Here is a 72,089-nt window from a genome sequence, read left to right on the forward strand (position 1 = left end):
ACTCTGGTGCGGACCGTACTCTGGTTGACCTACGAGGTTCCATAGTAACTTAATCTGAAGTTTCATGATCATCATCATTAGCTTCCTCACTAATTGGTGTAGGAATCACTGGAACAGATTTCTGTGATGAACTACTTTCCAATTTGGGAGAAGGTACAATTACCTCATCAAGTTCTACTTTCCTCCCATTCACTTCTTTCGAGAGAAACTCCTTCTCTAGAAAGGATCCATTCTTAGCAACAAAATATCTTGCCTTCGGATCTGTGATAGAAGGTGTACCCAACTGTTTCTTTTTGGGTATCTATGAAGACGCACTACTCCGATTTGGGTTCGAGCTTACTAGTTTGAAACTTTTTCACATAAGCATCGCAATCCCAAACTTTAAGAAAAGACAACTTTGGTTTAATGCCAAACCATAGTTCATACGGTGTCATCTCAACAGATTTAGATGGTGCCCTATTTAACGTGAATGCAACTGTCTCTAATGCATAACCCCAAAACGATAGTGGTAAATCGGTAAGAGACATCGTAGATCGCACCATATCCAATAAAGTATGATTACAATGTTCGGACACACCATTATGATGTGGTGTTCTAGGTGGCATGAGTTGCGAAACTATTCCACATTGTTTCAAATGAAGACCAAACTCATAACTCAAATATTCGCCTCCATGATCAGATCGTAAAAACTTTATTTTCTTGTTACGATGATTTTCCACTTCACTCTGAAATTCTTTGAACTTTTCAAATGTTTCAGACTTATGTTTCATTAAGTAGATATACCCATATCTTCTCAAATCATCTGTGAAGGTCGGAAAATAGCGATACCCACCGCAAGCCTCAACACTCATTGGACCGCACACATCAGTATGTATTATTTCCAACAAGTCTGTTGCTCGCTCCATTGTTCCGAAGAACGGAGTCTTAGTCATCTTGCCCATGAGGCATGGTTCGCAAGCATCAAGTGATTCATAATCAAGTGATTCCAAAAGTCCATCAGCATGGAGTTTCTTCATGCGCTTTACACCAATATGACCTAAACGGCAGTGCCACATATAAGTTGCACTATCATTATTAACTTTGCATCTTTTGGCTTCAATATTATGAATATGTGTATCACTACGATCGAGATTCAATAAACCATTTATATTGAGTGTATGACCATAGAAGGTTTTATTCATGTAAATAGAACAACAATGATTCTTTCATCTTAAATGAATAACCGTATTGCAATATAGATGACCCAACCATATTTATGCTCAACGCAAACACCAAATAACATTTATTTTAGGTTCAACACTAATCCTGAAGGTAAAGGGAGTGTGCGATGGTGAGCTTATCAACCTTGGAATCTCTTCCAACACACATCATCACTTTTCCCTCAACTAGTCTCTGTTCATTTTGTAATTCATGTTTCGAGTTACTGATCATAGCAACTGAATCGGTATCAAATACCTAGGAGTTACTATGAACACTAGTAAAGTACACATCAATAACATGTATATCATATATACTTTTGTTCACTTTGCCATCCTTCTTATCCGCCAAGTATTTAGGACAGTTCCACTTCCAGCGACTATTTCCTTTGCACTAGAAGCACTCAGTTTCAGGCTTGGGTCTAGCTTTGGGCTTCTTCATGGGAGTGGCAACTTGCTTGCCATTATTCTTGAAGTTCCCTTTCTTTCCCTTGCCCTTTACTTGAAACTAGTGGTCTTGTCAACCATCAACACTTGATGATTTTCTTGATTTCTACCTTCGCTGATTTCAGCATTGCGAGGAGCTCAGGAATCATTTTCGTCATCCCTTACATATTATAGTTCATCACGAAGTTCTAGTAACTTGGCGATCGTGACTAGATAACTCTATCAATAAGTATCTTATCTGGAAGATTAACTCCCACTTGATTCAAGCGGTTGTAGTACTCAGACATTCTGAGCACATGCTCACTGGTTGAGCTATTCTCCTCCATCTTGTAGGCAAAACACTTGTCAGAGGTCTCATACCTCTCGACTCGGGCATGAGTCTGAAATACAAATTTCAGCTCTTGGAACATCTTATATGCTCTGTGGTGTTCAAAACGTTTTTGAAGTCCCGGTTCTAAGCCGTAAAGCATGGTGCACTAAACTATCAAGTAGTCATCATACCGAGCTTTGCCAAATGTTCATAATGTCTGCATCTGCTCCGGCAATAGGTCTGTCACCTAGTGGTGCATCAGGATAATCCTCAGATCACGGACCCAGTCTGCATAGTTGCTACTATCATCTTTCAACATAGTCTTCTCTAGGAACATATCATAAATAAAACAGGGAAGCTATACGCGAGCAGTTGATCTACAACATAGATATGCAAATACTATCAGGACTAAGTTCATGATAAATTTAAAGTTCAATTAATCATATTACTTAAGAACTCCCACTTAGATAGACATCTCTCTAATCATCTAAGTGATCACGTGATCCATATCAACTAAACCATGTCCGATCATCACGTGAGATGGAGTAGTTTTCAATGGTGAACATCACTATGGTGATCATATCTACTATATGATTCACGCTCGATCTTTAGGTCTCCAGTGTTCCGAGGCCATATCTGCATATGCTAGGCTCGTCAAGTTTAACCCGAGTATTCCGAGTGTGCAAAACTGGCTTGCACCTGTTGTATGTGAACGTAGAGCTTATCACACCCAATCATCACGTGGTGTCTCTGCACGACGAACTGTCGCAACGGTGCATACTCAGGGAGAACACTTATACCTTGAAATTTAGTGAGAGATCATCTTATAATGCTACCGCCGAACTAAGCAAAATAAGATGCATAAAGGATAAACATCACATGCAATCAAAAATATGTGATATGATATGGCCATCATCATCTTGTGCCTTTGATCTCCATCTCCAATGTACCATCATGATCTCTATTGTTACCGGCATGACACCATGATCTCCATCATCTTGATCTCTATCAACGTGTCTTCACATGGTCGTCTCGCCAACTATTGCTCTTGCAACTATTGCTATCGCATAGCGATAAAGTAAAGCAATTATTTGGCACTTGCATCTTATGCAATAAAGAGACAACCATAAGGCTTCTGCCAGTTGCCAATAACTTCAACAAAACATGATCATCTTATACAACAACTTATATCTCATCACGTCTTGACCATATCACATCATAACATGCCCTGCAAAAACAAGTTAGACGTCCTCTACTTTGTTGTTGCAAGTTTTACGTGGCTGCTACGGGCTGAGCAAGAGCCGTTCTTACCTACGCATCAAAAACCACAACGTAGTATAGTGATTGCTTTTTGATCTTCAGAAAGAACCCTGTTCATTGAAACCGATTCAACTAAAGCTGGAGAAATAGACACCCACTAGCCATCTATGTGCGAAGCACGTCGATAGAACCAGTCTCGCGTAAGCGTACGCGTAATGTCGGTTTGGGCCGCTTCATCCACCAATGCCACTGAATCAAGAATCAACTAGTGACGACAAGCAATATGTATATACCCACGCCCACAACTCCTTTGTGTTCTACTCGTGCATATAACATCTACGCATGAAGCTGGCTTAGATGCCACTGTTGGGGAACACAGTAATTTCAAAAAAATTCCTACGCACACACAAGATCATGGTGATGCATAGCAACGAGAGGGGAGAGTATCGTCTACGTACCCTCGTAGACCATAAGCGGAAGCGTTATGACAACGCGGTTGATGTAGTCGTACGTCTTCACGATCGACCGATCTCGTACCGAAGATACGACACCTCCGCGATCTGCACACGTTCAGCTCGGTGACGTCTCGCGAACTCATGGTCCAGTAGAGCTTCGAGGGAGAGTTTTGTTAGCACGACGACGTGATGACGGTGATGATGTTGCTACTCGAACAGGGCTTCGCCTAAGCACCGCTACGATATTACCGAGGTGGATTATGGTGGAGGGGGGCACCGCACATGGCTAAAAGATCAATGATCAACTTGTGTGTCTATGGGGTGCCCCCTCCCCCGTATATAAAGTAGTGGAGGAGGGGAGGGGCCGACCCTATCTATGGCGCACCCTAGGGGAGTCCTACTCCCACCGGCACTAGGATTCCCCCCTTCCATGTAGTAGGAGTAGGAGAGAAGGAAGGGGAGGAGAGGAGAAAGGAAAGGGGGGACCGCCCCCTCCCAATTCGGATTGGGCTAGGGGGGGTGCGCCTCCCACCTTTTCCTTCCCTCTCCTATTTTCCACTAAGGCCCAATAAGGCCCATATACTCCCGGGGGGGTTCCGGTAACCTCCCGGTACTCCGAAAAATGCCCGAACTCATCCGGAACCATTCCGATGTCCAAACATAGGCTTCCAATATATTGATCTTTATGTCTCGACCATTTCGAGACTCCTCGTGATGTCCGTGATCAAATCCGGGACTCCGAACTACCTTCGGTACATCAAAACACATAAACTCGTAATACCGATCGTCACCGAACGTTAAGCGTGCAGACCCTACGGGTTTGAGAACTATGTAGACATGACCGAGACATGTCTCCGGTCAATAACCAATAGAGGAACCTAGATGCTCATATTGGTTCCTACATATTCTACGAAGATCTTTATCGGCCAAACCGCATAACAATATACGTTGTTCCCTTTGTCATCGGTATGTTACTTGCCCGAGATTCGATCATCGGTATCTCAATACCTAGTTCAATCTCATTACCGGCAAGTCTCTTTACTCGTTCCGTAATGCCACATCCCGTAACTAACTCATTAGCTACATTGCTTGCAAGGCTTATAGTGATGTACATTACCGAGAGGGCCCAGAGATACCTCCCCGACAATCGGAGTGACAAATCTCAATCTTGATCCATGCCAACTCAACAAACACCATTGGAGACACCTGTAGAGCACCTTTATAATCACCCAGTTACGTTGTGACGTTTGGTAGCACACAAAGTGTTCCTCCGGTATTCGGGAGTTGCATGATCTTATAGTCATAGGAACACGTATAGTTATGGAGAAAGCAATAGCAACAAACTAAACGATCATCGTGCTAAGCTAACGGATGGGTCTTTTCCATCACATCATTCTCTAATGATGTGATCCCGTTCATCAAATGACAACACATGTCCATGGCTAGGAAACTTAACCATCTTTGATTAACGAGCTAGTCAAGTAGAGGCATACTAGGGACACTCTGTTTGTCTATATTCACACATGTACTAAGTTTTCGGTTAATACAATTCTAGCATGAATAATAAACATTTATCATGATATAAGTAAATATAAATAACAACTTTATTATTGCCTCTCGGGAATATTTCCTTCAGAAACATGGTTTATCTCCAGCATATCTTACTTGAAGACGAGGGTCCTCGACCATCTCAAGTTCTTCATCTCGCTTGGGCCCGACCACCCATCATATAAGTGCGAGGCAGAACTTAGCCAAGAAATCGCCAAAAATTCTTGCCCTCAATTCTACCAGGATTTTTTTCATCATAGAAGGATTTTCTGTCATATTTTTCTGCATAGAAATAGGTGCCCACCACATCCACAATAATACATGTTTTCATCACTATTATTGTCATGGGAGTGTCACTTCTATGACATAATTTTTTTCTCGAGGCCAAAATGTCAAGGATGTGTCTTTTTCTTGTAGTGTGTGAAACAACGAATGTCACGCCCCGAGACTGGGCCCAAGCGAGACAGCCGTCGCTCACCTATAGACCAGAGGCATGTAGTCACGCAAGGCGTGATTAAGCAGGCATAAACCAACAGTGGATCGTAAAATCTCATATATATTCATTTTAAGAATTTCCTTGCATTTACAGTTGCTGAAAAAATATATTATATTCTCTAGTTGCTTCCCACCCACTTTTCAAGTCTATTATGTATGAGTCCGTCTTCCGAACATGCTTATGTTAATCGACAACTACATCTAAAAATAAAGAAAGCATGGATAAGTACGACAAGTCATACTCAGTAAGCAAATACTACACTATTCAACAAAAGTAGAGTTTAAGGATATTGATATAGTAACGACGGGTTAACTGTATTTAAAGGATGATAAATAATGTGACAATTGTTGGAGCCAATTTCATCGGAATAGATAACGGAACAACATAACTGGATGTACCGAAAATGGCCCATGAAATTATTGGTATCACACATGACCGCAAGCTTCCCAACCCAGGAGTCATATGGGTGAAATTTCACATTGTTACACTCTTAAGACGGGTACTCCAACGTCGACAATCTTGACTAGAACCACACATGCACTAGTAGAGCAGAGCTCTTTAATCCCCAAAGAAACAACCACTCGACTTACTAGTGTCGAACGCTCCTACGGATCCATCATCGACAAGCTTCCGAACAAGTGTCATTCTTTGCGGAGAGCCTAGACAGCCCCATACCAGAACTATGACCGGTACAATATGTTTGTCTTCATGACACTAATATATATGAACAGAATATGATGTGACTAGACCAACAATAGGATCACTGGAATATCATACAATACAATACCCTCATGTCTTTACATGAGTTCCTCTCAAAATAGACCGATTCCATCAATAAATGGATTTCCAAGGCAACATGTCTCCTTCAAATGGCATAGAAGCCAATGAAGCAAATAACAAGACTATGATGCAACAACATAGTCGGATAATCAAAGGAGAAAACAATAACGTAAGATTCGGGAGTTAGGAGAGTAGATACTTGCCTCAATAGCAAAGTTTCTCCTTTTAAATAATTCTCCCAAAAGGTAAACCCATCACCATCGTATAAAAATCCAATAGTCGTACATATACTCATATTCTCTGAATGGCTTTGCTCTTCACTCTAGCAGTCATGCATGCTCTGTAAATATATTACAAACATGGAAATTGGAATGAATTATTCATCTCTCTCTCCCTCCCTCTCTCTCTCACACACACACACTCGCATCTTCTCACTTCTTGCTTTCTCTTGGAGCTGTGGTTTGGAGCTGCACCAGCCAACAACAGGGGTGTCCTATTTATAGGAGCCGATCTTCAGTTGAACTGTAGAAATATCTTAGCTAAAATGACCCATGGGCCAACGCTTGGCCATTATCCCTATGGTGAGGTAAAAGGGCACTTGGCCTTCTAACCAGATCAAGAGCATGTGTCCTTAAGCACTAAGAAATTGTCAGCTACGTGTACTACTACTGTAATATTTTCTTCTCCCTGGTGCATGACATGTACAAGCAACTTTCTCTAGCATGAAGCCCATGTTATCCTTCTCATTATTACATTTATGCACACATACTACTTCTACAGCCTATTTCGTAACCACTCGGACATGGGAATGGGAGTTTTCACAAGGGTGTTTGTGGAGGGATTAGGCATGGAAGGTAGAGTTTTACTACCATTCCATTGTTTGGTATATAATGAGAATTAGCATGGGATAAAACTCATCTCACAAATTAACAGGGTACCCGCTAGGAAGAAATAAGTGGGAATTGGCTTCCTCAACTCCCATTCTTCTTCCCATTTAAACTCCTATTTCCCTTCCCACTTAAACTCCCATTTCCCTTCCCACTTACACTCCCATTCTCTCTAATCAAACAATGAACTTTTAATCTCCTCACCCCTCAACTCTCATTCCCCATCTCTAATTCCCCCAAACAAAACACGCTCTAGTAAATTCGTTGTTGGCCTGGACAAGAGTCAAAGCAAATTTCTATTCATCTATTTCTGTCACACAGTTACTTCTCCACCATATCATTCAAAGATGAATGCATGCACTTATTCTCATCTGAATAAATTACTATTAAACCAAAATTATTAGCTTAATAAAATCATTATAAAATAATTATCTATTTCCATAAATTAAATAATAACCCCAAAATCTTGGTTATTACATCATTCCCGCCTTACAAGAATTTCACCCTCGAAATTCAAAAGTAAATGTTACTATGAACTTTTTTTGGTACACCTATTTTAGCTATACATGTGAAAGTCGTTCTAAAGTATGTCTAAGAATTAATTAGGATGAAAACAAAAATATTTAAATTTTCTGACTAGCTGGTGAAAGAAAATTACTATCCCAACAACCAAAGCAAATAGAGAGTTTTACTTTTAACATCTGTTTTACTACAGTGTTCAGCAAAAGAAATATTTGGTCATCAAGATCTAGAAACTGTATAAATATATTTTTTAATGGCCGGATATCCTATGACAAAACACACTAGAGTTTAATTAGAAGTAACCATTGTAAGATTTGCTAAATTTTCTATTGGCAACGCAAAACAACTACACTTTGTGTGAATCAATTTATACAATCCCTAATAAAAGATCTGATTATAGTCTAGGAGCCTAAAATATATATAAACATTTCTAGTTAGTGGAAATACGAAAAAAATGTAGATAAATAGTTATAAATTTATTCGCGATCTACCCATTTATCTCAGCACAACCTAAAACCTGAAGCTATGATACCACTTTAACAAAAAATTAAGCAAGCAAGGAGGCACGCCAATACCGCATGCTAAATATCTACCATCCTATGAGGTAGCACAATGTAGTACAAGAGCTAGCTAGCCAATTGATGGAAGAAAATGCAACTAACCATGATATCTAGCAGGCAAGCTACATGTATAGTAGACAAGACGGGTGCTGCATGCATGTCGTGCATTGATGCGTGCATGTAAATGTACGTGACTACTCAAAGCAAATGGTAGATATTTTGCATGCGGTATTGACGTGCCTCCTTGCTTCCTTTATTTTTTATAAAGTGGTATCAGAGCTTTAGGTTTTAGGTTGCGCTGAAATAAATGGATAGATCACAACTAAATTTATAACTACTTTAGGAGTTTATTTTCAGCAAGAACTTGGTGTCCCCAGAATAAAGAAGACATGTTATATATGTCTATTATTGTGAAATGTTTCAATTTAGCCCGCACACGTTTATAAGCCTTGGTTTATAAATGCGTGGTGGCTATGAAGGAAATATGCCCTAGAGGCAATAATAAAGTTGTTATTTATATTTCCTTATATCATGATAAATTTTTATTATTCATGCTAGAATTGTATTAACCGAAAACTTACTACGTGTGTAAATACATAGACAAACAGAGTGTCCCTAGTAGGCCTCTACTTGACTAGCTCATTAATCAAAGATGGTTAAGTTTCCTAGCCATGGACATGTTTTGTCATTTGATGAACGGGATCACATCATTAGAGAATGAGGTGATGGACAAGATCCATCCGTTAGCTTAGCACTATGATCGTTTAGTTTATTGCTATTGCTTTCTTCATGACTTATACATGTTCCTATGACTATGAGATTATGCAACTCCCGAATACCGGAGGAAGGCTTAGTGTGATATCAAACGTCACAATGTAACTGGGTGACTATAAAGATGCTCTACAGGTATTTCCGATGGTGTTTGTTGAGTTGTCATAGATCGAGATTAGGATTTGTCACTCCGTGTATCAGAGAGGTATCTCTAGGCCCTCTCGGTAATGCACATCACTATAAGCCTTGCAAGCAATGTGACTAATGAGTTAGTTGCGGGATGCTGCATTACGGAATGAGTAAAGAGACTTGCCGGTAACGAGATTGAACTAAGTATTGAGATACCGACGATCGAATCTCGGCAAGTAACATACCGATGACAAAGCGAACAACGTATGTTCTTATGCGGTTTGACCGATAAAGATCTTCGTAGAATATGTGGGAGCCAACATGACAATCCAGGTTCCGCTATTGGTTATTGACTAGAGACGTGTCTCGGTCATGTCTACATAGTTCTCAAACCCGTAGGGTCCGCACACTTAACGTTTGGTGACGATCGGTATTATGAGTTTATGTGTTTTGATGTACCGAAGGTAGTTCGGAGTCCCGGATATGATGACGAACATGACGAGGAGTCTCAAAATGGCCGAGACATAAAGATTGATATATTGGACGGCTATATTCGGACACAGGAAGTGTTCCGGGTGATTTCGGAGAAAACCGGAGCGCCGGAGGGTTACTGGAACCCCCCCCCCCCCGAAGAACTAATGGGCCACATGGGCCTTAGTGGAGAGAGAGAGGGCTGGCCGGGTAGGCCGCGCCCCCTTTCCTTCTCCCTCTCCTCCTTCCTTTCCCCCTCCTAGTAGGACTAGGAAAAGGGGAGTCCTACTCCTACTAGGAGGAGGACTCCTCCTCTCATGGCGTGCCCCAAGGGCCGGCTGGCCTGTTGGAAATATGCCCTAGAGGCAATAATAAAATGGTTATTATTATATTTCTTTGTTCATGATAATTGTCTATTATTCATGCTATAATTGTGTTATCCGGAAATCGTAATACATGTGTGAATACATAGACCACAACACGTCCCTAGTGAGCCTCTAGTTGACTAGCTCGTTGCTCAAAAGATAGTCATGGTTTCCTGACTATGGACATTGGATGTCATTGATAACGAGATCACATCATTAGGAGAATGATGTGATGGACAAGACCCAATCCTAAGCATAGCTTAAAGATCGTGTAGTTCGTTTGCTACAGCTTTTTCGAATGTCAAGTATCATTTCCTTAGACCATGAGATTGTGCAACTCCCGGATGCCGTAGGAGTGCTTTGGGTGTGCAAAACGTCACAACGTAACTGGGTGACTATAAAGGTACACTACGGGTATCTCCGAAAGTGTCTGTTGGGTTGGCACGAATCGAGACTGGGATTTGTCACTCCGTATGACGAAGAGGTATCTCTGGGCCCACTCCGTAATGCATCATCATAATGAGCTCAATGTGATCAAGTGGTTGATCACGGGATCATGCATTACGGTACGAGTAAAGTGACTTGCCGGTAACGAGATTGAACAAGGTATTGGGATACCGACGATCGAGTCTCGGGCAAGTAACGTACTGATTGGCAAAGGGAATTGCATACGGGATTGATCGAATCCTCGACATAGTGGTTCATCCGATGAGATCATCGAGGAGCATGTGGGAGCCAACATGGGTATCCAGATCCCGCTATTGGTTATTGACCGGAGAGTCGTCTCGGTCATGTCTGCGTGTCTCCCGAACCCGTAGGGTCTACACACTTAAGGTTCGGTGACGCTAGGGTTGTTGAGATATTAGTATAGGGTAACCCGAAAGTTGTTCGGAGTCCCGGATGAGATCCCGGACGTCATGAGGAGTTCCGGAATGATCCGGAGGTGAAGATTTATATATAGGAAGTCAAGTTTCGGCCATCGGGAAGGTTTTCGGGGTAATCGGTATTGTACCGGGACCACCGGAAGGGTCCCGGGGGTCCACCGAGTGGGGCCACCTATCCCGGAGGGCCCCATGGGCTGAAGTGGGAGGGTAACCAGCCCCAGATGGGCTGGTGCGCCCCCCCCCATGGGCCTCCCCTGCGCCTGGGGTTGGAAACCCTAGGGGTGGGGGCACCCCCCTTGGCCGCCGCCCCCCTTGGAGATGGCATATCCTAGGGCCGGCGCCCCTAGGGGTCCTATAAATAGTGGGGGGAGGGAGGGCAGCCGCACCCTAACCCCTGGCGCCTCCCTCTCCCTCCTGTGACACCTCCCCTTCTCGCAGTGCTCGGTGAAGCCCTGCCGAGATCGCCGTAGTTTCCACCACCACGCCGCCGTGCTGCTGGATCTCCATCAACCTCTCCTTCCCCCTTGCTGGATCAAGTTGGAGGAGACTTCTTCCCAACCGTACGTGTGTTGAACGCGGAGGTGCCGTCCGTTTGGCACTAGGTCATCGGTGATTTGGATCACGACGAGTACGACTCCATGAACCCCGTTCTCTTGAACGCTTCCGCGCGCGATCTACAAGGGTATGTAGATGCACTCCACTCTCCCTTGTTGCTAGATGACTCCATAGATTGATCTTGGTGATGCATAGAAAATTTTAAAATTATGCTATGTTCCCCAACAGTGGCATCATGAGCTAGGTCTATGCGTAGTTTGTATGCACGAGTAGAACACAAAGCAGTTGTGGGCGTCGATATTGTCAATTTACTTGCCGTTACTAGTCTTGTCTTGATTCGGCGGCATCGTGGGATGAAGCGGCCCGGACCGACCTTACACGTACGCTTACGTGAGACTGGTTCCACCGACTGACATGCACTAGTTGCATAAGGTGGCTAGCGGGTGTCTGTCTCTCTCACTTTAGTCGGATCTGATTCGATGAAAAGGGTCCTTATGAAGGGTAAATAGAAATTGGCATATCACGTTGTGGTTTTGGCGTAGGTAAGAAACGTTCTTGCTAGAAACCTATAGCAGCCACGTAAAAACTTGCAACAACAATTAGAGGACGTCTAACTTGTTTTTGCAGCATGTGCCGCGTGATGTGATATGGCCAAAAGGATGTGATGAATGATATATGTGATGTATGAGATTGATCATGTTCTTGTAATAGGAATCACGACTTGCATGTCGATGAGTATGACAACCGGCAGGAGCCATAGGAGTTGTCTTAATTTATTTATGACCTGCGTGTCAAAATAAACGTCATGTAATTACTTTACTTTATTGCTAAAGCGTTAGCCATAGTAGTAGAAGTAATAGACGACGAGACAACTTTAAGAAGACACGATGATGGAGATCATGATGATGGAGATCATGGTGTCATGCCGGTGACAACGATGATCATGGAGCCCCGAAGATGGAGATCAAAAGGAGCAAATGATATTGGCCATATCATGTCACTATTTGATTTCATGTGATGTTTATCATGTTTTACATCTTATTTGCTTAGAACAACGGTAGCTTAAATAAGATGATCCCTCGTAATAATTTCAAGAAGGTGTTCCCCCTAAATGTGCACCATTGCGAAGGTTCGTTGTTTCGAAGCACCACGTGATGATCGGGTGTGATAGATTCTAACGTTCGAATACAACGGGTGTAAGCCAGATTTACACACGCAATACACTTAGGTTGACTTGACGAGCCTAGCATGTACAGACATGGCCTCGGAACACGGAAGACCGAAAGGTCGAGCATGAGTCGTATAGAAGATACGATCAACATGAAGATGTTCACCGATGTTGACTAGTCCATTTCACGTGATGATCGGACACGGCCTAGTTGACTCGAATCATGTTTCACTTAGATGACTAGAGGGATGTCTATCTGAGTGGGAGTTCATTGAATAATTTTGATTAGATGAACTTAATTATCATGAACTTAGTCTAAAATCTTTACACTATGTCTTGTAGATCAAATGGCCCATGCTAATGTTGCCCTCAACTTCAACGCATTCCTAGAGAAAACCAAGCTGAAAGATGATGGCAGCAACTATACGGACTGGGTCCAGAACCTGAGGATCATCCTCATAGCTGCCAAGAAAGATTATGTCCTAGAAGCACTGCTAGGTGACGCACCCATCCCAGAGAACCAAGACGTTATGAACGCTTGGCAGTCACATGCTGATGATTACTCCCTCGTTCAGTGCGGCATGCTTTACAGCTTAGAACCGGGGCTCCAAAAGCGTTTTAGGCGACACGGAGCATATGAGATGTTCGAAGAGCTGAAAATGGTTTTCCAAGCTCATGCCCGGGTCGAGAGATATGAAGTCTCCGACAAGTTCTTCAGCTGTAAGATGGAGGAAAATAGTTCTGTCAGTGAGCACATACTCAAAATGTCTGGGTTGCATAACCGCTTGACTCAGCTGGGAGTTAATCTCCCGGATGACGCGGTCATTGACAGAATCCTTTAGTCGCTTCCACCGAGCTACAGGAGCTTTGTGATGAACTTCAATATGCAGGGGATGGAAAAGACCATTCCTGAGGTATATTCAATGCTGAAATTAGTGGAGGTAGAAATAAAAAAGGAACATCAAGTGTTGATGGTGAATAAAACCACTAAGTTCAAGAAAGGCAGGGGTAAAAAGAACTTCAAGAAGGACGGCAAGAGAGTTGCTGCGCCCGGTAAGCAAGCTGCCGGGAAGAAGTCAAAGAATGGACCCAAGCCTGAGACTGAGTGCTTTTATTGCAAGGGAAGTGGTCACTGGAAGCGGAACTGCCCCAAATACTTAGCGGACAAGAAGGCCGGCAACACTAAAGGTATATGTGATATACATGTAACTGATGTGTACCTTACCAGTACTCGTAGTAGCTCCTGGGTATTTGATACCGATGCGGTTGCTCACATTTGTAACTCAAAGCAGGAGCTGCGGAATAAGCGGAGACTGGCGAAGGACGAGGTGACGATGCGCGTCGGGAATGGTTCCAAGGTCGATGTGATCGCCGTCGGCACGCTGCCTCTACATTTACCTACGGGATTAGTTTTAAACCTCAATAATTGTTATTTAGTGCCAGCTTTGAGCATGAACATTGTATCAGGATCTCGTTTAATTCGAGATGGCTACTCATTTAAATCCGAGAATAATGGTTGTTCTATTTATATGAGAGATATGTTTTATGGTCATGCTCCGCTGGTGAATGGTTTATTCTTACTGAATCTCGAGCGTAATGTTACACATATTCATAGTGTGAATACCAAAAGATGTAAGGTTGATAATGATAGTCCCACATACTTGTGGCGCTGCCACCTTGGTCACATAGGTGTCAAACGCATGAAGAAGCTCCATGCAGATGGACTTTTGGAGTCTCTTGATTACGAATCATTTGACACGTGCGAACCATGCCTCATGGGTAAAATGACCAAGACTCCGTTCTCAGGAACAATGGAGCGAGCAACCAACTTATTGGAAATCATACATACTGATGTGTGCGGTCCAATGAGCGTTGAGGCTCGCGGTGGCTATCGTTATGTTCTCACCCTCACTAATGACTTGAGTAGATATGGGTATGTCTACTTAATGAAACACAAGTCTGAGACCTTTGAAAAGTTCAAGGAATTTCAGAGTGAGGTTGAGAATCAATGTGACAGAAAAATCAAGTTCTTGCGATCAGATCGTGGGGGAGAATACTTGAGTCACGAATTTGGCAGACACTTAAGGAAATGTGGAATAGTTTCACAACTCACGCCGCCTGGAACACCTCAGCGTAACGGTGTGTCCGAACGTCGTAATCGCACTCTATTGGATATGGTGCGGTCTATGATGTCTCTTACTGATTTACCGCTATCCTTTTGGGGCTATGCTTTAGAGATTGCCGCATTCACTTTAAATAGGGCTCCGTCGAAATCCGTTGAGACGACACCGTATGAATTATGGTTTGGGAAGAAACCTAAGCTGTCGTTTCTAAAAGTTTGGGGATGCGATGCTTATGTCAAGAAACTTCAACCTGAAAAGCTCGAACCCAAATCGGAAAAATGCGTCTTCATAGTATACCCTAAAGAAACTATTGGGTATACCTTCTACCTCAGATCCGAAGGCAAGATCTTTGTTGCCAAGAATGGATCCTTTCTAGAGAAAGAGTTTCTCTCGAAAGAAATAAGTGGGAGGAAAGTAGAACTTGATGAAGTATTACCTCTTGAACTGGGGAGTGGCGCAGCTCAGGAAATTGTTCCTGAGGTGCCTGCACCGACTAGAGAGGAAGTTAATGATGATGATCATGAAACTTTAGATCAAGTTGCTACTGAACTTCGAAGGTCCACAAGGACACGTTCTGCACCAGAGTGGTACGGCAACCCTGTCTTGGAAATCATGTTGTTAGACAACGGTGAACCTTCGAACTATGAAGAAGCGATGGCGGGCCCAGATTCCGACAAATGGCTGGAAGCCATGAAATCCAAGATAGGATCCATGTATGAAAACGAAGTATGGACTTTGACTGACTTGCCCGATGATCGGCGAGCCATAGAAAATAAATGGATCTTTAAGAAGAAGACAGACGCGGATGGTAATGTGACCATCTATAAAGCTCGGCTTGTCGCTAAGGGTTATCGACAAGTTCAAGGGGTTGACTACGATGAGACTTTCTCACCCGTAGCAAAGCTGAAGTCCGTCCGAATCATGTTAGAAATTGCCTCATTCTATGATTATGAGATATGGCAAATGGACGTCAAAACGGCATTCCTTAATGGTTTCCTTAAGTAATAATTGTATATGATGCATCCGGAAGGTTTTGTCGGTCCTAAGAATGCTGACAAGGTGTGCAAGCTCCAACGCTTGATCTATGGGCTGGTGGAAGCATCTCGGAGTTGGAACATTCGTTTTGATGAGATGATCAAAGCGTTTGGGTTTACGCAGACTTATGGAGAAGCCTACATTTACAAGAAAGTGAGTGGGAGCTCTGTAGCATTTCTCATATTGTATGTGGATGACATACTGTTGATGGGAAATGATATAGAATTCTTGGAAAGCATAAAGGCCTACTTGAACAAGTGTTTTTCGATGAAGGATCTTGGAGAAGCTGCTTACATATTAGGCATCAGGATCTATAGGGATAGATCGAGACGCCTCATTGGTCTTTCACAGAGTACGTACCTTGACAAGATATTGAAGAAGTTCAATATGGATCAGTCAAAGAAGGGGTTCTTGCCTGTATTGCAAGGTACGAGATTGAGCACAGCTCAATGCCCGACCATGGCAGAAGATAGAGAAAAGATGAGTGTCGTCCCCTATGCCTCGGCCATAGGGTCTATCATGTATGCTATGCTGTATACCAGACCTGATGTAAACCTTGCCGTAAGTTTGGTAGGAAGGTACCAAAGTAATCCCGGCATGGAACACTGGACAGCGGTCAAGAATATCCTGAAGTACCTGAAGACGACTAAGGATATGTTTCTCATTTATGGAGGTGACGAAGAGCTTGTCGTAAAGGGTTACTTCGATGCTAGCTTCGACATAGATCTGGATGACTCTAAGTCACAAACCGGATACGTGTATATTTTGAATGGTGGGGCAGTAAGCTGGTGCAGTTGCAAGCAAAGCGTTACGGCGGGATCTACATGTGAAGCAGAGTACATGGCAGCCTCAGAGTCAGCACAAGAAGCAATCTGGGTGAAGGAGTTCATTACCGACCTAGGAGTCATACCCAATGCGTCGGGCCCAATGACTCTCTTCTGTGACAACACTGGAGCTATTGCCCTTGCCAAGGAGCCCAGGTTTCACAGGAAGACCAGGCATATCAAGCGTCGCTTCAACTCCATACGTGAAAGTGTTCAAAATGGAGACATATATATTTGTAATGTGCATACGGACCTGAATGTGGCAGATCCATTGACTAAACCTCTCCCTAGAGCAAAACATGATCAACACCAGAACTGCATGGGTGTTCGATTCATCACAATGTAACTAGACTATTGACTCTAGTGCAAGTGGGAGACTGTTGGAAATATGCCCTAGAGGCAATAATAAAATGGTTATTATTATATTTCTTTGTTCATGATAATTGTCTATTATTCATGCTATAATTGTGTTATCCGGAAATCGTAATACATGTGTGAATACATAGACCACAACACGTCCCTAGTGAGCCTCTAGTTGACTAGCTCGTTGATCAAAAGATAGGCATGGTTTCCTTACTATGGACATTGGATGTCATTGATAACGAGAGCACATCATTAGGAGAATGATGTGATGGACAAGGCCCAATCCTAAGCATAGCTTAAAGATCGTGTAGTTCGTTTGCTATAGCTTTTCTGAATGTCAAGTATCATTTCCTTAGACCATGAGATTGTGCAACTCCCGGATGTCGTAGGAGTGCTTTGGGTGTGCCAAACGTCACAACGTAACTGGGTGACTATAAAGGTACACTACGGGTATCTCCGAAAGTGTCTGTTGGGTTGGCACGAATCGAGACTGGGATTTGTCACTCCGTATGACAAAGAGGTATCTCTGGGCCCACTCCGTAATGCATCATCATAATGAGCTCAATGTGATCAAGTGGTTGATCACGGGATCATGCATTACGGTACGATTAAAGTGACTTGCCGGTAACGAGATTGAACAAGGTATTGGGATACCGACGATCGAGTCTCGGGCAAGTAACGTACCGATTGACAAAGGGAATTGCATACGGGATTGATCGAATCCTCGACATCGTGGTTCATCCGATGAGATCATCAAGGAGCATGTGGGAGCCAACATGGGTATCCAGATCCCGCTGTTGGTTATTGACCGGAGAGTCGTCTCGGTCATGTCTGCGTGTCTCCCGAACCCGTAGGGTCTACACACTTAAGGTTCGGTGACGCTAGGGTTGTTGAGATATTAGTATACGGTAACCCGAAAGTTGTTTGGAGTCCCGGATGAGATCCCGGACGTCACGAGGAGTTCCGGAATGGTCCGGAGGTGGAGATTTGTATATAGGAAGTCAAGTTTCGGCCATCGGGAAGGTTTTCGGGGTAATCGGTATTGTACCGGGACCACCGGAAGGGTCCCGGGGGTCCACCGGGTGGGGCCACCTATCCCGGAGGGCCCCATGGGCTGAAGTGGGAGTGGAACCAGCCCCAGATGGGCTGGTGTGCCCCCCCCATGGGCCTCCCCTGCGCCTAGGGTTGGAAACCCTAGGGGTGGGGGCGCCCCACTTGGCTTGGGGGGCACTCCACCCCCCTTGGCCGCCGCCCCCCCTTGGAGATGGCATCTCCTAGGGTCGGGGCCCCCCTAGGGGTCCTATAAATAGTGGGGGGGAGGGAGGGCAGCCGCACCCTAACCCCTGGCGCCTCCCTCTCCCTCCCGTGACACCTCTCCTTCTCGCAGTGCTCGGCGAAGCCCTGCCGAGATCGTCGTAGTTTCCACCACCACGCCGTCGTGCTGCTGGATCTCCATCAACCTCTCCTTCACCCTTGCTGGATCAAGTTGGAGGAGACGTCTTCCCAACCGTACGTGTGTTGAACGCGGAGGTGCCGTCCGTTCGGCACTAGGTCATCGGTGATTTGGATCACGACGAGTACGACTCCATCAACCCCGTTCTCTTGAACGCTTCTGCGCACGATCTACAAGGGTATGTAGATGCACTCCACTCTCCCTCGTTGCTAGATGACTCCATAGATTGATCTTGGTGATGCGTAGAAAATTTTAAAATTCTGCTACGTTCCCCAACATGGCCTCCCCCTTGCTCCTTTATATACGGGGGCAGGAGGCACCCTAGGTCAAGTTGATCATTGATCTCTTAGCCGTGTGCGGTGCCCCCCTCCACCATAATCCACCTCGGTCATATCGTCATAGTGCTTAGGCGAAGCCCTGCGCTGGTAGCTTCATCATCACGCCATCATGCTGACGAAGCTCTCCCTCGACACTTAGCTGGATCGAGAGTTCGTGGGACGTCACCGAGCCGAACGTGTGCAGATCACGGAGGTGCCGTACTTTCGGTACTAGGATCGATCGGATCATGAAAAAGTATGACTACATCAACCGCGTTGTCATAACGCTTCCGCTTACGGACTACGAGGGTACGTGGACAACACTCTTCCCTCTCGTTGCTATGCATCACCATGATAGATCTTGCGTGTGCGTAGGATTTTTTTTTGAAATTACTGCGTTTCTGATACGTCCATTTTGCATCATTCTTTTATATCGATATTTATTGCATTATGGACTGTTATTTCACTTTATGTCACAATACTTATGGCCATTCTCTCTTATTTTACAAGGTTTACATAAAGAGGGAGAATGCCGGGAGCTGGAATTCTCTGCTGGAAAAGGAGCAAATATTAGAGACCTATTCTGTGCAACTCCAAAAGTCCTGAAACTCCACGGAACGTCTTAAAATAAATAAAGAAAAATCCTCGCAAAAGATGAAGGCCAGGGGGCCCACACCCTTCTCACGAGGGTGGGGGGCGCCCCCCCTAGGGCGTGCCCCCCTACCTTGTGGCCCCCCTGGTGGCTCTCCGACATCCATCTTCTCCTATATGAGGTCTTTCGATGAGAAAAAAATAACAGGGAACTTTTCAGGACGAGACTCCGCAGCCACGAGGCGGAACCTTGGCGGATCCAATCTAGAGCTCCGGCAGAGCTGTTCTGCCGGGGAAACTTCTCTCCCGGAGGTGGAAATCATCACCATCGTCATCACCAATGCTCCTCTCATCGGGAGAGGGCAATCTCCATCAACATCTTCACCAGCACCATCTCATCTCCAAACCCTAGTTCATCTCTTGTATCCAATTCTTGTCTCAAAGTCTGGGATTGGTGCTAGTAGGTTGCTAGTAGTGTTGATTACTCCTTGTAGTTGATGCTAGTTGGTTTAATTGGTGGAAGATCATATGTTCAGATCCTATATGCATATTATTACCCCTCTGATTATGAGCATGAATATGCTTTGTGAGTAATTACGTTCGTTCCTGAGGACAAGGGAGAAGTCTTGCTATGAGTAGTCATGTGAATTTGGTATTCGTTTGATATTTTGATAAGATGTATGTTGTCTAGCCTCTAGTGGTGTTATGTGAACGTCGACTACATAACACTTCACCATTATTTGGGCCTAGAGGAAGGCATTGGGAAGTAATAAGTAGATGATGGGTTGCTAGAGTGACAGGAGCTTAAACCCTAGTTTATGCGTTGCTTCGTAAGGGGCTGATTTGGATCCACATGTTTCATGCTATGGTTAGGTTTACCTTAATACTTTTGTTGTAGTTGCGGATGCTTGCAATAGAGGTTAATCATAAGTGGGATGCTTGTTCAAGTAAGAATAGCACCCAGGCACCGGTCCACCCACATATCAAATTATCAAAGTATCGAATGCGAATCATATGAACATGATGAAAACTAGCATGACGATATTCCCATGTGTCCTCGGGAGCGCTTTTCCTATTATAAGAGTTTGTTCCGGCTTGTCCTTTGCTACAAAAGGGTTGGGCCACCTTGATGCACTTTATTTACTATTGTTACTTGTTGCTCGTTACAATTTATCTTATCACAAAACTATCTATTACCACCTGTTTCAGTACTTGCAGAGAATACCTTGCTGAGAACCGCTTATCATTTCCTTCTGCTGCTCGTTGGGTTCGACACTCTTACTTACTGAAAGGACTACGATAGATCCCCTATACTTGTGGGTCATCAAGACTCTTTTCTGGTGCCGTTGCCGGGGAGTGTAGCGCCTTTGGTAGGTGGAATTTGGTAAGGAAAATTTTATATAGTGTGCTGAAATTTACTGTCACTTGTTACTATGGAAAGTAATTCTCTAAGGGGCTTGTTCGAGGTATCTTCACCCCGTCCAGTAGAGCAAAGAGTTGCTCCTCAACCTACTGAACCTATTGAAAATGAAACTCCTTTTGAATTTCCTTCGGCTATGATGGGAAAACTGCTAGCTAACCCTTTTACAGGAGATGGAACAAAGCATCCTGATGAGCACTTAATATATGTGGATGAAGTTTGTGGATTATTTAAGCTTGCAGGTATACCCGATGATGTTGCTAAGAAGAAGGTCTTCCCTTTATCTTTGAAGGGAGATGCATTGGTATGGTATAGGCTATGTGATGATATGAGATCATGGGACTATAAAAGATTGAAGTTGGAGTTTCATCAAAAGTATTACCCTATGCATCTTGTTCATCGTGATCGCAATTATATATATAATTTTTGGCCTCGCGAAGGAGAAAGCATCGCTCAATATTGGGGGAGGCTTAAATAAATGTTATATTCATGCCCCAATCATGAGCTCCCGAGAGAAATAATTATGCAAAGTTTTTATGCTCGGCTTTCTCAAAACAATCGCACCATGCTCGATACTTCTTGTGCTGGCTCTTTTATGATGAAGACTATTGAATTCAGATGGAATTTATTGGATAGAATTAAACGCAACTCTGAAGATTGGGACCTCGACAAAGGTAAGGAGTCAGGTATGACACCTAAGTTTGATTGTGTTAAATCTTTTATGGATACCAATATTTTCCATAAGTTTAGCACTAAATATGGACTTGATTCTAAGATAGTAGCTTATTTCTGTGAATCCTTTGCTACTTATGTTGATCTCCCTAAGGAGAAGTGGTTTAAATATCATCCTCCCATAGAAGTAAAAGTAGCTGCACCTATTAAAGTTGAAGAAAAGACTGTCACTTATAATGATCCTATTATTCCTACTTCTTATGTTGAGAAACCACCTTTCCCTGTTAGAGTAAAGGATCATGCTAAAGCTTCAACTGTTGTTCGTAAAAGCAATATTAGAACTTATACACCTCCTGAGCAAGTTAAAGTAGAACCTAAAATTGCTATTGTTAAAGATCTCTTGTCTGATAATATTGATGGGCATGATATTCAGTTCGAAGGTGAAACTGCTAGAATTGCTAAACCTTGTGCTAAAGATAAACATAGACCTGTGGTAGGCGTGCCTGTTATTTCTGTTAAAATAGGAGATCATTGTTATCATGGCTTATGTGACATGGGTGCTAGTGCTAGTGTTATACCTCATGACTTATACAAAGAAATTATGCGTGATATTGCACCTGTTGAGTTAGAAGATATTGATGTCACAATTAAACTTGCTAATAGAGATACTATTTCACCAATTGGATTTGTTAGAGATGTTGAAGTCTTGTGTGGGAAAACTAAATATCATGCTGATTTTCCTGTTCTTACTTCCCCACAAGATAGCTTTTGTCCCATTATATTTGGTAGACCCTTCTTGAACACTATTAATGCTAAGATAGACTACGAAAAGAATGTTGTTACTATTGGCTTGGATGATATGGTTCATGAGTTTAATTTCTCTAAATTTAGTAAACAACATCGTGAGGAAGAATTACCTAGTAAGGATGAAATTATTGGTCTTGCTTCTATTGTCGTACCTCCTAGTGATCCTTTAGAACACTATTTGCTAGACCATGAAAATGATACGTTCATAAATGAAAGAAGGGAAATAGATGAAGTATTCTTTAAACAGGAACCTATTCTGCATCACAATCTGCCTGTTGAAATTATAGGGGATCCTCCTCCACCCAAGGGTGATCCCGTGTTTGAGCTTAAACCTTTGCCTGATAATCTTAAATATGCTTATCTTGATGAAAATAAGATATATCATGTTATTATTAGTGCTAACCTTTCAGAGCATGAAGAAGAAAGATTATTGAAAACTCTGAAGAAGCATCGTGCTGCTATTGGATATAATCTTGATGATCTTAAGGGCATTAGTCCCACTCTATGTCAACATAAAATAAATTTGGAAGCAAATGCCAAACCAGTTTGTGATCCTCAACGACGTCTGAATCCTAAAATGAAAGAAGTGGTAAGAAAAGAAATACTAAAGCTTCTGGAGGCAGGTATAATCTATCCCGTTGCTGATAGTGCGTGGGTAAGTCCTGTCCATTGTGTCCCTTAATAGGGAGGTATTACTGTTGTTCCTAATGATAAAGATGAATTGATTCCACAAAGAACTATCACATGTTATAGGATGGTAATTGATTTCCGCAAATTAAATAAAGCTACTAAGAAAGATCATTACCCCTTAACTTTTATTGATCAAATGCTAGAAAGATTATGCAAGCACACACACTATTGCTTCCTAGATGGTTATTCTGGTTTCTCTGAAATACCTGTGTTGGCTAGAGATCAATCAAAGAATACTTTTACATGCCCTTTTGGTACTTTTTCTTATAGACGTATGCCTTTTGGTTTATGTAATGCACCTGCTACCTTTCAAAGATGCATGATGGCTATGTTCTCTGACTTTTGTGAAAAGATTTGTGAGGTTTTCATGGACGACTTTTCCATCTATGGTTCCTCTTTTGATGACTGCTTGAGCAATCTTGATCAAGTTTTGCAGAGATGTGAAGAAACTAATCTTGTCTTGAATTGCGGAAAATTCCACTTTATGGTTAATGAAGGTATTGTCTTGGGGCACAAAGTCTCTGAAAAAGGTATTGAAGTTGATAAAGCCAAGGTTGATGCTATTGAAAAGATGCCATGTCCCAAGGACATCAAAGGTACAAGAAGTTTCCTTGGTCACGCCCGATTTTACAGGAGGTTCATTAAGGACTTCTCAAAAATTTCTCGGCCTCTGACTAATTTATTGCAAAAAGATATACCATTTGTCTTTGATGATGATTGTGTAGAAGCATTTGAAATACTTAAGAAAGCATTAGTCTCTGCACCTATTGTTCAGCCACCTGATTGGAATTTACCCTTTGAAATTATGTGTGATGCTAGTGATTATGCTGTAGGTGCTGTTCTAGGGCAAAGAGTTGATAAGAAATTAAATGTTATTCATTATGCTAGTAAGACTCTAGGCAATGCTCAAAGAAATTATGCTACTACTGAAAAAGAGCTTTTAGCAGTTATATTTGCTTGTGATAAGTTCAGACCTTATATTGTTGATTCTAAAGTAACTATTCACACTGATCATGCTGCTATTAAATACCTTATGGAAAAGAAAGATGCTAAACCTAGACTTATTAGATGGGTTCTCTTGCTACAAGAATTTGATTTGCATATTGTTGATAGGAAGGGAGCTGAGAACCCCGTTGCAGACAACTTGTCTAGGTTAGAAAATATTCTTGATGACCCACTACCTATTAATGATGACTTTCCTGATGAACAATTAAATGTTATAAGTACTTCTCGTAGTACTCCATGGTATGCTGGTTATGCTAATTATATTGTTGCTAAGTTTATACCACCTAGCTTCACATACCAGCAAAAGAAAAAGTTCTTCTATGACTTGAGACATTACTTTTGGGATGACCCACATCTTTATAAAGAAGGAGTAGAAGGTGTTATTAGACGTTGTGTACCTGAGCATGAACAGGAACAGATCCTACGCAAGTGTCATTCCGAGTCTTATGGAGGACACCACGCTAGAGATAGAACTGCACATAAGGTATTCCAATCTGGTTTTTATTGGCCTACTCTCTTCAAGGATGCCCGTAAGTTTGTCTTGTCTTGTGATGAATGTCAAAGAATTGGTAATATCAGTAGACGTCAAGAAATGCCTATGAATTATTCACTTGTTATTGAACCGTTTGATGTTTGGGGCTTTGATTATATGGGACCTTTTCCTGCCTCTAATGGATACACACATATTCTAGTTGCTGTTGATTACGTTACTAAGTGGGTAGAAGCTATTCCAACTAGTAGTGCTGATCATAACACTTCTATTAAAATGCTTAAAGAAGTTATTTTTCCGAGGTTTGGAGTCCCTAGATATTTAATGACTGATGGTGGTTCACACTTTATTCATGGTGCCTTCCGTAAAATGCTTGCTAAATATGATGTTAATCATAGGATTGCATCTCCTTATCACCCACAGTCTAGTGGTCAAGTAGAGTTGAGCAATAGAGAGCTCAAATTAATTTTGCAAAAGATTGTTAATAGGTCTAGAAAGAATTGGTCTAAGAAACTTGATGATGCATTATGGGCATATAGAACTGCATATAAAAATCCTATGGGAATGTCTCCGTATAAAATGGTTTATGGAAAAGCATGTCACTTACCTCTCGAACTAGAACATAAGGCATATTGGGCTATTAAAGAACTCAACTATGATTTTAAACTTGCCGGTGAGAAGAGGTTATTTGATATTAGCTCACTTGACGAATGGAGAACCCAAGCTTATGAAAATGCCAAGTTGTTTAAAAAAAAGTTAGAAGATGGCATGACAAAAGGATACAAAAGCGTGAGTTTAATGTAGGTTATTATGTATTGCTATACAACTCTCGTTTAAGATTTTTTGCAGGAAAACTTCTCTCTAAATGGGAAGGCCCCTACGTTATCGAGGAGGTCTATCGTTCCCGTGCCAGAAAAATCAACAACTTCGAAGGCACAAATCCGAAGGTGGTAAACGGCCAAAGAATTAAACATTATATCTCAGGTAATCCCATAAATGTTGAAACCAATATTATTGAAACCGTAACCCCGGAGGAATACATAAGAGACAATTTCCGGAATGTTTCAGACTCCGGAAAGGAATAGGTATGTGGTACGGTAAGTAAACCGACTCCAAAACAATTTTTAAGGCAATATTTCTCTATTGAATATTTAGAAAAAATAGAAAAATAAGCAGCAGTCCGGGAAGGACACGAGTGCCCCACGAGGGTGGTGGGCGCGCCCTACCCCCCTGGGCGCGCCCCCCTACCTCGTGAGCACCTCGTGTGCCTTCCGGACTCCGTTTTCTTGCACGTTACGTATTTTAGTCGGTAAAAATTCATTATATAACCTCCCGAAGGTTTTGACTCCCGTATCACGCAAACCTCCTTTGTTCTTGTTTCGAGCTGTTTTCTGTCAGGGTTTCCAGGCTAGGCATCATGTCGTCTCCCTCCTCCAACAATGGTGACAATGATGCTTGGCTAATGAAGATAGATCTGAAGAGAGAAGAACCCATGAGGGTCAACAAGGATGAAAGGATCAAGAAGGCCACGGAGGATCAAGCTCCGGCAACAAAAGACATCCTTCAACTTGATCATAACCTTCTTACCCTAACTGAGATCGAAGCTTTCAAGATGATTGAGTTAGCTCGTATACAAAACAAGTATCTCACACAAGAAAATATTTTGTTGAAGGAGCACATTGTCGCACTTAAGGGCATTATTCGCAAGCTGGAGGACCTCTTATGCTCGATGTGCGATTATCCGTCACCACCACCTTCTTCACCGACAAAGGAGATATAATCACATGGGTATGGGCACTCCCCTTGGCAACTGCCAAGCTTGGGGGAGGTGCCCCGGTATCGTATCACAATCACAACTCCTATCTTTACCGTTTTTCTTAGTTCGACCTTATTAGTAGTATCTTGATCTAGTAGAATAAAGTTTATGGCATGATCTAGTTTTGAGTTTTGCTTTATGATCTCTCTATTTAATCGAGTCCGTGAGATATATATAATAAAGATTAGTGTTGAGTCAAGGGCTTGATTATTTTGCCATGATCTTGGATGAATAAAAGAAAAAGAGAAAAGAATAAAAAGAAACAAAGAGTTCATATTGATCTTATTGAGAGTAATGACTTCACATAGAAGGAGTATGATGATTAAAAGTTGTTGGGAGTTGGCAGGCATAGCTTTGGTCATTTTTGCAATTAATAGGAAGTAATAAGGAAAGAGATGTTTTCACATATAGATATATTATCATTGACATCTTTTATGATTGGGAGCACTCATTAAAATATGACATGCTAAAGAGTTGATGTTGGACAAGGAAGACAATGTAATGAGTTATGTCTTTCTTATATTTGAGATAAAGTATGTTGTCATGGTTCCTCTAACTTGTTGAGCTTGCCTTTCCCCCTCATGCTAGCCAAATTCTCAGCACCAAGTAGAAATACTACTTGTGCTTCCAAAATCCCTTAAACCAGTTTGGCCATGAGAGTCCACCATACCTACCTATGGATTGAGTAAGATCCTTCAAGTAAGTTGTCATCGGTGCAAAGCAATAAAAATTGCTCTAAATATGTATGATTGATTGGTGTGGGAGAAATAAGCTTTATACGATCTTGTGATGTGGAAGTAATAAAAGCGACGGACTGCATAATAAAGGTTCATATCACAAGGGGCAATATAAAGTGACGTTCTTTCGCATTGAGATTTTATGCATCCAACCATAAAAGCGCATGGCAACCTCTGCTTCCCTCTGCGAAGGGCCTATCCTTTATCATTATCTTCTACCTTATGTAAGAGTCATGGTGATCTTCACCTTTTTCTTTTTCATTTTATCCTTTGGCAAGCTCAGCATGTTGGAAAGAACATGGTATATATATCTAATTGGATGTAGGGGGGCATGAACCATTATTGTTGACATTACCCTTGAGGTAAAAGGTTGTGGGGCAAAACTATAAGCCGCTATCTTTCTCTGTGTCCGATTAAAACTCCGTAACCACAAGTATTGCGTGAGTGTTAGCAATTATGGAGGACTAAATGGTGGTTGAGTATGTGGACTTGCTTTTTAGCTCTGACATAGACTCTTTCTGATGTTATGATAAATTGTAATTGCTTCAATGACTGAGATTATAGTTTGTCGGAGCCCAATAAGGTTTATGATTTATACTTTTGCATTGTGAATAGATCATCACTTGAACATAAGTAATCATATGACAAAATCTATATAAGTTGCTGTTATGAGAATAATCATGATGCCTTCATGTCCGTATTTTATTTTTATCGACGCCTCTACCTCTAAACATGATGACATATTTATTGTTATCAGCTTTTCGCTTGAGGACAAGCGAGGTCTAAGCTTGCATGCCTGCAGGTCGACTCTAGAGGATCCCCGGGTACCGAGCTCGAATTCGCCCTATAGTGAGTCGTATTACAATTCACTGGCCGTCGTTTTACAAGGTTTACATAAAGAGGGAGAATGCCGGTAGCTGGAATTCTGGGCTGGAAAAGGAGCAAATATTAGAGACCTATTCTGCGCAACTCCAAAAGTCCTGAAACTCCACGGAACATCTTAAAATAAATAAAGAAAAATCCTCGCAAAAGATGAAGGCCAGGGGGCCCACACCCTTCTCACGAGGGTGGGGGGCGCGCCCCCCCTAGGGCGCGCCCCCCTACCTCGTGGGCCCCTGGTGGCTCTCCGACGTCCATCTTCTCCTATATGAGGTCTTTCGATGAGAAAAAAAATAACAGGGAACTTTTCGGGACGAGAATCCATCGCCACGAGGCGGAACCTTGGCGGATCCAATCTAGAGCTCCGGCAGAGCTGTTCTGCCGGGGAAACTTCTCTCCCGGAGGTGGAAATCATCACCATCGTCATCACCAATGCTCCTCTCATCGGGAGAGGGCAATCTCCATCAACATCTTCACCAGCACCATCTCATCTCCAAACCCTAGTTCATCTCTTGTATCCAATTCTTGTCTCAAAGTCTGGGATTGGTGCTAGTAGGTTGCTAGTAGTGTTGATTACTCCTTGTAGTTGATGCTAGTTGGTTTAATTGGTGGAAGATCATATGTTCAGATCCTATATGCATATTATTACTCCTCTGATTATGAACATGAATATGCTTTGTGAGTAATTACGTTCGTTCCTGAGGACAAGGGAGAAGTCTTGCTATGAGTAGTCATGTGAATTTGGTATTCGTTTGATATTTTGATAAGATGTATGTTGTCTAGCCTCTAGTGGTGTTATGTGAACGTCGACTACATAACACTTCACCATTATTTGGGCCTAGAGGAAGGCATTGGGAAGTAATAAGTAGATGATGGGTTGCCAGAGTGACAGAAGCTTAAACCCTAGTTTATGCGTTGCTTTGTAAGGGGCTGATTTGGATCCACATGTTTCATGCTATGGTTAGGTTTACCTTAATACTTTTGTTGTAGTTGCGGATGCTTGCAATAGAGGTTAATCATAAGTGGGATGCTTGTTCAAGTAAGAACAACACCCAAGCACTGGTCCACCCACATATCAAATTATCAAAGTATCGAACGTGAATCATATGAACATGATGAAAACTAGCTTGACGATATTCCCATGTGTCCTCAGGAGCGCTTTTCCTATTATAAGAGTTTGTTACAGCTTGTCCTTTGCTACCAAAGGATTGGGCCACATTGCTGCACTTTATTTACTATTGTTACTTGTTGCTCGTTACAATTTATCTTATCACAAAACTATCTGTTACCACTTATTTCAGTACTTGCAGAGAATACCTTGCTGAAAACCGCTTATCATTTCCTTCTGCTCCTCGTTGGGTTCGACACTCTTACTTATCGAAAGGACTACGATATATCCCCTATACTTGTGGGTCATCAGTTTCCCAACAGGCTATTACGCCCAAGTCATGTTTTGGGGCATGACAACTTTAATGCTATCATAACATGTGTCCTTAAGCACTAAGAAATGGTCGATTACATGCACTGTTGCTATAATCTTTTCTTCTCACTCGTGCATGACACGTACAAGCAACATTCTCTAGCATGAAGTCCACATTGTCCTTCTCATTATTACATGCATGCACACGTACTACTTCTACAGCCTGTTTGGTAACGACTCAGACAGAGGAATGAGAGTTTCCATAAGGGTATTTGTGGAGGGATTAGGCATGGGAAGTAGAGTTTTACTCCCATTACCTTGTTTGGTATATGATGGGATTTAGCGTGGGATAAAACACTGCTCACGAATTAACAGGGTACCCCGAAAAGAAATTAGTTGGAATTGGCTTCCCTAACTTCCATTCCCCTCCCACTCAAACTCCCATCCGCTCTAGGCAAACAGTGAGATTTTAACCTCCTCACCCCTCAACTCCCATTCCCCATCTCTAATTCCCCTGAACCAAGCACGCTCTAGTAAATTCGTTGTTGGTCTTGACAAGAGTCAAAGATAATTTCTATTCATCTATTTGTCTCTCATGGTTACTTCTCCACCACTTCATTCATAGATGAATGCATGCACTTATTCTCCTCTGACTAAATTACTATTAAACAAAAATTATTAGCATAATAAAATTATTAGAAAATAATTATCTATTACCATCAACTAAATAATAACCCCAAAATCTGGGTTATTACATCCTTCCCACCTTATAAGAATTTCGTCCACGTAATCAAACACTCAATCTTACTATGGACTTTTTTTATTACACCTATATCATTTATACATGCGAAAGTTGTTATAAAGTATGTCTAAGAATTAATGAGAATGAAAACCAAAATATTTAAAAAATTGACTACCTCGTGAAAGAAAATTACTATCCCAACAACCAAACCAAATAGAGAGTTTTACTTTTTACATCGGTAAACTGCAGTGTTTAGCAAAAAGAAAAATTTGGTCACCAAGAGCTAGAAACTTTATGAATATCTTTTTTAACAGCTGGATATCTTATGACGAAATATGCTAGAGTTTAATCAGAAATAACCATTGTAAAATTTGTTAAAAAATTTATTGGGAAAGCAAAACAACTACACTTTGCGTGAATCAATTTGTACAATCCCTAATAAAAGATTTGAATATAGTCTAGCAGCCTAAAATATGAATTTTAATCGATAATTTGGTGTAAGTTTATTTGTGATCTAGCCATTTATCTTGGCACAACCTACAACCCAATGCTCTGATACCACTTTAACTATCGCGCCTCAAGACCGGTCCTCGGCGAGACAGCTACCGCGTGTCGATAGACCGGAGTTCTATAGTCAAACAAAGCGTGATTAATCAGGCATAAACCGACAATGGATCACAAAAGCTCATATTTTTATTTTAAGCATTTCTTTGGGACATGGAGTATTTGATCCCGAGCTCACATGCTCCTGCATGAATAGTAAGATCTAAAAAAGTTAAAAATTAAAAAATCCAATTTTTTGGGATAGACATTGATGAATTTTCTAACTGTGTGCAAAATTTCGGGTTGAAATGACATTCGTGGAGGTCTAGGAGAAAAAGATAAAATCGATGGTCCAAAAAGACTATTGTTGGAAGCAATTTGGAGAATCGATTTTGTTATTTTTTCCCAGACCTCCACGAATGTCATTTTGACCTAAAAAATTTCACGCGGTTAGAACATTCATCAATGTACATTACAAAAAAATCATTTTTTTTTACTTTTTTTGAATTGTACTGTTCATGCGGGAACATATGAGCTCGAGATCAAAAGAACACTTTCGATTTCTTCGCATTTACAATTGCTGAAAACATACATTATATTCTCTAGTCGCTTCCAACCCACTTGTCAAGTCTATTATGTATGACGTTGTCTTCCGGATGTGCTTTTGTTAATCGACGATTGCATCTAAAAAAATAGAGAAAACAAGGTAAGTACGACAAGTCATTCTCAGCAAGCACATACTTCACTATTCAACAAAAGTAGAATTAAGGATATTGATATAGTAACAAGGGGTTAAGTGTATTCAAAGGAGCATAAATAATGTGACAATTGCTGGAGCCAATTTCATTGGAAATAGATAAAGAAACAACATAACTTGATGTAACAAAAATGGACCACGAAATTATTGGTATCACACATGACCGCAAGCTTCCCAACCCGTGAGTCACAGGAGTGAAATTCCACACTTTTACACTCTTAAGAGGGGTACTCCGACGTCGACAGTCTCGACTAGAACCACACGGGCACTAGTAGACCAGAGCTCTTTAATCTCCAAAGAAACGACCACTTGACTTGCTAGTATCGATCGCTCCTATGGATCCATCATCGACACGCTTCTGAACAAGTGTCATTCTTTGCGGAGAGCCCAGAGAGTCCCATACCTGAAATGTGACCGGTACAGTACGTTTGCCGTCGTGACACCAATATAGATGAACAGAATATGATGTGACTAGATCAACAATAGGATCACTAGAATATCAGTCAAGATAATACCCTCATGCCTTTACATGAGTTCCTCTCAAAATATAATGATTCCATCAATAAATGGATTTCCAAGGCAACATGTCTCCTTCAAATGGCATAGAAGCCAATGAAGCAAATAACAAGAATATGATGCAACAACATAGACAGATGGTCAAAGGAGACAACAATAATGTAACATTCAGGCGTTAGCAGAGTAGCTAATTTCCTCAATAGGAAAGTTTCTCCTTTGAAATAATTATCTCCCAAAAGGTAAACCCGTCACCATTGTATAAAAATCCAATAGTCGTACAAATACTAATATTCTTTGAATGGCTTTGGTCTTTACTCCAGCAACACCTACACGCTCTGTAAATATCCTCCAAACATGGGTGTAGGCATGAATTCTTCATCCCTCCTCTCTCTCTCTCTCTCATACACACACACACTCATCTTCTCACTTCTTGCTTTCTCTTGGAGATGTGGTTTGGAGCCGCACCAGCCAACTACAGGAGTGTCCTATTTATAGGAGTCGATCGTCGGTTGAACGGTAGAAATATCTGAGCTAAAATGACCCAACGGCCAACGCTTGGTCATTGTCCCTATGGTGAGGTAAAAGGGAACTTGGCCCTCAAACCAGATCAGGAGCATGTGTCCTTAAGTGCTAAGAAATGGTTGTCTACATGTACTGCCGTTGTAATATTTTCTTCTCACTCGTGCATGACATGTACAAGCAACTTTATCTAGCATGAAGCCCACATTGTGCTTCCCATTATTACATGCATGCACACATACTACTTCTACAGCCTGTTTGGTAACCACTCGGGCAGGGGAATGGGAGTTTTCACAAGGGTGTTTATGGAGGGATTAGGCATGGGAAGTAGAGTTTCACTCCCGTTCCCTTCTTTGGTATATGATGGGAGTTATCTTGGGATAAAACTCTACTCACGAATTAACATGGTACCCCTTGGAAGGAAATGAGTGGGAATTGGCTTCCTCAATCCCCATTCCCCTTCCCGCTTAAACTCCCATTCTCTCTAATCAAATAGTGAACTTTTAATCTCCTTAACCATCAACTCTCCTTCCCCATATCTAATTACCCCGAAACAAACACACTTGTTAATTCATTGATTGTCTGGACAAGAGTCAAAGCAAATTTCAATTCATCTATTTCTCTCTCATAGTTACTTCTCTACCAATTCATTCATAGATGAATGCATGCACTTATTCTCATCCGACTAAATTACTATTAAACAAAAATTATTAGCATAATAAAATCATTAGAAAATGATTATCTATTACTATAAATTGAATAATTACCCAAAATATGGGTTATTACATCCTTCCCACCTTATAAGAATTTCGTCCTCGAAATTCAAAACTATACTATGAACTTTTCTTTTTTACACCTATTTCAGCTATACATGTGAAAGTTGTTCTAAATTATGTCTAAGAATTAATTAGGATGAAAAAATATTAAATTTTCTAAATAGCTGGTGAAATAAAATTACTATCCCAACAATCAAACCAAATAGAGAGTTTTACTTTTTAAATCTAGTTAACTGTAGTGTACAACAAAAGAAATATTTGGTCACCAAGAGCTAGAAATTGTATATACATCATTTTTTTAACGTTCAGATATCCTGTGACAGAACATGTTAGAGTTTAATTAGAAGTAACCATTGTAAAATTTACTAAATTTTCTATTGACAACACAAAATAACTACACTATGCATGAATCAATTTATAAATCCCTAATAAAAGATCTAATTATAGTCTAGGATCCTAAAAAATATATAAACATTTGTAGTTTACGGAAATATGAATTTTTTGTCAACAATTAGTTATAAATTTATTTGCAATCTACCCATTTATCTCAGCGCAACCTAAAACTTAAAGCTTTGATACCACTTTAACTATCACGCCCTGAGACCAGGCCTAGGGGAGACAGCTGCCACACGCCTATAGACCTGATGCCTATAGTTACACAAGGCGTGATTGAGTAGGCATAAACCAACAGTGCATCACAAAAGCTCATGTATTCATTTTAAGAAAAAATTTAAATTTACAATTGCTGAAAAATACATTATATTATCTAATCGCTTCCCACCCAATGGTCAAGTCTATTATGTATGACGTCGTCTTCTGATGTGCTTATGTTAATCAACAACTACATCTAAAAAATAGAGAAAGCAAGGGTAAGTACGACAAATCATACTCAACAAGCAAATATTTCACTATTCAACAAAAGTAGAATTTATGGAAGTTGATATAGTAACAATGGGTCAATTGTATTTAAAGGAGGATAAATAATGTGACAATTGTTGGAGCCAATTTCATCGGAAATAGATAAAGGAACCACATAAATGGATGTAATGAACATGGATCACGAAATTATTGGTATCACACATGACCGCAAGCTTCCCAACCCGGGAGTCACATGGGTGAAATTTCACACTTTTACACTCTTAAGAGGGGTACTCCAACATCGACAGTCTCGACTAGAACCACACAGGTGCTAGTAGAGCGGACCTCTTTAATCCCCGAAGAAATGACCACTCGACTTACTAGTGTCGATCGCTCCTACGGATCCATCATCGACACAATTTTGAACAAGTGTCGTTCTTTGCAAAGATCCCAGACAGTCCCATACCTGACATGTGACCGGTAAAATATGTTTGTCATCATGACACCAACATAGATGAATAGAATATGATCTGACTGGATCAACAATAGGATCACTGGAATATCAGTTGACAATGCCCTCATGCCTTTACATGAGATCCTCTCAAAATACACTGATTCCATTAATAAATGAATTTCCAAGGCAACATGTCTCCTTCAGATGGCATAGAAGCTGATGAAGCAAATAACAAGAATATGATGCAACATCATAGTCGGATGATCAAAGGAGACAACAATAACGTAAGCTTCAGGAGTTAGCAGAGTAGCTACTTGCCTCAATAGCAAAGTTTCTCCTTTGAAATAATTCTCTCCCAGAAGGTAAACTGTAAGTGCATCTAGTGCCCCTTAGTGATTTTAGTGTATTGAAGACTTATAGGTTAAGGGACTGATGCGTTTGTGAGTGTACACAGGTCTATAAGTCTATGAGGAGTTTGATATTTACAGATAAAGTCGACCCCTAAAAATGAAGTTCTTCGACTGAATACTTTGGATTTCTGAAGACTTTCTGAAGACTTTGAAAGTGAAGAAATTGGTGTGATCCTGAAGACTTGGTATTCATTCGAGGAACATGAAGCGTGAAGACTTTTGTTTTCGTAGTTTCATTCTCTCTTTCTTGAGTCATAGGAAACACCGTATTGTTAAAGGGGGTCGAGGAAATACTAAGGAAAAATTTCCAAGTGATGCTCAACTCAAATCCTACACCTACCAATCCCTTTGAGTGAAGCCATTGGAAATCTCATACAGTTCATTCAATTTCTTCAGTGACAGAGACGAAGTTCTTCTGGTCTCTGAGGAATTTGTTCTGACTGAGAAGTTAGGAATTCGCCAGTGCGGATCGCCTACATAGCGAGGAACATGATAGCCCTGAGGAATTTGATACTCAAAATTCCGACCGTTGCTATGCTATGCGCCAGCTGTCCCAAAATATCTACCCACCTAACGGTCATATCATTGAAGGGCATCTATGTCTTATCATGTCGGGCTGCTCTCTAGGCTATAAATAGCCGCCCCCTACAACCACTAGCTGGTTGGCTGCTCCGGGAGAAACTGACACTTGTCATTTAAGAGCATCCCATCCTCCGAGGACTTTGAGTGAAAATCATCAAGTGAGGAAAACCCAAACCCAAACACCTACAAACCCAAAGTGATTGAGCATCACTGAAGAGATTGATCCTGCGTGGATCCGACGCTTGTTACCATTGAAGACTGTGCATCTTCCAGATGGTTAGGCGTCATGGTCTAGAGCATCCAAGAGGAAATTGTGGATCACCGAGTGACCGAGTCTGTGAAGGTTAGGAAGTCACCTGAAGACTTACCACGAGTGATTGGGCGAGGTCTGTGTGACCTTAGCTCAAGGGGAATACGGTGAGTACTGAGTGTCCTGAGCTGCGTGTTCAGGACTGGGTATCCGGGACTGTGTGTCCTCAGGTTTAAATACCTAGATTCCCTAACCAGACGTACAACTGTCACATCAGTTGGAACTGGTCTACCAAATCATTGTCTTCACCAAGCTAACTGGTTTCAATTCCTCAACCCTTCTATTTCCTCATTTCTGTGTTGTGTGCTTGTTCATATCTGTTTGAAGACTTTGACTAAAGACGTTATCTATTTCCTCAGTTCAATTTCTTCAGTCTGTTTGTCTTTATCTTGTGTTATCCTATGTCTACGCTCTCTGTACTCTGTGCTTGTTTTCATTTCATCATGAAGACCATGCTCATGCACTGTTATGTTTACTTCTGAGTACTTATTCTGCTGCAAGCAAGTAGTTCTTCACTCAGGAATTTCCTCACCCTGAAATTCCTCAGTGAAGAATTCATAAAAATTGCCTATTCACCCCCCTCTAGTCGATATAACGCACTTTCAATTCGTATCAGAGCAAGGTACTCCCTTGTTCTATGTGTTTTTTGTTTAACCGCCTGGAGTTTTAGTTATGTCAACCGCAGGTATGATCAAGGTTTCTGCTGGGTTCCTACCTTCGATGGGATGGACTACCCCTACTGGAAGAATAAGATGCGCATGCATCTTGAGGCAATTGATAACGATCTCTGGTACGTTGTGGAGAATGGTGTTCCCTCTGTCACTCCCACCATCAATGTTGCTGATGTGAAGAGATTCAAGCAACTCGACTCTCAAGTAAAGAATATCATATGTGGCCATCTGAGCAAAGGGTAGTATGGCAGAGTGAGTGCTTTGGAGACAACAAAGCTTATCTGGGACAGGCTGTCCAAGGTCAATGAGGGAGTCTCAACACAGCGTGACTCTCGAGTTGGCGTTCTACGCAATCTCTTCAACCGCTTCAAAAGACTCAACAATGAAAATGTTCAGCAAACCTTCGATCACCTCACTGACATCTCAAATGAGCTTCAAGCACTTGGTGCCACTGATATCACCGACCATGGGGTGGTGAAGAAATTGTTGAGATCACTTGATTCCTCATTTGATGCCTTGACATTAATGATACAAGAACGTGGAGACTATAAGTCGCTTGATCCCGCTGATATCCTCGAGAGACTAAACACTCATGAGTTCCAGCTTGCTGAGAAGAGAGATCTCTATGGACCAAGTTATGGTAGATCACGGGCTCTGAAGGCCAAGGCAATGTATGAATCTGAAGGTGAAGATTCTGGCCGCAGCCTTGGTGACCCTGACGAACTGAGCCAGGAGCTAGCAATGCTCGTGAGGAAGTTTTAGAAGTTCGCAAGATGTGGTCGCTTTGGTAAATCCTCAAGAAGTGGTGACTTGAGATCAGATTCCTCATCCCATGATTACAAGAAGAGACTCTGTCACAAATGCAAGAAACCTGGACACTACATTCAAGATTGTCCTTAGTGGGAAAAGGAATCAAAGAAGAATAAGTGCAAGGATTACAGTTCTGATGATTCAAAGAAGAAGAAGAAATCTTCAAAGACCTCGTCATCAAAGTCTTCAAGGTCCTTGTCTCACAAGAAGAGCAGCTCCAAGAAGGCTCAGGCATTCATTGGCAAGGAAATGGACTCTGAGGTTGAATCTGAGGAAAATGAGGAAGAGGGGCAATCTGAGGAGTCAGACTCTGGTGTGGCGAGCCTAGCCCTCGCTACCGTGTTCGTCAGCAAGTCCATCTTCAACTCTGAAGAAAAGGACCTCCCCAACACTACTGATGACGGCGATGAGGACTACGCTCCCACCTATTGCTTCATGGAAAAAGGCTCAAAGGTACTAAAATATCCCTCCTCTGAATCTAGTGAGGATGAATCTGATGAAAACCTCAAACCCAGCTATTCTAAACTTGCTAAGATTGATGTGAAACTGCAAAAGGCTCTTGAAAAGGTTCAAAACATGCTAGATAAAAGCGATGATATGTTGGGCGAGGAAATAGATCGCACTAAAATTTTGACTGGAAATCTTCAGAGACTTCAGTCCAAGTTTGACAATCTTCAAGGTCATCATAACACTCTCCTATCTGATCATGAGAAGCTTTCTTATGAATTTGTTCAAAAAAGCAAGATCTTGAGCAGTTAAGAGTGAGTTATGAAGATCTTTAGAAGGAGCATGATTCATTACTTGCTCAATAGATCAGCGCTACTCAAGATGAATTTATTCCTCCATGTTTGAAGTGCATTGAACGTGAAACTGCTAATTCTTCACCTAAATGCTCAAATGCTTCCATTGTTGCAAATTCTTCAACTGTCTCTGCTATCACTAATTCCTCATCTGAGGACATTGCTAGTATCACTGATGATGTTGGGCTGAAGGAATTGTATATGACAGGCATGTACAAAAGCCTCAAAGGGCATCAGGCTCTTTGCGACGTGCTTAAAAAGCAGATCCTCAACAGGAACCCTAGGAAAGAGGGTATTGCCTTTGAGAGGAAACTCAATGCTGATGGGACCTACTGGAAACCTGGGCAGTATCCCAAAACCTCATGGGTTGCTGCAAAGGGACCTTCAGTGGATCCATCTACTTTATCTGGCTTTACATGTGAATCTTCATATTCTTCTGATGAGTCATTTGACTCCAATTATAAATTGTTCAAAAATCAGAATGGTGAAGTATTTGCTAGATATGTTGGCACTAACTGCAGGAACGGTTCTCCTATGAAGAAAATCTGGGTTCCCAAAAGGTGCCTTGAAAATCTTCAGGTGAATGTCATCATGACACCACGTGTGAAGAGTAGGAACCCCAGATCAAATTCTTCATATGGACCAAATTCTTCATATGGATCCAAGTCCTCATACGGACCAAACTCCTCACATGGAAAAATTCCTCAAAAGGATCAAAGTCCTCATATGAACATCATCGTGCTAACCCGTCTGTTTCGTAGGGAAGATCTAAGGATTATGGATATGTGCATTATTCTTCAAATCATTATGTTCATAAGTCCTCGGAGAATTTCTCTGCTTAATCCTATGCTTACCCTAACCCCTCTTATGTGAAACGAAGTGGATTGGCATCTATGCCACCTTTCTCTTATGGAGCTCACAGAATGATGAACTCTTTGCCACCCCTTCAGATGTGGGTGGTGAAGAAAAAGAACTAACCTCTTATGCAGGGTCAGGTCTCCAAACGAACTTAATCGTCTGAAGAATTTGCTGGAGACCTGAATTTGCTTGAAAGGACGCAAGCTAATCATGAAGAAATGAATTTTCATTTCTCACGTCCTCATACTACTTTATCTGTTCTATTTCTTGATGAAATTGATACCATATTCTTCACTACTGAAGTATATGAGTTCGTAAGTTGCACTAATTCATCTGCAGGATGATCAACCCAAAGCCACTGAGTGGGTCCTCGATAGTGGATGTACAAATCACATGACTAGTGACAGGAGCTTATTGATGGACTCTGCTTTATCTCCATCACATCTGAAGCATATCACCTACGCTGACAAAGGCAAAAGCAAGGTATTGGGTCTAGGTAAGGTTGCAATCTCAAAGGATCGACACATGGACAAAGTCATGCTTGTCGAGTCCTTAGGGTTCAACCTCATGTCTGTCTCAATGCTTTGTGATATTGATATGGTTGTTGTATTTGGCAAGTATCGTTGTGTTCTGATCATGGAAGCTGACAATTCCAAAGTCTTCGAAGGCTTTAGGAGAGGAGATTTGTATATTGTTGATTTATCTATAGAACCACAACCTGCTACATGTCTACTTGCAAAAGCTTCAGAAGGCTGGCTATGGCATCGATGACTTGGTCATGCTGGCATGAGGAATCTGCATACGCTCGCGAAGAAGAAGCATGTCATTGGCATCAAGGGTGTCAAATTCCTCAAGGACCATTTGTGTGGAGCCTGTGAAGCTGGAAATATGACCAAGGCCAAGCATCCAGCAAAGACTATCATGACTACTACTCGACCATTTGAATTGCTTCACATGGATCTCTTTGGCCCTACTCACTATGCCACATTTACTAATGCTGCATCTTTATATGGCTTTGTCATTGTTGATGATTATTCTCGATATACATGGGTGCATATCCTCACTTACAAAACTGAAGTACAGGTAGTCTTCAAATGATTTTCCTCGAGGGCTTCAACCAACTTTGGTGTGAAAATCAAGCACATCAGAAGTGATAATGGAACTGAGTTCAAGAACACTGGTCTTGATGACTATCTTGATGAACTTGGTACTACTCATGAGTTATCTGCTCCTTATACTCCTCAGCAAAATGGCATCGTGGAGTGCAAGAACAGGACTCTTGTTGAGATGGCCCGCACTATGCTTGATGAGTCCAAGACGCCTCCTTGCTTTTGGCCTGAGGCAATTGATACTGCGTGCCACATCATCAACAGGGTATATCTTCACAAATTCTTCAAGAAGAGTGCATATGAACTCCTCACCGACAAGAAACCCAATGTGGGTTATTTCAAAGTCTTCGGTGCAAAATGTTGGATTAGAGATCCTCATCACAATTCTAAATTTGCACCGAAAGCACATGAAGGTTTTATGCTCGGTTAGGGTAAAGACTCACACACCTACAGAGTCTTCAACACCTATCACCACAAGGTTGTTGAAACTGTAGATGTGCGGTTCGATGAGACTAATGGCTCACAAAGAGAGCACCTACCTCCTGTGACAAATTAAATACCTCATGAGGAATCTATTAAGTTCAAGGCTACTGAGGATGTCATTCCTACCGAAGAATCAGCTGAAGAAGTCATTCCAGAACATGAAGAACGTCATGCTGATGCACCTGAGGAAAATGGTGCTGAAGAAAATACTGATCAGATTCCTCAACGACAACCCGCTCATCCTCGCGTTGCAAATGAAGTGTAAATTGAGAAAATCATCAGCGACATCAACATTCCAGGTCCTCTTACACGCTTAAGAGCTTCACATTTATCTAACTTTTGTGGGAACTTTGCTTTTGTCTCTATCACAGAGCCCACTAAGGTAGATGAAGCATTTCTAGAGCCTGAGTGGATTCAAGCTATGCAAGAGGAATTACATCAATTCGAGCTCAACAACTTCTGGGAACTGGTCAAACGTCCGGATCCTCGCAAGCACAACATCATCGGCACAAAGTGAATCTACCGCAACAAGCAAGATGAAAATGGCCTTGTGGTGAGGAATAAGGCACGGCTTGTAGCTCAAGGCTACACACAGGTTGAAGGAATTGATTTCAATAAAAAATTTGCACCTATTGCTAGACTTGAAGCTATTCGCATATTACTTGCTTATGCTAACCATCATGATATCATCTTATATCAAATGGATGTGAAAAGTGCATTCCTCAATGGTAAGCTTGAGGAAGAAATATATGTTGCTCAGCCCCCGGGTTTTGAAGATCCAAAGCATCCTGACAAAGTCTTCAAACTCAATAAGGCCCTCTATGGCCTCAAGCAGGCCCCACGGGTGTGGTATGATACTTTGAAGGAATTCCTCATGAAGAAAGGCTTCAAACCCGGTTCACTTGACCCAACTTTTTTCACTAAATCTTATGATGGTGGATTGTTTGTGTGCCAAATTTATGTTGATGATATCATTTTTGGCTATACTGACCAACGTTACAGTGATGAATTTGCCTATATGATGAGTGAAGAATACAAAATGTCTATGATGGGAGAATTGAAATTATTCTTAGGTCTTCAGATTCGTCAACAGCGCAATGGCATATTGATATCTCGGGAGAAATACCTCAAGGATGTACTGAGGAAATTCGACATGCAAGATTGCAAAGGATTCAAAATCCCTATGCCCACAAATGGCCATCTATGCACTGATGAAAATAGTATTGACTTTGATCAAAAGTATACCACTCCATGATTGGTTCTTTATTGTACTTATGTGCATCTAGGCAGATATTATGCTTAGTGTTTGCATGTGTGCCCGATTTCAAGCTACACCGAAGGAATCACACCACAAGGCTGTGAGGCATATTCTTCGATATCTAGCTCACACACCAACACTTGGATTATGGTATCCCAAGGGCTCGGCTTTTGATCTCATTGGATATTCAGACTCTGACTATGCTGGTGATGGTGTGGACCGCAAGTCAACATCTGGCACATGCCATTTCCTCGGACGATCCTTGGTCTGTTGGTCCTTGAAGAAACAGAACTGTGTATCACTGTCTACTGCTGAAGCTGAGTACATTGCTGCTGGTTCTTGCTGTGCTCAACTGCTATGGATGAAGGAAACTTTCAAGGACTATGGCATCAACGTGAAGAATGTGCCACTCTACTGTGACAATGAGAGTGCCATCAAGATTACTCATAACCCAGTTCAGCACTCAAAGACAAAGCACATTCAGATTCATCATCATTTTCTTCGTGATCATGTGTTGAAGGGCGACATCTCTATTGAGCATGTGAAGGCTGAAGAATAGCTAGCCGATATCTTCACTAAGCCCTTGGATGAGAAGAGATTTAGCAAGTTGCGGTGTGAGCTAAATATCCTAGAATCTTCGAATGTTCTTTGAAAAGGACACTCATCCTAACACTTATGCAAAATTGATGACTTAGATGTGCAACACATGAAGAAACATTTTTCTTCATCAATGAAGAATAACACTCTAAGTGTGAAGAAATTAACAAAGAATTTGATTCTCAGAACCCTATGACAATTGTACGCGATGTCTGAAATCATCATTCTTATACGGTGGGTCACGCCACCACCAAAAGTTGAAAATATTCAATTTGAGTTGTTTATTTTGCTTTGAAATTCCTCTGTTGTTTTTCAACTTGCATTGTCTTCATCATTTCCGTCGTTTTTCTTCATTGGCTATATATATATATATATATGAGTTTATGTCCTCTACAACATTCACTTATTGCTATTTCTTCAAGTTGCTTGTTCTGTAAGTGAATGTGATCGGACCCTTTCCCCCTCTATGCTAAACTCAACCCAGTCTATTCACAAATTCTTCATGTGCGTTCTATTGAAACTCGTACAAAATCTTCACTATGTCCTTGTCAGCTGAAGAAATTGCGAACGGAACTTTAAACTTATCTTATCTGAATTTTCGGCCTTTGCCTCTCAAATCTTTACACATTCCATGATAATACTTATCCTATTCACCCACGATCGGACACAATCGTTACCTCTCAGTACGTGGGTGACACACATCAAGCGAATGAGGAGGGTCAGGGACACATTCGTCCTATTTCCTCGGGCGAGCAATTTTTCACTTCGGCTATAAATACCCCTCTCCCTTCCTCACTTCACTTTTACTCCCCTCGACCTCCCTCCCTCGCTCGAGCTCTCAAACCCTAGAGTCGTCGTTACTTCCATCGTCGCTAGTGAGGAAGAGCTTCACTGCCTCGACTTCGTCGCCACCGTACTCACGCCGGAGGATTTCTTCACTCCGCCGCTGTTGTAGTTGTCTTCCTCAGCCAAGTTAGGGCGTGGAAGATCTGAACCGATGAGCTTCAAATCTACACTTCCTAGTTCGTCGTGTTCTTTGTCCAGGGTAAATTAAAGTTATTTTTACTACCCTTGTTGATTCAGATGTTTTCTTCAAATCTTCAAAAGGTTTTGAAAGATCGTGGATGTCGCCTAGAGGGGGGGTGAATAGGCATTTTAAAATAATTACGGTTTAGGCTTGAACAAATGCGGAATAAACCTAGCGGTTAATTTGTCAAGCACAAAACCTAAAACAACTAGGCTCACCTATGTGCACCAACAACTTATGCTAAGCAAGATAAGCAACTATGTGATAGCAAGATATATGACAAGAAACAATTTGGCTATTACAAAGTAAAGTGCATAAGTAAAGGGGCTCAGGCAAGAGATAACCGAGGCACGCGGAGACGACGATGTATCCCGAAGTTCACACCCTTGCGGATGCTAATCTCCGTTTGGAGCGGTGTGGAGGCACAATGCTCCCCAAGAAGCCACTAGGGCCACCGTAATCTTCTCACGCTCTCGCACAATGCAAGATGCCGTGATTCCACTAAGGGACCCTTGAGGGCGGTCACCGAACCCGTACAAATGGCAACCCTTGGGGGCGGTCACCGAACCCGTACACTTTGGCAACCCTTGGGGGCGGTCACCGGTACCCGTCAAATTGCTCGGGGCGATCTCCACAACCTAATTGGAGACCCCGATGCTTACCCGGAGCTTTGCACCACAATGATTGAGCTCCGAACACCAACAACCGTCTAGGGCGCCCAAGCACCCAAGAGGAACAAGCTCAAGGGTACCAAGCACCCAAGAGTAATAAGCTTCTCAACTTGTAACTTCCACGTATCACGTGGAGAACTCAAACCGATGCACCAAATGCAATGGCAAGGGCACATGGAGTGCCCAAGTCCTTCTCTCTCAAATCCCACCGAAGCAACTAACGCTAGGGAGGAAAATGAGAGGAAGAACAAGAAAGAGAACACCAAGAACTCCAAGATCTAGATCCAAGGGGTTCCCCTCACATAGAGGAGAAAGTGATTGGTGGAAATGTGGATCTAGATCTCCTCTCTCTTTTCCCTCAAAAACTAGCAAGAATCCATGGAGGTATTGAGAGTTAGCAAGCTCGAAGAAGGTCAACAATGGGGGAAGAACATGAGCTCAAAAGATAAGGTTCAAAGGGGAAGAAGACCCCCTTTTATAGGAGGGGGAAAATCCAACCGTTATCCCCCACTCAGCCCCGCAGAGAGCGGTACTACCGCGGAGGCAGGGCGGTACTGCCGCGCCAGAAGAAAAGGGGCTGGGGCTGGGACCCAGAGCGATACTACCGTGGAGGTAGGGCGGTACTACCGTTAATAAGCGGTACTACCGCCACTACTACCGCAGCAAGTGCCGCAAAACCCGACACGAGAAAAAGCACACTCGAGTCGAGGCGGTAGGAGCACGGAGCCGCAACGGTACTACTGCTGAGACCATCAAGCGGTACTACCGCTCCGAGGAGCGGTACTACCGCTGCGGAGCGGTACTGCCGCTTGTGACTCCTCAGCGGTCTACCGCTGGGTACCACGGTACTACCGCTGGGACCCTGACAAAAACCACACTCAAGAAAATCAGAACTGCCATAACTTCTGCATATGAGCTCCGAATTGAGCAAAATCAAGCTTGTTGAAAACAAGACGATGAGTAGCATCAAAACAGCGACTGGTTATAGTAAGAAGAGGCAGGGGAGGAATGCCAACAAATAGAGGAGTGAAACCTCCAACCGAGAAGAACCGACAAAACCTCCAACATCGAAAACATCATAGAAGAAGCATGCGAACTCCGTTTTAGATGAACTCAAGCTTGTCATCAAGATGGCCATAAGCTCTAAGACTCACAAAGAGAACCAAACAAGAACCAAGAAAGATGATGCAAGGATGCAATGGTTTGAGCTCTCTACGAACAATACGATCAAGCTACTCATCGAGAGCCCCCCTTGATAGTACGGCAATCGATCCTATAACCCGGTCTCCCAACTACCATCATGAGACCGGTAAAATAGAAAACCTATCAAGGGAAAACCTTTGCCTTGCACATGGTCCACTTGAGCTAGATGATGACGATCTCGACTTCCTCAAGTTGGACCACCTTTCTTGATTGTGTTGGCACGATGAAGACTAGATGATTGCTCCCCCATAGATCACTATGGGTGAGCCACTCTTCGGCACATCTTCACAAGTCCATTATCACCACAATGGCCGGCAAGCTTCAAGCACTTGATCTCTTCGCGATGATCCACTTGAGCTTGCACACGGCAATCTTGATGACGATCACCACTTGATGTCATCCTCTCCATGGGTTGAGAGATATCTTCCTCTTGACACAAGCCCATGAACATGTACCTAACCCCACGTAGAAATCTCACATAGACCATGAGTTAGTACACAAAGCACAATGGACAATGCTTACCAAACCATGGGATCACTTGATCCCTCTCGGTACATCTTCTATGCTTTGTGAGTTGATCAACTTGATTCACTCTTGACTTAGTCTTGATCAACCTTGAATCTTTCCAACTCTCTTCGTTTGGATGATGTCTTGAAGGTAAACATGAATGATCACACAATCTTCTTCTTCAAGACATGCTTGCAATAAGCTCAACTCTCAAATGACCAATCTTTGGATAATTCCTTGAATAGCACCTTGGTCGACACAAACTTTTCTTGAAACCAACACATGTACTCCAAGAAAAGCCTATGGACAAAACCTTCAAACTCAAGGCAACCATTAGTCAATAGAGATTGTCATCAATTTCCAAAACCAAACATGGGGGCACCGCATGTTCTTTCAGGTTTTTTCTTCAAATCCTCACACACTGGACACCTCACATATCATGTGTTGTTGATCTGTTTCTCTAAGCAAATTTTTCTTCAAGATTCCTCAATTGTGTGGATTTTTAAATCTATACAACTCTGGAACCTAAGTCAAAGAACGCTTAGTGAAATTCCCCAAGATTCATCCGGTCAAATTCCTCAAACTTGTTCTTATTGCAAAATCTTCTGAGAACGCATATGACCTCTCCAAATTCCTCGCAACTATACTCTGTTCACAGGTACACATATCCGCTGTTGAATCATTAGGTTCTCATCAACTTAACTCATTTGCAGCGTTCCTCGAAGAAAAGTTGCATACCTCTTCAGAGAACTCAATCGTTCAAAACCCTCAGCTGAAGAAAATGGCAGATGGCAAGAAACCTCAGAAGGGAGAAAAGAAGCTGGAAGTCAACACTGCGTTTGAAATCCCTGAGGATATATACAAGGATTATTGCACTCTTGATGAGGCCAGCCATGAAAAGGAAACTAAGAATGAGCGCAAAGTGCGCATCCAAAGGATAGAGAGGAGATGGGCACAGGAATGGAGGGAATACAGATATGTTACTCCCAAGTATATGAAGAAATTCGCTCTTAATCCTCCATGCCCAAGACCTCCGTTGGCACCTGGTGAGTAGCTAATTCCACCAGCCTCAAGCATGGTGAGGATTATCCTGATGAATGGGCCAAGCACCATGCCAAGCTAGCCAGAGTAGCTAAGGAAGCAGTGAGGAAATTTAATGAAGACTCTGTTGCTGCTGTTGCCACTGCTGAGGCCTCTGCAAGCAAGCCAAAGAAGGACATGCAAAAGAAGCTAGCTCATAAGCCAAGTGCTTCAACCCCAATGCCCTCACTGCCAAGTTCCTCAGCAATGCCCTCACGGCCAGATTCTTCAAAGACCTCACGACCAATTCCTCAAGCCACACCTGTTGGGGAACGTTGCAGAAAACAAAAATTTTCCTACTCGTTTCACCAAGATCATCTAGGAGTTCATCTAGCAACGAGTCATTGGATGCATCTACATACCTTTGTAGATCGCACACGGAAGCGTTCAAAAGAACGGTGATGATGTAGTCGAACACGACGTGATCCAAATCACTGATGACCAAGCGCCGAACGGATGGCACCTCCGCATTCAACACACGTACGGGACGGGAGACGTCTCCTCCTTCTTGATCCAGCAAGGGGAAAGGAGAGGTTGACGAAGATCCAGCAGCACGACGGTGTGGTGGTGGATGCAGGGCGTCACAGTAGCAGGGCTTCGCCTATACTACGAGGAAGAGAGACGTAACGGGGAGAGAGGGAGGCGCCAGGGGCTGGGTATGAAGTCCCTCCTCTCCCCCACTATATATAGGGGTGCCAAGGGGGCGCCGGCCCTAGTAGATGGCATCTACTAGGGGGCGCCGGCCAAGGGGTGGGGGGCTTGCCCCCCAAGCAAGGGGGCGCCCCCTTTAGGGTTTCCCCCCAACCCTAGGCGCATGGGCCCTTGGGGGGTTGGCGCCCCAGCCCACTATGGGCTGGGTTCCCTCCCACTTCAGCCCATGGGGCCCTCCGGGATAGGTGGCCCCACCCGGTGGACCCCCAGGACCCTTCCGGTGGTCCCGGTACAATACCGGTGACCCCGAAACTTGTCCCGATGGCCGAAACGGCACTTCCTATATATAATTCTTTACCTCCGGACCATTCCGGAACTCCTCGTGACGTCCGGGATTTCATCCGGGACCCCGAACAATATTTGGGTTACTGCATATACATATCTTCACAACCCTAGCGTCACCGAACCTTAAGTGTGTAGACCCTACGGGTTCGGGAGACAAGCAGACATGACCGAGACGACTCTCCGGTCAATAACCAATAGCGGGATCTGGATACCCATGTTGTCTCCCACATGCTCCACGATGATCTCATCGGATGAACCACGATGTCAAGGATTCAATCAATCCCGTATGCAATTCCCTTTGTCAATCGATATGTTACTTGCCCAAGATTCGATCGTCGGTATCCCAATACCTTGTTCAATCTCGTTACCGGCAAGTCACTTTACTCGTACCGTGATGCATGATCCCGTGACCAGACACTTGGTCACTTTGAGCTCATTATGATGATGCATTACCGAGTGGGCCCAGTGATACCTCTCCGTCACACGGAGTGACAAATCCCAGTCTTGATCCATGTCAACCCAACAGACACTTTCGGAGATACCCGTAGTCTACCTTTATAGTCACCCAGTTACGTTGTGACGTTTGGTATACCCAAAGCACTCCTACGGTATCCGGGAGTTACACGGTCTCATGGTCTAAGGAAAAGATACTTGACATTGGAAAACTGTAGCAAACGAACTATACGATCTTGTGCTATGTCTAGGATTGGGTCTTGTCCATCACATCATTCTCCCAATGATGTGATCTCGTTATCAATGACATCCAATGTCCATAGTCAGGAAACCATGACTATCTGTTGATCAACGAGCTAGTCAACTAGAGGCTCACTAGGGACATGTTGGTGTCTGTTATTCACACATGTATTACGATTTCCGGATAACACAATTATAGCATGAATAAAGACAATTATCATTAACAAGGAAATATAATAATAATGCTTTTATTATTGCCTCTAGGGCATATTTCCAACAGTCTCCCACTTGCACTAGAGTCAATAATCTAGTTACATTGTGATGAATCGAACACCCATGGAATTCTGGTGTTGATCATGTTTTGCTCTAGGGAGAGGTTTAGTCAACGGATCCGCTACATTTAGGTCCGTATGTACTTTACAAATCTCTATGTCTCCATCTTGAACATTTTCACGAATGGAGTTGAAGCGACGCTTGATGTGCCTTGTCTTCTTGTGAAACCTGGGCTCCTTGGCAAGAGCAATAGCTCCAATGTTGTCACAGAAGAGCTTGATCGGCCCCGATGCATTGGGTATGACTCCTAGGTCGGTGATGAACTCCTTCACCCATATTGCTTCATGTGCTGCCTCCGAGGCCGCCATGTACTCCGCTTCACATGTAGATCCCGCCACGACGCTTTGCTTGCAACTGCACCAGCTTACTGCCCTACCATTCAAAATATACACGTATCCGGTTTGTGACTTAGAGTCATCCAGATCTGTGTCGAAGCTAGCGTCGACGTAACCCTTTACGACGAGCTCTTCGTCACCTCCATAAACGAGAAACATTTCCTTAGTCCTTTTCAGGTACTTCAGGATATTCTTGACCGCTGTCCAGTGTTCCTTGCCGGGATTACTTTGGTACCTTCCTACCAAACTAACGGCAAGGTTAACATCAGGTCTGGTACACAGCATGGCATACATAATAGAACCTATGGCTGATGCATAGGGGATGACGCTCATCTCTTCTATATCTTCTGCCGCGGTCGGACATTGAGCTGAGCTCAATTTCATACCTTGTAATACAGGCAAGAACCCCTTCTTGGATTGATCCATATTGAACTTCTTCAATATCTTATCAAGGTATGTGCTTTGTGAAAGACCTATGAGGCGTCTCGATCTATCTCTATAGATTTTGATGCCTAATATATAAGCAGCTTCTCCAAGGTCCTTCATTGAAAAACTCTTATTCAAGTAGGCCTTGATGCTGTCCAAGAGTTCTATATCATTTCCCATTAAAAGTATGTCATCTACATATAATATGAGAAATGCTACAGAGCTCCCACTCACTTTCTTGTAAACACAGGCTTCTCCATAAGTCTGTGTAAACCCAAACGCTTTGATCATCTCATCAAAGCGAATGTTCCAACTCCGAGATGCTTGCACCAGCCCATAAATCGAGCGTTGGAGCTTGCACACCTTGTCAGCATTCTTAGGATCGACAAAACCTTCCGGCTGCATCATATACAATTCTTCCTTAAGGAAACCATTAAGCAATGCCGTTTTGACGTCCATTTGCCATATCTCATAATCGTAGAATGCGGCAATTGCTAACATGATTCGGACGGACTTCAGCTTCGCTACCGGCGAGAAAGTCTCATCGTAGTCAACCCCTTGAACTTGTCGATAACCCTTAGCGACAAGTCGAGCTTTATAGATGGTCACATTACCATCCGCGTCTGTCTTCTTCTTAAAGATCCATTTATTCTCTATGGCTCGCCGTTCAACGGGCAAGTCAGTCAAAGTCCATACTTCGTTTTCATACATGGATCCTATCTCGGATTTCATGGCTTCTAGCCATTTGTCGGAATCCGGGCCCGCCATCGCTTCTTCATAGTTCGAAGGTTCACCGTTGTCTAACAACATGATTTTCAAGACAGGGTTGCCGTACCACTCTGGTGCGGAAAGTGTCCTTGTGGACCTTCGAATTTCAGTAGGAGCTTGATCAGAAGTATCTTGATCATTATCATTAACTTCCTCTCTAGTCGGTGCAGGCACCTCAGGAACATTTTCTTGAGTTGCGCCATTTACCGGTTCAAGAGGTAATACTTCATCAAGCTCTACTTTCCTCCCACTTACTTCTTTCGAGAGAAACTCTTTCTCTAAAAAGGACCCATTCTTGGCAACAAAGATCTTGCCTTCGGATCTGAGGTAGAAGGTGTACCCAATAGTTTCTTTTGGGTATCCTATGAAGACGCATTTTTCCGACTTGGGTTCGAGCTTTTCAGGTTGAAGATTCTTGACATAAGCATCGCATCCCCAAACTTTTAGAAACGACAGCTTAGGTTTCTTCCCAAACCATAATTCATACGGTGTCGTCTCAACGGATTTCGACGGAGCCCTATTTAAAGTGAATGCGGCAATCTCTAAAGCATAGCCCCAAAAGGATAGCGGTAAATCAGTAAGAGACATCATAGACCGCACCATATCCAATAGAGTGCGATTACGACGTTCGGACACACCGTTACGCTGAGGTGTTCCAGGCGGCGTGAGTTGTGAAACTATTCCACATTTTCTTAAGTGTGTGCCAAATTCGTGACTCAAGTATTCTCCTCCACGATCTGATCGTAGAAACTTGATTTTCCTGTCACGTTGATTCTCAACCTCACTCTGACATTCCTTGAACTTTTCAAAGGTTTCAGACTTGTGTTTCATTAAGTAGACATATCCATATCTACTCAAGTCATCAGTGAGGGTGAGAACATAACGATAGCCACCGCGAGCCCCAACACTCATTGGACCGCACACATCAGTATGTATGATTTCCAATAAGTTGGTTGCTCGCTCCATTGTCCCTGAGAATGGAGTCTTGGTCATTTTACCCATGAGGCATGGTTCGCACGTGTCAAATGATTCATAATCAAGAGACTCTAAAAGTCCATCTGCATGGAGCTTCTTCATGCGTTTGACACCTATGTGACCAAGGCGGCAGTGCCACAAGTATGTGGGACTATCATTATCAACCTTACATCTTTTGGTACTCACATTATGAACATGTGTAGTAATACGCCCGAGATTCATTAAGAATAAACCATTCACCAAAGGAGCATGACCATAAAACATATCTCTCATATAAATGGAAAAACCATTATTCTCAGATTTAAATGAGTAGCCATCTCGAATTAAACGAGATCCCGATACAATGTTCATGCTCAAAGCTGGCACTAAATAACAGTTATTGAGGTTTAAAACTAATCCCGTAGGTAAATGCAGAGGCAGCGTGCCGACGGCGATCACATCAACCTTGGAACCATTCCCGACGCGCATCGTCACCTCGTCCTTTGCCAGTCTCCGTTTATTCCGCAGCTCCTGCTGTGAGTTACAAATATGAGCAACGGCACCGGTATCAAATACCCAGGAGTCACTACGAGTACTGGTAAGGTACACATCAATTACATGTATATCAAATATACCTTTGGTGTTACCGGCCTTCTTGTCCGCTAAGTATTTGGGGCAGTTCCATTTCCAGTGACCCTTCCCTTTGCAATAAAAGCACTTCGTCTCAGGCTTGGGTCCATTCTTTGGCTTCTTCCCGGCAGCTTGCTTGCCGGGCGCGGCAACTTCCTTGCCGTCCTTCTTGAAATTCTTTTTACCCTTGCCTTTCTTGAACTTAGTGGTTTTATTGACCATCAACACTTGATGCTCCTTCTTGACTTCTACCTCCACTGATTTCAGCATTGAGAACAACTCAGGAATGGTCTTCTGCATCCCCTGCATGTTGAAGTTCATCACAAAGCTCTTGTAGCTTGGTGGAAGCGACTGGAGGATTCTGTCAATGACCGCGTCATCCGGGAGATTAACTCCCAGCTGAGACAAGCGGTTATGCAACCCAGACATAGTGAGTATGTGCTCACTGACAGAACTATTTTCCTCCATCTTACAGCTGAAGAACTTATCGGAGACTTCATATCTCTCGATCCGGGCATGAGCTTGAAAAACCATTTTCAGCTCTTCGAACATCTCATATGCTCCATGTCTCTCAAAACGCTTTTGGAGCCCCGGCTCTAAGCTGTAAAGCATGCCGCACTGAACGAGGGAGTAGTCGTCAACAGTGTCTGCCAAGCGTTCATAACATCTTGGTTCTGTGGGACGGGTGGATCACCTAGCGGTGCTTGTAGGACATAATCTTTCTTGGCAGCTATGAGGATGATCCTCAGGTTCCGGACCCAGTCCGTATAGTTGCTGCCATCGTCTTTCAGCTTGGTTTTCTCTAGGAACGCGTTGAAGTTGAGGACTACGTTGGCCATTTGATCTACAAGACATATTGCAAAGATTTTAGACTAAGTTCATGATAATTAAGTTCATCTAATCAAATTATTAATGAACTCCCACTTAGATTAGACATCCCTCTAGTCATCTAAGTATTACATGATCCGATTTGACTAGGCCGTGTCCGATCATCACGTGAGACGGACTAGTCAACGTCGGTGAACATCTTCATGTTGATCGTATCTTCTATACGACTCATGCTCGACCTTTCGGTCTTCTGTGTTCCAGGCCATGTCTGTACATGCTAGGCTCGTCAAGTTAACCCTAAGTGTTTTGCATGTGTTCCGAGGCCATGTCTGTACATGCTAGGCTCGTCAACACCCGTTGTATGTGAACGTAAGGATCCATCACACCCGATCATCACGGCGTGCTTAGAAACGATGAACTTTAGGAACGGTGCACAGTCAGGGAGAACACTTCTTGAAATTGTTATGAGGGATCATCTTATTTACTACCGTCGTTCTAAGTAAACAAGATGCAAAACATGATAAACATCACATGTAATCAAAATAATTAACGTGACATGATATGGCCAATATCACATAGCTCCTTTGATCTCCATCTTGGGGCTCCATGATCATCTTGTCACCGGTTTGACACCATGATCTCCATCATCATGATCTCCATCATTGTGTCTCCATGAAGTTGCTCGCCAACAATTACTTCTACTACTATGGCTAACACGTTTAGCAATAAAGTAAAGTAATTTACATGGCGTTTCTCGATGACACGCAGGTCATATAAAAGAATAAAGACAACTCCTATGGCTCCTGCCGGTTGTCATACTCATCGACATGCAAGTCGTGATTCCTATTACAATAGCATGAACATCTCATACATCACATATAGATAATTCATCATTCATCACAACTTTGGCCATATCATATCACAAACCACTTGCTGCAAAAACAAGTTAGACGTCCTCTAATTGTTGTTGCAAGTTTTACGTGGCTGAATTAGGGTTCTAGCAAGAACGTCTTCTTACCTACGTTAAAGCCACAACGTGATTTGTCAACTTCTATTTACCCTTCATAAAGACCCTGTTCATCGAATCCGCTCCAACTAAAGTGGGAGAGACAGACACCCGCCAGCCACCTTATGCAACGAGTGCATGTTAGTCGGTGGAACCGGTCTCACGTAAGCGTACGTGTAAGGTTGGTCCGGGCCGCTTCATCCCACAATACCGCTGAAGCAAGAAAAGACTAGTAACGGCAAGAAAGTTGACAAATCTACGCCCACAACTAATTGTGTTCTACTCGCGCAAGAAGAACTACGCATAGACCTAGCTCTGATACCACTGTTGGGGAACGTTGCAGAAAACAAAAAATTTCCTACTCGTTTCACCAAGATCATCTAGGAGTTCATCTAGCAACGAGTCATTGGATGCATCTACATACCTTTGTAGATCGCGCACGGAAGCGTTCAAAAGAACGGTGATGATGTAGTCGAACACGACGTGATCCAAATCACCGATGACCAAGCGCCGAACGGACGGCACCTCCGCGTTCAACACACGTACGGGACGGGAGACGTCTCCTCCTTATTGATCCAGCAAGGGGAAAGGAGATGTTGACGAAGATCCAGCAGCACGACGGCGTGGTGGTGGATGCAGGGCGTCACAGTAGCAGGGCTTCGCCTATACTACGAGGAAGAGAGACGTAATGGGGAGAGAGGGAGGCGCCAGGGGCTGGGTATGAAGTACCTCCTCTCCCCCACTATATATAGGGGTGCCAGGGGGGCGCGGCCCTAGTAGATGGCATCTACTAGGGGGGGCGGCGGCCAAGGGGTGGGGGGCTTGCCCCCCAAGCAAGGGGGCGCCCCCTTTAGGGTTTCCCCCCAACCCTAGGCGCATGGGCCCTTGGGGGGTTGGCACCCCAGCCCACTATGGGCTGGGTTCCCTCCCACTTCAGCCCATGGGGCCCTCCGGGATAGGTGGCCCCACCCGGTGGACCCCCGGGACCCTTCCGGTGGTCCCGGTACAATACCGGTGACCCCGAAACTTGTCCCGATGGCCGAAACAACACTTCCTATATATAATTCTTTACCTCCGGACCATTCCGGAACTCCTCGTGACGTCCGGGATATCATCCGGGACCCCGAACAATATTCGGGTTACTGCATATACATATCTTCACAACCCTGGCGTCACCGAACCTTAAGTGTGTAGACCCTACGGGTTCGGGAGACAAGCAGACATGACCGAGACGACTCTCCGGTCAATAACCAACAGCGGGATCTGGATACCCATGTTGGCTCCCACATGCTCCACGATGATCTCATCGGATGAACCACGATGTCAAGGATTCAATCAATCCCGTACGCAATTCCCTTTGTCAATCGATATGTTACTTGCCCGAGATTCGATCGTCGGTATCCCAATACCTTGTTCAATCTCGTTACCGGCAAGTCACTTTACTCGTACCGTGATGCATGATCCCGTGACCAGACACTTGGTCACTTTGAGCTCATTATGATGATGCATTACCGAGTGGGCCCAGTGATACCTCTCCGTCACACGGAGTGACAAATCCCAGTCTTGATCCATGTCAACCCAACAGACACTTTCGGAGATACCCGTAGTCTACCTTTATAGTCACCCAGTTACGTTGTGACGTTTGGTATACCCAAAGCACTCCTACGGTATCCGGGAGTTACACAATCTCATGGTCTAAGGAAAAGATACTTGACATTGGAAAACTGTAGCAAACGAACTATACGATCTTGTGCTATGTTTAGGATTGGGTCTTGTCCATCACATCATTCTCCCAATGATGTGATATCGTTATCAATGACATCCAATGTCCATATTCAGGAAACCATGACTATCTGTTGATCAATGAGCTAGTCAACTAGAGTCTCACTAGGGACATGTTGGTGTCTGTTATTCACACATGTATTACGATTTCCGGATAACACAATTATAGCATGAATAAAGACAATTATCATGAACAAGGAAATATAATAATAATGCTTTTATTATTGCCTCTAGGGCATATTTCCAACAACACCAACTCCTCCAAAGTCCTCAGCTCCTCCGTCAAAATTCTCAGCACCTGTGCATCTCGCCACGTGTCAAAGGACAACAGGCATCTTTATTGCCTCAGGAGCTTCTGCTAGTTCTTCAGCTGCACCAAATTCATCAACTGACCCCTCTCTGCTGAAGACAAAGGCCACTGCTGGACGAGGCTCTCGACCAAGTCCTCACAAGAAGCAGGTCGTCTTTCAAGTGTCGTCTGATGAAGACGAAGGTGATGATGAAGAACTTGCTGAAATCATCAGGGACAGGCAACTCAAGGCCGCTAGAGCCAAAGGCACAAGTGTGCCTCTGCTTTTGGATCCAAAATTGATCCTTGATTACATTGATCTCTGGCACAAGGACCCCAACACTCCTATGCCTGACTTCAAGCTGACTCCTGGCCAAAGTCATATGTTGACTCACTTCATTCAGGAAGAAAAATGGAAATTTGAAAAGGCTAGGCAATTGAAGAAAGCGCAGTACAAAAAGGAGCGCTTCCTGAAGAAAAACATTGCCTCTATGACAACTGAAGAACTTGTCACTATTCAATCTGAGATCAAGAAACTCAGTCATGAATTTGACGCATACCGCGCTGATTGGCTGGGAGCCAAGGTCCATTTTGTGAAACTAACTGAATAGTTCACTTCCAATGTTGCAGCCCCAACGCAACAAGAAAATTCTCAGGCTGAAGCATCTGCTCAGCCTACTGAATAAAACGCTAGCACCGCTGATGATACTTAGGCTGCTGAAGAAAATGCTAGTACCAGGGCTGATGACTGCATTCCAACCGCTGAAGAAATTGCCAAGGCAACCACTAGTGTTGCACCTGGAGAAAATGAAGAAGTCAGGACAACTGCATCAGTTGTGCCTAAAGATCTTGAACCAAATTCCTCTGCTCCTCCTGCGCCTACACCATCTCCGATCCTTCCATCTGCATCAGATGTGAAGAAGACCAAGGCTGCAGAGCGTGCAACTATGAAGAAAAGGAAGGCATCAACTGCACCAGATTCTTCAGCTCCGAAGAAAATGAAGCCACTGACCAGCTCATTTGAAAATCCAATTGATGTTGTTCCTGTCTCATCTATACCATCAAAGGCCCTTGTTCCTTTTGATGAAGAATACGTGATCCCAAGCAGATCTGATGAAGACATTCCTTCTGCTGCTTCCTCAGAGCAGTTGGATGAAGAAATTGAAGCGGATGCAATCCCTTCAACCCCAATAGTCTCATCGCCCACGCCTCAGTTCACTGATGAAGAGTCCGGCATTGAAGAAATGAATGAAGACGAAGATGTGGACATTGGATGCACAACTCCAGTGTTGAACGACGACTTTTTGGAAAGTCAGCATCCCAATTCTCCTTTGTCACACCCCCACAACAAATTCCTCGGTCCCCTATCACTACTGAAGTACAAATGGGATCTGAAGAACCTCGTGCCACACCATTTGTCCATGAAGAGATTCCAGCCACTGGTGCTGAAGAAAATGTAAATGAAGAATTGAAGTCCCAGGCTTCCACTGAAGAAGAATCTGAAATTCCTCAGCCTGCGGAACCTGAGATCGAGATCCCTGAGGTTGTGAAGCAATTGACGGACACTCCTCACCCCAAGCCAAAGGATCCCTTCTCAAAGAAGCAAAAATTCAAGGCTGATGACTTCTTCGGCGAGCATGTATTCTTTACGGACTACAATCCTTATGACTTTGCTCGTCTTAGGAGGAAGCGCTTCTGGACTGCCAGCCAGGCCAATTTCTATTCTTCATTGCTTTTCAACAAGGATAAAGTCTTTTACCACGAGCATATTCCTCACGTGGACATGGAATCACTGCCTTGCTTCTCTCCTATCCTCAATGTGCTTCATGACGTAGGCCTCCTCAATTTTTGCTCTGATATTGTTGATTGGAATGAAGAGCTTATTCTTCAGTTCTACACTACACTGCACATCACAGGTGATCCTGATGATATCATCACTTGGGTATTGGACTGGATGACCGATAACACTCATTATAAAGCACCGGCCTCTGAATTACTTGACGCCCTGCCCATCAGTCCACCCCTTGAAGGAGCTCGCTGTCTGTACCAGGAGCCTGAACTCACTGCCCATTACATGCAAGTGCTGATGAATCCCCTGAAGACCGGTCAAGCGCCAAGGACCAAATTCCTCGTGAAGGAATTGCTATATGTGCCCAGAACAGTCTATCGCATTCTGACGAGGACAATGAGTCCTATCAAAGGCCACGACTCGTCTGATGAGGAAATTGTTGGCATCATGAAGAATCTGCTATTCAACATCATACATGGCATTCCTGTCAATTATCATGATTTCTTAATGAGGACTCTGGCAAATGTTGCACTCTCTCCGTTTGAGTTGAAGCCTTATGCTCCTTGGATTATGAGATTCCTCAGAACATGGTCTTCACTAAACTACAAGGCTGACTTTCAGAATCACCTCAGCTACCTGCCCCCAATTGAAGTCCTCAAGCAGACTTATTCCTCAGCTGCTGAAAAGGGCAAGGCACCTACTATCATTGATGAAGGCATTCGTCCATTGGATGGTCAGTTTTCCCAAAGCTGCATCTTATTCCACCAATGATGACTCTGCCACTCATGATTCTGCTGCACATGCATCCAAACCAAATCCTCAAGCCACAGCACCCAGGGTGATGACTGACCGTGAGCTGCTTCTTAGTCTTCACTAGAAGGTGGATCAAAACCATAAATGGGTTAAGCGTCAGTTTGGTTCTCTTCTTCACAACATGACTGCTACACATAATGCAGTGAAGAAAAACCATTACTACCTCCATGAAGTTTTCGGTCGCACCTGGGCTATCTTATCACATCTGTATGGTGAAGAAGATCTGAAGCAAATGGGTCTCAAGGAGAACTTTGATTGGTCTGCTCCTCCAGCGAAGAAATTCAAGAAAGTCAAAGTTCCTTCCTTGGTGGCCATCTCATATTCTTCATCCCGCGACACTGATGAGTTTGAAGACTTGGGCGACACTGCTGCAGGCCCTACAACAACCAACGACCCCAATAATGTTGGCGCTCCTCCATCAACTTGATATTCTTCAGGGGCGTTAGTCCTCATTTTTTGACCCTTTTGGTCATTCGATGACAAATGGGGAGAAATTTGAGTTAGTCTTCAAGTGGGTCTACCTATATGGGTGTTTTTTTTCTAAGTTACAACTCTCGTTCTTTTGAAGACTTTGCTGGATCGAGTTGTAAACTTAAACTCTATGGTGGTCTGATACTTTTGCTGAGTTTTTCTGCATGCTTATTCCTCATTAATGTTAATGCACGCATGCTGAATTACATCAGTCGCCATATTTCATCATCCATTTCAAATTCTTCATATTATATGTTAAATGCGTGTATGAATTACAAGATTTAGGGGGAGATCTCCATGATTCTACTCTTCAAAGTGTGCATTGCTTCAAAAGCAAATTCCTCACTATGCACATCTTCAGGGGGAATTCTTATATATTTTGCAATCAAATTCCTCAATTTCAGTATTTACACTTCATATGTTTATCCCCATTGAAAACTTAACCTATATTGTCATTAATCACCAAAAAGGGGGAGATTGTAAGTGCATCTAGTGCCCCTTAGTGATTTTGGTGTATTGAAGACTTATAGGTTAAGGGACTGATGCGTTTGTGAGTGTACACAGGTCTATAAGTCTAGGAGGAGTTTGATATTTACAGAGAAAGTCAACCCCTAAAAATGAAGTTCTTCGACTGAAGACTTTGGATTTATGAAGACTTTCTGAAGACTTTGAAAGTGAAGAAATTGGTGTGATCCTGAAGACTTGCTATTCATTCGAGGAACATGAAGCGTGAAGACTTTTGTTTTTGTAGTTTCATTCTCTCTTTCTTGAGTCATAGGAAACACCGTACTGTTAAAGGGGGTCGAGGAAATACTAAGGAAAAATTTCCAAGTGATGCTCAACTCAAATCCTACACCTACCAATCCCTTTGAGTGAAGCCATTGGAAATCTCATACAGTTCAGTCAATTTATTCAGTGACAGAGACGAAGTTCTTCTGGTCTCTGAGGAATTTTTTCGGACTGAGGAGTTAGGAATTCGCCAGTGCGGATTGCCTACACAGTGAGGAACATGATAGCCCTGAGGAATTTGATACTCAAAATTCCGACCATTGATGTGCTATGCACCAGCTGTCCCAAAATATCTACCCACCTAACGGTCATATCATTGAAGGGCATCTATGTCTTATCATGTCGGGCTGCTCTCTAGGCTATAAATAGCCGCCCCCTACAACCACTAGCTGGTTGGCTGCTCCGGGAGAAACTGACACTTGTCATTTGAGAGCATCATCCTCCGAGGACTTTGAGTGAAAATCATCAAGTGAGGAAAACCCAAACCCAAACACCTACAAACCCAAAGTGATTGAGCATCACTGAAGAGATTGATCCTGCGTGGATCCGACGCTTGTTACCTTTGAAGACTGTGCATCTTCCAGACGGTTAGGCGTCATGGTCTAGAGCATCCAAGAGGAAATTGTGGATCGCCGAGTGACCAAGTCTGTGAAGGTTTGGAAGTCACCTGAAGACTTACCACGAGTGATTGGGCGAGGTCTGTGTGACCTTAGCTCAAGGGGAATACGGTGAGGACTGAGTGTCCTGAGCTGCGTGTTCAGGACTGGGTGTCCGGGACTGTGTGTCCTCAGGTTTAAATACCTAGCCGCCCTAACCAGACGTACAACTGTCAACAGCAGTTGGAACTGGTCTACCAAATCTTGTCTTCAGCGAGCAAACTGGTTTCAATTCCTCAACCCTTCTATTTCCTCATTTCTGTGTTGTGTGCTTGTTCATATCTGTTTGAAGACTTTGACTAAAGACGTTATCTATTTCCTCAGTTCAATTTCTTCAGTCTGTTTGTCTTTATCTTGTGTTATCCTATGTCTACGCTCTCTGTACTCTGTGCTTGTTTTCATTTCATCATGAAGACCATGCTCATGCACTGTTATGTTTACTTCTGAGTACTTATTCTGCTGCAAGCAAGTAGTTCTTCACTCAGGAATTTCCTCACCTGAAATTCCCCAGTGAAGAATTCATAAAAATCACCTATTCACCCCCCTTTACTCGATATAACGCACTTTCATAAACCCATCACCATCGTATAAAAATCCTATTGTCGTACATATACTAATATTCTTTGAATGGCTTTGTTCTTCACTCGAGCAGACCTAGATGCTTTGTAAATATCCTCCAAACACGGGCATAGGCATGAATTCTTCATCTCTCTTCTCTCTCTCACTCTCTCATCTTCTCACTTCTTGTTTTCTCTTGGAGATGTGGTTTGGAGCTGCACCAGCCAACAACAAGAGTGTCCTATTTATAGGAGCCGATCGTCGGTTGAACGGTAGAAATATCTAGGATAAAATGACCCCTCGGCCAACGCTTGGTCACTGTCCCTACGGTAAGGTAAAAGGGCACTTTCCCTCCTAACCGGATCAAGAGCATGTGTCTTTAAGCGCTAGAAAATGGTCGGCTACGTGTACTGCTAACGTAATATTTTCTTCTCACTTGTGCATGGCACGTACAAGCAACTTTCTATAGCATGAATCCCGTGTTGTCCTTCTCATTATTACATGCATGCACATGTATTATTTCTACAACCTGTTTGGTAACCACTCCGAGAGGGGAATGTGTGTTTCCATAAGGGTTTTTGTGGAGGGATTAGGCATGGCAAGTAGGCTTTTACTCTCATTCCCTTGTTTGGTATAAGAGGGGAATTAGTGTGGGATAAAATTCTGCTCACAAATTAACAGGGTATCCTTGGGAGGAAAAGAATGGGAATTGGTTTTCTTAACTCCCACTCCCCTTCCCACTTAAACCTCCATTCCCTCTAATCAAATAGTGAACTTTTAATCTCCTCACCTCTCAACTCCCATTCCTCATTTTTAATTTCCCCAAACCAACGGTGCTCTAGTACATTCATTGCTGGTCTTGACAATAGTCAAAGCAAATTTATATTCATCTATTTCTCTCTCACGGTTACTTCTCCACCAATTCATTCATAGATGAATGCACGTACTTATTCTTATCCGACTACATTATTATCAAACCAAAATTATTAACATAATAAAATCATTAGAAAATAATTATCTATTACCATAAAATAAATAATAACCCCAAAATCTGGGTTATTAGATCCTTCCCACCTTATAAGAATTTTGTCCTCGAAATTTAAAACTAAATTTTACTATGAATTTTTTTTGTTACACCTATTTCAGCTATACATGTGAAAGTTGTTCTAAAGTATGGCTAAGAATTAATAAGGATGAAAACCAAATTATTTAAATTTTCTGACTAGCTGGTGAAACAAAATTACTATCCCAACAACCAAACCAAATAGAGAGTTTTAGCTTTTACATCTGGTTAACTCCACTGTCCAGCAAAAGAAATATTTGGTCACCAAGAGCTAGAAACTATATAAAATATTTCTTTAACGGTCTGATATCGTGTGACAAAACATGCTAGAGTTTAATTACAAGTAACCATTGTAAAATTTGCTAAATTTCTATTGGCAATGCAAAACAACTACACTTTACATGAATCAATTTATACAACCCCTAATAAAAGATCTTATTATAGTCTAGGAGCCTAAAATATATACAAATATTTCTAGTTTGTGGAAATAGGAACTTTTTTGTTGATAATTAGTTATAAATTTATTTACGACCGACCCATTTATCTCAGGCAACCTAAAACCTAAAGCTCTAATACCACTTTAACGGTCACGCCCCGAGACCGGGCCTAGGCGAGATAACTGTCGCGCGCCTATAGACCGGAGGCCTATAGTCATGCAAGGCATGATTAAGCAGGCATAAACCAACAGTGGATCACAAAAGTTCATATATTCATTTTAAGAATTTGTTTGGATTTACAATTGCTGAAAAAATACATTATATTCTTTAGTCGCTTCCCACCCATTGGTCAAGTCTACTATATGATGCCGTGTTTCGGACGTGAAAGCAAGGGTAAGCTCGGGGGCTACTGACGTTACAGTCTATCGGGGGTGGCCCATCGACCGGGAAGCCCGACACTGGGTCGACCTCAAGGCCCCGGTGGCCTGGCGGCAGCTCTATCCTAGCGTGTAGTGCTCAACGCGGATGTGAAGCGTCTTGGCGTGAAAGCCAAGATGCTCCCCGGAGATAGGTTGGTTAGGATCCGTGTAAACCCTAACCCTCATCCCGTTTATAAGACGAGTCTTGGGATAGCTGGAGGCATCTGTTCCATCATAGACACACCTCGGTAGTCATCATCATCCTCCACATGTAACCCCCTCGCATGTGGTGCTTCCACATCAATGAAAAACAAAAGTCGGAGTAGGGTATTACCCCAACTATAAATGCCCAAACCTGGGTTAAACTGCCGTCCGAACTCCCCTCTGGTACTTCTGGCTATGCTCGCCATCCTACCAAGGGACTGGTGGTTTTCTGCACCGTCACATCTACACTCGGTCAAGGTGGAAAAGAAAAGGAATATCACCTTGCTCCCCTCCTTTGAAGCCTGTACGTTCCCTCCTCTTTACCCCCCCCCCTCAAAAACGATGTGCGCCCCTTTTGTTTTTTCATCTTGATAGAGCTTCCATGGAATGTTCGATGATTTTTAGGGATAGATCTCCTGGGTTCTTTCGTAGGGAAGAAGATGGGGGCATGGGGGCAGTTGAGGAGGCGGCGGGAGGCACGTGAGCGTTGGACGGAAGGTTGAGAAAAATATGGCGATGACCGTTGCATGTCAGCCAGCTTCGCGTGGGGAAGGTGTGCTGCCCTTCTTGCTCATTGCGCTAGGATGCAAGAGGGGCCAGTTGGAATTGGGCGTTAAGACTTTCCTAATCGGACGCGGAGGGGGGGGGTCTTTCCTAAAGTGGTAGGTCGGGCAGGAGCGTCAGCGGGCAAGCGTTTGCCAGCTAGACACGTTGTTTTATCAGGTTTGCTATTTCACATCTATATGTGAAATAACTATCTCACATCTAAGTCCAGAGCCATTAGATCATCTTTCTTTAATGTTCGTGCAAAACACAACGATCTGGCTGCTCCGCTGGCTCACGGCGCGTTGTCTCGCGCGCTGCCTGTGTCCGGCTCATTGCTGATCGAGGTTGGTACGTTGTTGCTTTTCGCCTATGCTCCTGAAGGCCGTTTGCTAGTGTGAGGTGTTCGACTGCCTTTTTCAATTTCTTTTCAGAAGTCTGTGCTACACTCACTCCTAGTTCCTCTTATTTTTCTACACTCTCATGTCCCATTTGACTCCTAGTATTTGTTTTTTTGTTTCTGTTTTTTATTTCATTATTTGTTTTAAATTATGAACTATTTTAAATTCATGATTTTTTATTTATATTTTCTATTTTCACATTTGCCAATTTTTTATATTTTTCCTTTCATTCTTCATTTATTTGTTTAAAATTCATGAACTTGTTTCCACTTTGTCATATGTTCGCTTTAAATGTTGTGCAAATCTTGATTGCAGGTTATTTTGTCACGCGCGCTCTGTGTCGCGTCGTGTGTTTGGTATCTTCTTGTCGACTTTGTTCGTGCATGTGTCTTTTGTTGGGTCGTTTCCGCGACGCGGTATAAGGTCCTGATTCGGATTGGTTTCGCAATTATTATCTAAATGAGAGTTTACAATGTTTCATCTAGCTCATATACCAGTAAATACACATGCTTTTGAGTCATGCTCGTTGTCCTTGTGTCGTGTTTTCTATTTTTTCCCTCATGTAGCAGCGAGACCCGATATGACATTTTTTAGTGGGCCGTTATTATGTTTTATGTATTGTTTTTTTGGGGGACTTAGCTTTTTTTTGTGAAGCAACACGTGTCTTTTTATTCCTTGTTTTCTTTTATTTTTGGTTTGACCGTGTAGCTAGAGAGGAGTGTAATCTAGATAAGTTTTAGCTCATCTAAGTCTATAACCGTCTGATTTGTTTGATTTAATGTTTGCACAAACTCGATCATGTACGCCCGTGTCAGCTTGTTCTTTTTTGTCGCGCGTCCTCTTTGTCACGTTTGTTTTGGGTCGTCATGTTCTTGCATTTGTTTTCACATGGGCCTATATATGTTGTTGTTTAGGGGGCTCGACTATGAAGCTTATCCCCCATCTTCAATGACCTATCTTTGACCCCGATTATTCACTGGGCTCGTAGTTTCGTAGTTGTCCTAGGTGCAAGTCCACCATCGATTTGCAACTGGGCTCGTAGTTTTGTAGTTGTCATAGGTGCAAGTCCACCATCGACTTGCAACTGGGCTCGTAATTGTCAGATTTGCAAGCCCATCCTCGACCCGCAACTGGAGCATTTGTTTTTGTTTTTATCCCAGTTGCAAGTCCACAGTTGACTCGCAACTGGTCTCATAGCTTGCTCATCCCAATTGCAAGTCGACCCTTGACTCACAACTGGCTCATAGTTTCGTACTTGTGCTAGGTGCAAGTCCCCCTCGACTCACAACTGGGCTCGTAGTTGTCCAAGCTGCAAGCCCGCTCTCTACTCACAACTAGAGCATGTGTTTTGTTTTTCATCACACTTGGAAGTCTACCTTTTGATTGCAACTAGCTCATAGCTTGTTTAATCCCAGTTGCAAGTCGACCCTTGACTTGCAACTGGCCTCGTAGTTTCGTAGTTGTCCCAGTTGATAGTCCACCCTTGACTCACAACCGGGCTCGTAGTTGTCCGAGTTGCAAACCCACCCTCGACTCGCAATCGGAGCATGTATTTTTGTTTTTCATACCAGTTGCAAGTCCATCATTGACACGCAATTGGACGTGTAGTTTTTCTCATCCTAGTTGCGAGTCGACCCTTGACTCGCAGCTGGCCTTTTAGTTTCGTAGTTGTCCCAGTTGCAAGTCCACCCTCGACTAGCAATTGGGCTCCTAGTTGTCAAACTTGCAAGACCACCCTCGACCCGCAACTATGTTTTTGTTTTTCATCCCAGTTGCAAGTCCACCCATGACTCGCAACTGGGCCCATAGCTTGTTTCGCTCCAATTGCAAGTCGACCCTTGACTCGCAACTGGCTCATAGTTTCATAGTTGTCCTAGGTGCTAGTCCCCCTCGACACACAACTGGGCTCGTAGTTGTCCAAGTGGCAAGCCCACCCTCTACTCACAACTAGAGCATGTGTTTTATTTTTCATCCCGGTTGCAAGTTTACCTTTTGATTGAAACTGGCTCATAGCTTATTTCATCCCAGTTGCAAGTCGACCCTTAACTCGCAACTGGGTTCGTAGTTTCGTACTTGTCCCAATTGCATGTCCACCCTTGACTCGCAATTGGGCGCGTAGTTGTCCGATGTGCAAGCCCACCCTCCGAGTTGCAAGCCCACCTTTAGACCCGCAATTGGGCCTATATTTTGTCTTTCATCTCATTTGCAAGTCCACCATTGACTCGCAACTGGGATTGTAGTTTGTTTCATCCTAGTTGCAAGTCGACCCTTTACTTGTAGTCGGGCTTGTCATTTCATAGTTGTCCCAGTTGCAGGTCCACCTTTGACTCGCAATTGGGCTCATAGTTCTCCCAGTTGCAAGCTCATCCTCGACTTGCAACTAGGTACCCGTTTTGTTTTTATCCCAGTTGCAAGTCCACCCTTGACTTGCAACTGGGACCATAGTTTCTTTCATCCTAGTTGCAAGTTGACCCTTGACTCACAACTGGGTCATTTGTTTCGTAATTGTCTTTATTGCAAGTCCGTCCTCTACTCACAACTAGGATCATAGTCTTTTATTGTCTCAGTTGCAAGTCCACCCTCGACTTGCAACTAGTCCCATAGTTTGTTGATGTCCCAGTTGCAAGTCTACCCTCGACTCGTAACTGGGGTGTGTTTTGTTTTTCATCTCAGTTGCAAGTCCAACCTCAACTCGCAACTCATATCGTAGTTTTATATACTTTGTCTCAGTTACAAGTACACCCTCGACTCGCAAGTAGGCCCATATTTTTTATCCTAGTCGCAAGCCCACCCTTGACTCGCAACAGGGCCTGTGTTTTTGTCTTTCATCCTAGTTGCAAGTCCATCCTTGACTCGCAACTAGGACCGTAGTTTGTTTTATCCCTGTTGCAAGTCAGACCCTTGACTTGCAACTGGTCTCATAGTTTGTAGTTGTCCCAGTTGTAAGCATATCCTCATCTCATAACTCAGCTCGTAGTTCTCCTAGTTGCAAGCCCACCATTTGACTCGCAACTAGGCTTGTGCTTTGTTTTTAACACGCAACTTGCCCCGACCTCTACTTCCATGTCCAATCCCAAAATGTAAACCCGTCCGACCCAGTTGCATTTCCAAGCCAAACATGCAAACCATGCCTAACATAGTTGTATGTCCTCTCTCAGCACGCAATTGTTTCGAACCCACTACCCCTACATAGTTGTATTTTTTTCAAACATATCCACTTTGTAATACACACTGTGTATTTTTTTTGTATGCATGGGGAACATTTTTTTAACAAACATTGAACTTTTTTGTAAAACACATGATGAATATTTTTTTCAAATACATGCCTGAGCATCTTTTAGAATACATAGTAAACATTTTTTTAATTCCTACCGATCGTTTTCCTAAATGGCGCGGAACTTTTTCAAAAAAATTATGTAACATTTTATTTACATTGCATAAGGAAATTCTAGAAAATGTCGTGTCTTTTTAAAATGCGTGAAATTTCTTTTAAAAAATTGTCACAAACATTTCTTTGAATGTTCCGATTTTTTTAAATTGTATAATAAATTCTTTAAACATCACAAAATGTTATTTTGAAATTTTAAATGGTGCAAAAAAATATTGGAATTTATTATTAAATTAAAAGTAGAATAAATTCATTCGTGTTTTTTAGAAAATGTTTGCAATCTTCAAAAGTGTAGACACTCTAAAAACTCTTCGAGGATTTTTGAAAATTGTCCATGTTTCAAAATTTGTTCGCGAAGCAATTATTCAGAATACCGAATTTTGTTTTTATTTTAAAAAATGAAATCAAAATTATAATGTTTGTTCACATTTGAAAAATAATTTTCGAAATTTAAATTATTTGTGTTTTCGAAAATATCCGTCATTTGAAAAAAAATCACAATATTTTAAAAAGGTTTCAAAAGTTTCAAACATGTCTTCTAATCCGAACGCTGTATTGTTGTTGATTGTTTTCTGTTTCTTCAATCTCAATAGTGGCTTTGGCTGGACTGGTAGGTTCTCTTGTTACCCTGCATTAGGTCCTGAGTTCAATTCTGGGTCAACACACTGCGCCCGTTAGAATTTTTTTTTTCGCGCTGCAATAAAAAAACAAACAGAAAAAACTTGTTGTCGCGCTACATTAAAAAAACAAACAGAAAAAACAATATCTCACATCTAGATGTTATATAGTCAGACCCTTGTTTTATTTGTAACAAAAGCAAAACAATCAGTCCCTCGTTATTGCATGCTTCCCTCTAATAGATAACACATAGAGATAACACAGACATCATTTGTAAGTATCCTGGCACATAATAGGATAATTCTTAAAATCAAACAACATATACACACAAATTTCTAGGCATGTTCTGATCTCTTACCTCCTCCACAAGAAAAGCTATTCTCCTCCCATTGGCGGCGCCGCTGGTCCGTCCCATCTTCGGATCTCGGCCCCCCGCTGGCGGGAGGGGCCCAGTTCTCGTTCTTGTTAGGTTCAACACCTTGATTTGGGCTGTGTGGCGACGACGATGTCCCTTACTAGTAGGAATAATGTCTCCCGCATTCTAGCCCCGTTCCGATGGTGTATCTAGCATCGTCGGGTGTGTGTGGAGGTTTGTCTCCGTCGGATCTCATGGGATTCGATCGGTGCTGGTCTTCGGTGGATTTGTTTGGACCCGGTCTTCGTTCGTCTTCATTTGGGTGTTTACAAGTTTGATCCTTCTGATCTACGACTTTCTTCATCGGTGATGGTTGCTACTCTGGTGCGCTGGTTCTATGGGGCCTTAGCATGACGACTTCCCGACTGTCTACTACAACAAGGTTTGCCCAGCTCCAGTGAGGGAGGGGCGATGACGGCGGCGCGCCTTCGGCTCGCTTCCAGTGCTTGTAGTCGTCGTTAGGTGGTCCATGGACACGGTTGTAATTTTTATTACCTTTGTTGTTCTTTGTATTGTCATGTTTGAAGATGAATAAATTGAAAGTTTCTTAAAAAAAAGTATCTTGGCACATAGTCACACTCAAAAATAATGTGTTTATGCTCATTGAGGGATAAATGCTAAAAGCTATATGAATTAATCGCCATAATAAATTTGTAAGTGGACACTCGAGAAAGGGGTGTTTAATCGATTCATTTTGATCACAAAAACAGCACCTGAAATTACCAATGCAATTCCTTTTTCACTTCTTCTTCGGTACAACCCCCTTAAACACATGGACGGATCATATCTGCCCATACCCCTCCATAAGAAAGGTAGGATGGTCCTTTTACAAAATACGTCGTCCGGCCCTTACAACAGTGAGCAGGAAACTGGGCCGGCCCAGCAGCAAACGATGTGTGTAGTGAACTTGTAGTAAAACCGTTGTGTAGTGGACTTGTAGTAAAACAGTGGAAAATCCAAAAAAATTGCTTCCGGCAGGAATCGTTAGGTGGTCCACGGACACGGTTGTAATTTTTATTACCTTTGTTGTTCTTTGTACTGTCATGTTTGAAGATGAATAAATTGAAAGTTTTTCACAAAAAAAGTATAGTGGCACATAGTCACACTCAACAATAACGTGTTTATGCTCATTGAGGGATAAATGCTAAAAGCTATATGAATTAATCGCCATAATAAATTTGTAAGTGGACACTCCAGAAAGAGGTGTTTAAACGATTCATTTTGATCACAAAAACAGCATCTGAAATTACTAATGCAATTCCTTTTCTCCTTCGTCTTCGGTACAACCCCCTTAAACACATGAACGGGTCAGATCTGCTTATACCCCTTCATAAGAAAGGTAGGATGGTCCTTTTACGAAATACGTCGTCCGGACCGTACAACAGTGAGCAGGAAACTGGGCCGGCCCAGCAGCAAACGATGTGTGTAGTGAACTTGTAGTAAAACTGCTGTGTAGTGGACTTGTAGTAAAACAGTGGAAAATCCTAAAAAAATTGCTTACAGCAGGAATCGAGCACAAACCTCCACAATAACACAAACGAACACAACCACTACAATAAGCCAGCTATTTTACCTAAACAGCAGCGAGGCCTTTTAAGAACTATGACCAGTGACATGGTTGACCATCTTTTTGGAAATTAGAACGTGACTTTTTTAAAACGCCGACATTTTTCCAAATTGTAAACAAAAGTTTAAAATTTCCAAAAAGTGGAACACATTTATAAACTCCGAACCGATTTAAAATAATGAGACTTTTTTTAAAATTCTGACAGTTTTTAGAACACAAACTATTTTGAAACTTTAAACTTCTTTGAAATGCGACCATTTTTTGATATTTTCAAATTTTTAAAAAAATTCTGAGTAAATAAATAAATATGTTGAACATTTTTTGAACTTTGTGGTTCTGAAGAACAAAATGGTTCATGAACATTTTTAAACATTACAGAAACAGGTAAAAACTGGCCTGAAACCATCTAAAAGGTTCTGAAAACCGGCATATACAGAGGCAACGAACAGATTGAAATGGGCTGGCTCATGTTCACTCGTATCAATTGGGTGTGTGTGAAACAGCGACTGTTTGACATAATAAGCGTCCAATAGAGTTTCCCCCAACAGGCGCCGGATGGGATCGATGTCGTCCCCTAGTTAAGCCAGCGGCTAAGCATTTTTTCCTGACTTTTTAAATTCTTTTCGAAACTTGTTCAAAACTTTGGAAAATTATTTGGAAAACCCTAAAAATTTCTTGTTTTCAAATATTTTTTAGAATTTTAAAAATATTCTAGAATCTCAAAAAATGCCCGTGTTTTCGAATATTTTGTTCACAAATAGAAGAAATGCTTGTGTTTCAAAAATGATAATTTTATAGAAAATTACTTGTTTCCTATTCTCGTTCAAAATTTTCATCAATTGTTGGGAATTTGTTATCAATTTTGGAGAAGGTGTTCAAACTTGTAAAATTTTCATGCACAATTTGAAATTTCAAAATTGTTCACAAGTTCCAAGACATGGTTAGTTCACAACAAAATGTTCATGTTGGTTGATAATGGCAGAAGTTACAAATCACAGAAGCTTTCGAATTGGGAAAAACTACATGCTCACGGGACTCGTCTGGCCTAGCTAGTCTATCATACTCCTCTCAACTAGTGGGTTTTTGGACTATGGATAAATGACCCTAACTTTTTTCAGCAGCCTGGTACAGACACATGAGGCATCCATCCCAGGTTTGAACGACTTCCGACATCGTTTGCATGTTGTGACACGTTCGACCATTTATCGGTCCTTTTTCATCAAGAAAACTCCAGAAAATGATGTTTTTCGAAAACTCAAACAACTTGGGATGGTGCCTTCAATTGGCCATATAAGCTCATGGAATAAATTTCGGTCATGTGATGGATGCCGAAAAAATGGTCTCAAACGGACTCTTCTCGCCTATCCGAACACTCTTCATTGAATATGGTCTGTTTATTGACATGCATGAAATGATCCTTTTTTCGTAGATCCGTTTATTCAAAACGTTTTATCTCTTAAACCGTGCGTCCAAATCTCGAACCGTTTTCACCGTTGGATTCCTCGCGTCGAGATCTTTAAAACTAGATCCCATGTTGATAGGTTTTGACGAACTTTTTTTTCACGAAAAAACCGGACGAAAAAAACCGGGCGAAAAAACCGGACCGGGAACATGGTTTTTTCCCTTTCCGAAAGAGGCACGTCCGTGCCTCTCGCGAAATCACAATTGTGCCTCTCGTGAAAGCAAAACTGTGACTCTCGTGGAAGGAAAAAAAAACAGAAAACGCGTTTTTTTTTCGTTTCCAAGTGGCACGGCCGTGACTCTCGCGAAAGCACTACCGTGCCTCTCGCGAAAACAAAACCGTGAATCTCACGAAAGAAAAAAAAACAGAAAACGTGTATTTTTTTCCTTTTCCGAGAGGCACGACCGTGACTTTCGCGAAAGCACAACCGTGCCTCTCGCGGAAGCAAAACAGTGACTCTCCTGAAAGA

This window comes from Triticum urartu, chromosome 7 (assembly GCF_003073215.2).
Source record: "Triticum urartu cultivar G1812 chromosome 7, Tu2.1, whole genome shotgun sequence".
Classification (NCBI taxonomy): Eukaryota; Viridiplantae; Streptophyta; class Magnoliopsida; order Poales; family Poaceae; genus Triticum; species Triticum urartu.